Source organism: Capra hircus (assembly GCF_001704415.2).
Source record: "Capra hircus breed San Clemente chromosome X unlocalized genomic scaffold, ASM170441v1, whole genome shotgun sequence".
Taxonomy (NCBI): Eukaryota; Metazoa; Chordata; class Mammalia; order Artiodactyla; family Bovidae; genus Capra; species Capra hircus.
The window spans coordinates 24,855,010-24,927,098 of record NW_017189517.1 but is presented as its reverse complement, the minus strand read 5'-3'; the positions used below and the strand labels follow the sequence as shown (position 1 = coordinate 24,927,098).

Below are 72,089 nucleotides of genomic sequence, written 5' to 3'. Positions count from 1 at the left end.
TGAAATTTCAAAGTGACAGCTAAAAATAAGAGGGTGTTTCTCTCCCATCAAATCAGCAAAGATGTTTTAAAAATCACTACCCCAACATTATAAAGCACTTTCATGCACTGATGAGAACAACAAATTGGTCTGGCCTTTGAGGATGGCAATTTTCAGTGCTGCGGGGTTCTTTGGGTTTTTTTTAAATATAAAAGTTTTTTTATTAGAATATATCTCTTTTTTGTTCAAATTTTATAATGTTTACTTATAAAAGAATTCAACAAGCATGATGAAGCTACATTGACAAACAAAATTTTATTTTATTTAATGCTGTGGTTTTATAATATATTTTGATAGCATTATTCCTCTGACTTGCAGTTTTTCTTAGCTATTTATATTAGTTTTCTTTTCAGATAAGTATTACATTTTGTGAGGAAGACTGGTTCCTTCCCAGAGCACATGTAAATTTTATGAATTGGGGGCTGCCTAATTCACCTACTTGTATCATTAGACAGCATCCTCATAATGAACAAAGCAAAAGTCTAAATAAGCCAGGCTCCAATTCGGCCTTTAGCTTTCATACCTTCTTTACCTCGTAGAGGGAGAGATCTGAAGAGGGAAGAAGATTGTGGCACAATTGCCTGAAGAACTGAAACGAATAGTTTACCATGCCCACGACTTTCAAAGTCTATTTTTCCTGCTCTCCAAAATGAAATTACTCTCTTGAGGGATAAATTATTTTTTATTTAATTTACTTTAATTTTATTATCCACATCATGGAATTACATGTATAAAAGCTCTTGGATTTGTCTCTATCTGGGGAACATGAACCCGTTACTTAGCCCCTCTGAACCTCAGTTCCCTCATCTGTAAAATGGCAGTAAGGACCTCATTATGCAAAATGCCTGGCCCAGAATCTGACTCGGAGTAGGCAATCAGTGAATGAAAGCTACAGCATAGTTGTGAGGGTTAGGAGAGCAAATGGGTTAAGACTACAGGCTCCAGGGCCAGATTTCTTGGGTTCAAATCTTACCTTTTGAACACTAATTACTTTTCTGATCTTGAACAAGTTACTTAACCTGAACATGCTTTGGTTTCTTCTGCAAAGTATGGGTAATGAACATACCTGCTTAGTTGGCTGCAAAGACTGTTCCCACAGTGGCTGCCGGGGCCTCTGCTAGATGCAGTTTTTATGAATGAATTCAAAACTTCCACTTCTTGCTTGTATAAATCTCTGGGGATTCAAAGTCTTTGTTGAGAACCTGAGTCCCTTGTCAGTCAGTGCCTTAGCAGCCCTGGGTATGTGAAGAGGCACCACGTGCTTTCCTTGGTTTCCATGAGAGGAGGTAAGGCCTTGCCCTTCAGATTCACAATGAAAGATTACCTCAAAAAAGAATAGGGTTTGGATAACCACCTCAGGGAGGGATGCCAGATAAAATACAGGACACTCAGTTAAATTTTCAGCAAAAAAAAAAAAATGCAGTTTTAATATAAGTTTGCAAATATTGCATACTTAGAGCAAAAACTAGATAAGACAATCATGCTTAGTTTGGGTGAGGGGGAGACAAGTACTCTTATTTACTCCCAGTAGGCACATGCATTAATACACTCAAGTGTATCAGTCATGGGTCTCCAGAGAAACCAAATCAATGTGTATATAAGCAATTTATGATAGGAATTGGTTCATGTGATTATGGAGACTGAGAAGTCCCACAGTCTACCCTCCACAAGCTGGAGACCCTGGAGAGCCAGTAGTGTAATTTCAGTCTGAGTCCAAAGTCCTAAAAACCAATGTTTCAGCTCAGGTAGGCAGGAAGGGATGAGGATGGGCTGAATCCTTCCTTCCTCTGCATTTTATTCGATTCCTCAATGAACTGGGTAATGCTCACCCTGATTGGGGAAGGCAATTTGCTTTGGGGAGTCCACTGATTCAAATTCAATCTCATCCAGACACATATTTACACACACACACCCAAAAATAATGTTTAATCTGGGCACCCCTTGGCCCAGTCAAGCTGACACACAAAATCAACCATCACATCAAGTGCATTAAAAAAATATTCAGAACCTCTGACTCAATCATTCTATTCTTAGAACTCATCATAGCCTTTGACCCAGGAATTGAACATTAAGGAGTTTATCTTAAGGAAATGATCAGAAATAGGCAAAATAATTTATACACATAGTTATCACTAGTTATGATAGTTCAGTTCAGTTCAGTTCAGTCGCTCAGTCTTGCGACCCCATGAATCGCAGCACGCCTCCCTGTCTAGCTATCTAATCTTTGGCCTCTTTGTCCAACACCAACTCCTGGAGTTCACTCAGACTCACATCCATCGAGTCCATGATGCCATCCAGCCATTTCATCCTCTGTCGTCCCCTTTTCCTCCTGCCCCCCATCCCTCCCAGCATCAGAGTCTTTTCCAATAAGTCAGCTCTTCACATGAAGTGGCCAAAGTACTGGAGTTTCAGCTTTAGCATCATTCCTTCCAAAGAACACCCAGGGCTGTTATCGAAGACTTATGGTTCATAAAGAAAAATTGGAAATAAGCCTAAACATACAAACAGGGGAATGGTGAAATAAATTATGGTTGATACATAAGATGGTATCTTATGCAGTCATTAAAATTACGCTTATGAAGATTTTGTTTACATGGGAAACTGACAAAGGAATATTCAGAGATAAAAGCAGCACAGATAATTGCAGAGACAACTCACTAGCTATCTAATCTTTGGCAACTTACTTAATCCCTGTTTACTCCTCCGTGAAATGACGATAATATAATGATAGAACATAGAGTATCTTGCACACACAAAATATTAGCTTGTGTGTGTGCTTGCATGTGCATTTGAGGAGACAGAAAGAGTAATGATGGTCAAGAGACAGTTGCGATAATGGCAGCCTTCAAGTTCAGTGTTCCCATGTCTCAGCAAGGCTCTTGGATGTTAGGAAGCAGTCTATGGTGGTGGTGGCAATGGCTCAGCTTCCCTGGATTGCAGCTATGGAGTCGTATTCTTGAGGACAATAGTCCTGGTAGAGGCTTCCTGATGTCCCCTTCCCTGACTGGTGCGGAGGTCTCAGCGCCCCTGGTGGGCGTATGTAGTTATTGAGTCCTACAAGCCATTTCTGTAGCCCTGTTCCTCCACCTCTTCTTGTGATTTTGCAAGTGCTTAATGCCTTGTGTCAAGTTTCTTCTTCAAAATAACTGAACAGTTTCTGCTTTTTACCGCTGAACTCTGACTGATACAAGGATGAAAGAGAAAGGTTTGGGACATGGAAAGATTTTGATGCCTACTGACGTCAGGTATGCCTAAGTGTATAGAAGAGTCTGGAGGCTGGGATAAAAGCAAAGTAAATAGTTTAAATATGTGAGTCATAAGTCTATGAACCACATTTTAATTCGTAATACTGGATGATGGATGAAATCATCTAAGGAGAGAGTGAGAAAAGATGCTGGCCCCGGACATACCTGGGACATGCTTACATTTAAAAATTGGGTCAAAGACATTAACTGTGAAAGGAAACGCAACATTTCAAATAGAAGTTGATGTAAATAAAGATTTAAAGCTCTTTTTTCACTGAAAAAATCCGGTAAAAGAGGTAGAAATGGTAAAAGAAAAACACTGAATCCCTATATGATCAGCTTCATAATTACCATTTGATAGGTGAGAGGAATCACTCCTTTAGGCAGCATTTTTTCCCAGATTTGGATGTATGTCTCAAAATTTTGTACTTAAAAAAAAGTCACCCATTCACATGCTAACTTAATTGACAGTGTCCCCATAAATTTATATTTTATTGTTTCCCTTTTACCTGTGAATTAAACAGTTATGACAGAGCCCTAAACCAGTTTCATTAAATTGACATTTACTCTGATGGTGTAGAAAGGAGCAGTATATCCACTACCACTGCAAAGGCATCTTGGTACATCAGTATTTTGTGATAGCAATATTGGAAAAATAAAATGCCAAGTCATTTGGAGATAACCATATGCTAAAACACAGCAGTCTTAATTTATGACTGTATAGGCAACCAAAGTTTTTGATTACTAAGTCTGTTTGATCCATGATGCTGCTCTTTTCTCCTAAATAAAGAAATCTATACTACATTGGGGAAAAAAATGGCTGAGAAGGAATAGCCAGTGAGAAAGGAGAAAAACCATCAGTGTGTGTGTATCCCAGAAACCAAGTAAATCAAGAAAGCATCCTGAGGAGCAGGGATCAATTCTATCAAATGCTGTTGAGAGAGTAAGTCAAGATTACAAACATGTCCCTGGGATTGGGAGCGTAAACAAGAATGGTTTTGAAGGAGCAGTGGGGGCCAAAGCCCAACGGAGTGGGTGGAGGAGGGAACTGGAAGCAAGGGTGTAGTGTGCATACAGACAACCCTTTTAAGTTTGGAGATCCAGTGAGAGATAGATGGGCCAGTAGCTAGAAGGAACAACTAGGGTCAAGGGAAGGGGTTTTATTGGGTTGGCCAAAAGGTCGTTTGGATTTTTCTATAATATCTTACAAACTTTTTGGCCAACCCAATATAAGAGAAGAACCATCAGAACATGTTTATTTGCACACAGATATGATCCAGTTGAGATGATGGTATGAATATGCAGGATAGAGGGAATAGATAACTGCAGGAGTCAAGGTCTTGAGAACACATGTGAGGCAAGTAGAATTCAAGGGGAAGGTCCTTGATAGGAGGAAGGACACTCTTCGCTGCACCAAGAAGGAAAACAGAATGTACATAGAGATGTGGGAAGGGGGTTCTATTTTCTTAATGAAATATGATGCAAGATTATCAGTGGAGAATCAGAATACAGAGGGATATGGGAGGCTTAAGGAGTAGAGATAGTGTGAGAGAGAGAGCTTCCAGAGAATGAGAATGGGAGAAAGGACGGGCTGTGGCTGTGGAGCATAATTCTTCGACCGCGTTGTCCACTTGTGAATTACAGTCAGAAATTTTCAAGTGAGCCCCTGCCTATCCCCCAGCCCCAGGCAGCTGTTGATCTGCTTCCTGCTGTTAGAGATCAGATTGCAATTTCTGGAGACTTATATTGATGGAATCATATGTATGCCTTTTTGTTCCTAAATACTTCATGTTTTGATGCTATTGTAAATGATAACTTATTCATTTCAATTCTTGATTGTTTCTTGAAATAAAATTGAGATTTATATGCCAATCTTATATCCTTCAACCTTGTTAAACTCACTCGTTAGTTCTAGCAGCTTATTTGTAGCATCCATTGGATTTTCTATACAAGTGATTGTGTCATCTGCGAATAAAAGCAGTTTTACTTCTTATTTTCCAAAAAAATAAAATTTTCAAATGAGACCAGCCACTAGAGTATGTTGCTTTCTGCTACAATTTTCAGTTATTTATCTGTAGTTACAGAATAAGGGGGGCTTCTCTGATGGCTCAGTAGTAAAGAATCTGCCTGCCAATGTAGGAGACTCAGATTTGATCCTTGGGTCAGGAAGATCCCCTAGAGAAGGAAATTGCTACCCACTCCAGTATTCTTACCTGGGAAATCCCATGGACAGAAGAGTGTGGTGGGCTACAGTCCATAGGGTGGCGAAGAGTCAGACACAACCTAGCAACCAAACAACAACAAAGGGAGAAAGGGGATGATTGAGTTTAATCAGGGTTGTGCTTTCGAAAACGTCTAGTGTGTGACCAAGAGAGAGAGTGGCTGATGTGGGGTAGAGGAAAAGGCAGTTGGATCTGAAGAACGTCAAGGAAGGAGAAGGCGAGGTGCAGGATGGCTCATCCATGTGGATGCTGAAAGTTAAAGTCGCTCAGTCGTGTCCAACTCTTTGTGACCCCATGGACTATACAGTCCATGGAACTCACCAGGCCAGAATACTGGAGTGGGTAGCCATTCTCCTCTCCAGGGGATCTTCCCAACCCAGGAATCAAACCTGGGTCTCCCACATGGCAGGCGGATTCTTTACCAGCTGAGCCACCAGGGAAGCCCAAGCCACCAAGAAAGATAAAGCTTCATCACCTTGGGGGGGACGGCTGAACCTGCAGGAAAAGGCTTCTGAAGGGGAGAAGGGTCCAGGGCCTAGATCCTAGATACTCTAAGACTCTGCATCAGGGTCCTGTGTGTGGCCAGGCTCCGGGAACCTAGCGCTCTCCAGGGCTGGTCCACACTCACGCCCCCCTACACCCCCACCTCAGAGCCCTCAGACAATCCAGCTCCAAGCTCTCAATAACCTAGACTTTTGAAAGCAAATGCCTCTTCACTCTCCTCCTGGGGCAAGTAAAGCCCAGACCTCCATATCACAAGCCTTGGCCACCCTTTGTGAGGTAAGGGAGAGAAAAATAAATTTTACCCAGTGATGAAGCTCCAGCAGAGAAAACAGGTGACAGATTATGCTGCCGCACAGGAAAAAAAAAAAATCAAAGAAGGAATAATTTCCACATTTTAATTCTATACATTTCTGGTGGGTGGGATAGGGGGATCACACATGCAGAGGTATGGAGTGTGTGTGTGTGTGTGTGTGTCTGTGTGTGTGTGTGTGTAGGTGGACACACACAAGCACAAGAAAATAAAGGAAATTTGGCTTTGGCACCTTACTGTCTGCCACTTGATGATTCCTCCCAGCTTAGTGGAATCTCTGGTCCCAGTGGAATCTCTGTCCCTCTGCCTTCCCTTAGCTATAGAGGATGCCCACTGTGTTCTCTGTGAAGCAGAATTCTCTCTGTTTCTAGTCCTACTCACCGGTTCTCTTTTAGGTAATAATGGATGTGAATGGGTTAACGAGATTAAAAACAACCTGCTGTTGCTTTAGCAAACCACTGAGTTTCCTAGGCAACATAATGCCTCTACGTCTCCTGTTTCTTCCTGTTTCTAAAAGCCCCTATGGAGGGAACGGTGAAAATATTAACCTTGGCTCACATTCACATCCCTGCTCTTCACCTCCTCCCTCCCCACTTAACTCCCCATGCAGCTGACCTTGCCTTCTGCTTCATGGAAAACACCGAGACTGTCAGGTGTGAAGTCCCTCGGCCCTGAGGTCCCCTCATCTCTCTCTAAATGATGACGCACAATCCCTTCCTCCCATCCCTGCCCCTGTCCCCTTGGATTTCTTCCTTTTCTGTCTCACTTCCTGCCACAGCATTGATTAACATCTCCCCTCTCCTGTATTTTTCAACCTCTTAACACCTACCACCTCCATGACTACAGCCTGAGTCCGTCACAGCTCTCAGAAAAAAACAAATCAAACCAAGAAATCCAACTGCTCTCTGTCCTCCACCCGCCTCCCTTTAGTCAAGCTCCTCAAGCTTATGGTTGGAGAGGTGGATCTCCTCAATCCCCAAATCCCACTCACACCCTAGGTCACAGGAATGAGGCTCCAGCCCTTCCCACAACACCCACACTCACAGTACTCTGGCAGAGGTAACCTGGGACTTCCAAGTGACATAGCCCAGTTCACTCTTTAGTCTTCTGTCTCTCCATCCCTCTGCAGCACTGTGAACCTCTCCCCTCCTGGGGAATCCTCTCCCATCCCCTAGCTTCTGTCACACCACACTGTCCCACTCGTCTGTCCATCACTGGGAGTTTTTAATCTCAATCTTCTTGGTGGGTCCTTCTTCCCCTACCTCTCCCTACAATGGCAGTCTTCCCCCTAGATTCTATCTTGGCCTTCATTTTCTTTCTTTTGGCTGCACCGGGTCTTAGTTGCTGCACGTGGGATCTAGTTCCCTGACCAGGCTCCCAGCACTGGGAGCATGGAGTCTTAGCCACTGGACCACCAAGGAAGTCCCTTGGCCTTCATCTTCTTCCTACAAATGGCTAACAACCTATGGATGCCAGGCAAGTAATTTGAATGAGTCACACGAGGATGGTGGATATGTGAAAATGTAGTACGTGCTGGAATTCACAAAGAAACATGTTCTCACTCTCTTTTTTTTTAGAAACAGTGACCCTCTTCCCCTCTTCTTTATCTTTCATCTTCCACTTTCAACGGAGTCATGGGAACAAAAAAACATTTGACTATCCTCTTCTGTATAAAGAAAATCAGAGCAAATATGCTAAAAGACAGCTGATATCTGGTCTCAGCGATGGGAACACAGTCCGGAGGAGAGCGAGCCTCCTTTAGGAGTGCCCTCTGAGGGAGGTAGCTGCCAATCAACTGCCAATTGTTGTCACACATGGATCTAATGCCGGGTTGTCCAGCTTTTTAAGAGAATTCAGAAATCTGGATTTTATGTAAAAAATCTCTTGGTTAAGTGTTTACATCTAATATTTTTTAAGGCAACATAAATGTGAGGGTCAAATATGCATGCACTGGAGCCAGTTCTAGTCACCAGGGCTGATCAATTTCAGCCTTGGCTTAGCACATTGTGCACGGAGCCCTGGCAGCACCTCTGCCCTGTTCTCCCTGGTGATCTGATTCAATACCAGTGATTTATTGCAACTGCCACTCACAACCTGATTCCTGCTACATTTATCTCTCCAGTCAAGACCTCTAGCCTTAGCCCCATGCCCCATTACTCTGCTGGACACATTACTGGATCTCTCCACCTGAATGTTCGTTCCTTCTACCTGTGGTTTTCTTTTGTACTTGAATTTTTTAAAAAATTTAAATTGGAGCATAGTTGATTAACAATGTTGTGTTAGTTTCAGATGTACAGCACAGTGATTCAGTTATACATAACATAGGTATCTATTCTTTTTCAAAGGTATGGTTTTTCCAGTAGTCATGTATGGATGTGAGAGACCGTAAAGAAGGTTGAGTGCTGAAGAATTGATGCTTTTGAATTGTGGTGTTGGAGAAGACTCTTGAGAGCCCCTTGGACTTCAAGGAGATCAAACCAGTCAGTCCTAAAGGAAATCAATCCTGAACATTCATTGGAAGGACTGATGTTGGAGCTGAAGCTCCAGTACTCTGGCCACCTGATGTGGAGAGCTGATTCATTAGGAAAGACCCTGATGCTAGGAAAGATTGAAGGCAGGAGAAGGGGACAACAGAGGATGAGATGGTTGGACGGCATCCCCGACTCCATGGACATGAGTTTGAGCAAGCTCTGGGAGATGGTGAAAGACAGGGAAGCCTGGTGTGCTGTAGTCCATGGGATCGAAAAGAATCAGACACAACTGAGTGACTGAACAACAATTCTTTTTCCAAATCTTTTCCCATTTAGGTTATTATGGAATATTGAGCAGTGTTCCCTATGCTATACAATAAGCCCTTGTTGGTTATCTATTATAAATATATCTGCCTGTGCTTTTCAGACATTAATGTGCAGGTGACTCATGTGGAGCTCTTGTTAAAATGGAGATTCTGGTTCAGTGGGTCTGGTTTACTGCCCAAAATCATGTGTTTCTGACGAGCTTCCAGCTGATGCCAAGACTGCTGGTCCATGAACCACATATTAAGACACAGCCCCCATCTGAGGACAAGGCCCTTTCTTCAAATTTTCTCTCCCCTCTGCATACCTCCTCATGGTGGATGATAGAGTGTCTGTCCACGCACCCAAGCAAAGGCTTGGAATGTGATGTAGAGAGAATGGGAGAAGTCGAGGAAGAATCCTAAGCTTGGTGCCATGCGCCCCCTTTACATTGATCCTCTCCATCCTCGCATGTGTGTCCACACTATCACAAGCTTGACTTACACCCCCTCGTCCTTCAGCCACTAGTCTCCTTACTGGTGTCCCTGCTCCAGCATTTGCCCCTCCAATGCATCCTCAATCATCCGACCAGTAGGATACTTCTAAAAAGCGAAGTGATCTCATGAATTGAACAAGGGCACGTTTACAGTCAGGCAGAGAGGCAGGGTCCTCTGAGGCAGTTCCTTAAGTATGATCATGAATGACAAAAGCAACGAAAGCAAGTCAAAGAGACAGTTTCCAACATGGAGTCAGATCTGGCTTCCTCCCCGCAACAATACTACTCAGCCATTAAATAGAACGAAATAATGCTGTTTGCAGCAACATGGATGCAACTAGAGATTATCATACTAGGTGAAGAAAGTCAGACAAATACCATATGATAAAATATGCCACAAAGGGGCTTATCTGCAAAACAGAAACAGACTCATTGGACATATAGAACAGATTTGTGGTTGCCAAGGGGGAGGGGGAAGGGAGAGGGATGGACTGAAAATCTGGGGTTAGTTGATGCAAACTATTATATTTAGAATGGATAAACAACAAGGTTCTACTGGAAAGCACAAGGAACTATATCCAATCTCCTGGGATAAACCATAATGGGAAAGAATATTAAATAATAATGTATATATGTGTATAAGTGAGTCACTTTGCTGTACAGCAGCAGACATTAGCACAACACTGTAAATCAACTATACTTCAATTGAAAAACTAAAGAAACAAATCAAGCTCACAAATATGTATTGAGCTCCTACCATATTCCAGCCACTAGTCTAAGCACAGGGGGATACAGCAGTGAAGGAAATAAAGAAAATCTTTGTTCTCATGTAACTCAGAGTCACATTGGAGGAGATGAACAAAAAAGTGAGTCAATAATATTATGATGGAGAAAAATAAATCTGAGAAGAGGGAAAGTGAGTTGAGGGAGGCTGTTTTGAGATTTGAAAGCAGTAAGGAAATGATTTCTATGCGGGGGAAGAACACTCCAGCAAAAGGGGTCATAAGTATGGAGGAACTGGAATACGCCTGATTGTTCGAGGGCCAGCAAGGTGGTCACTGTGGTTGGAGTAGAGTGACCTGGGAAGGAAGTGGCATGAGGTCCTAAAGTCCTAGAATAAAGGCAGGGTGGGGTGCAACAAAACTTGGAAGGCCTTGTAGGTGGCTGTAAGGACTTTGGGCTTTTATTGTGAGTGAGGTGGAGAGCATTTGGGATACTTACATAGTTTCCAGGATCTTTTCTACCGTGTATCAGGCTTTGTGATTTTTCCATACAAATCTCTACTCATATCTCTGAGTACTTTCCTAGGAAAAATTTTTAGAAGTTAAAGTCTTTGGTCACAGGGTACAAATAACTTGAAGTGCATATTGTATATTGCCAGGACTGCTTTCTAGAAAGTCTTGTTGCTGCTGTTCTGTTGTTTGGTTGTGTCCAACTTTCTGTGACCCCATGGACTGCAGCATGCCTGTCCATCACCATCTGCCAGAGCTTGCTCAAATTCATGTCCATTGAGTTGGTGATGCCATCCAACCATCTCATCCTCTGTCGTCCCCTTCTCCCCCACCCTCAATCTTTCCCAGCATCAGGGTCTTTTTCAATGAGTCAGCTCTTTGCATCAGATGGCCAAAGTGTTGGAGCTTCGGCTTCAGCTTCAGTATCAGTCCTCCCAATCAATATTCAGTACTGATTTCCTTTACGATTGACTGGTTTGATTGCTGTCCAAGGGACTCTCAAGAGTCTTCTCCAGCACCACAGTTCAAAAGCATCAGTTCTTCAGCACTCAACCTCACATCCATGGGCCTTCTCTGGTGATTCAGACGGTAAAGAATCTGCCTGCAATGCAGGAGACCCGGATTTGATCCCTGGGTCGGGAAGATCCCCTGGAGAAGGCAAGGGCTACCCACCCCACTATTCTTGCCTAGAGAATTTCATAGACAGAGGAGCCTCGTAGGCTACAGTTCATGGGGTAGCAAAGAGTCAGACATGACTGAGAAACTTTCACCTTCACCTTCACCACATCCATACATGACCACTGGAAAAACCATAGCTTTGACTATACGGACCTTTGCAGGCAAAGTAATATCTCTGCTTTTTAATACGGTCTCTAGGTTTGTCATAGCTTTTCTTCCAAAGAGTAAGCATCTTTCAATTTCATGACTGCAGTCCCTGTAGACCACTAGAAAGTCTATGTCCACTTTTAATATACCTTAACTTACCGAATATTTATTGATCACCTACTATATGACAGATATGAAATACACTGGTGAATAAGATGAATCTTTCATCCTAGCCATTTCACTCTGGCCAGCATTGTGTCTGAGAGAATATCTTGCTACACGCTTGCCAACACCAAGTATTACCATTCTTAAAAAGCTTCAAAGAGCCAAAAGCAAAAAGAACACTCTGATAATCTGAGTGATGAAAAATGATATGTTGTCACTGCATTCCTGTGTATGTACTTGATTACTAGTGAGGTTGAATTCCTTGCCACACATTTTCTAGCTAATCAGCCAATTGTCCTATTCTTCTTTAAACATACTTTAACACCTTTGAAAATAATTTAAAGGAGACAAGAAGCTTGGAAACATTAAAAGACTTAACATATATCTTGGGAAATAAGTAGTCCTCAGGTCAAATACATAGGCTTTAGACATTGATTTGAAGCCAAACATTATATATACTGCAACTCTCATGGGCTAGAGAGGGCTGTTTAGTCAAGAGCACCTGGTTTCTTTCCAGAGAACTTTGAGAACTGCCACTCTGGATGAGACCTTTCCACTGAGAGTTGCAACATGAACTAGAATGGTAGGAGGCTTGCCTTCAATCTCAACATCCCAGTGTTTACCCAACAGCCCATTTTATTGAACATCAACTCTGCTTTGAAAGCATTTACATTTTCAATCTGGATCACTTCTTGAGGTTTTCAATGGCATTTTCAAAGCTCGGTATGAAGCAAGACTACCTTTAATCCATTGCCCCTCCAAGGGTATACCCTGCTATAGAGGTATAGCAGGAAGGGCACTGGACTGTGACAAGTGAAAATTATAACCCCCTGTGTGTGTGTGTGTGTGTGTGTGTGTGTGTGTGTGAGTCACTCAGTCATGTCTGACTCTTTGCAGCCCCATGGACTGTAGTACACCAGGCTCCTCTGTCCATGGGATTTCCCCAGCCAGAATACTGGAGTGGGTTGCCATTCTCTTCTCCAAGGGATCTTCCCAACCCAGAGATCAAATCCTGCATCTCCTGCATTGGCAAGCAGATTCTTTACCAGCTGAGCCAACAGGGAAGCCCATAAACCCCCCTAGCCCTCCATAAAAACATTTCCCCCACTTTTTATTGAGATATAATTGATATATAACATCATGTAAGTTCTGGTGTACAACATACTGACCTCATACATTCATATTGTTGCAGATTACCACTGTCATGTTAGCTAACACCTCTTGCACCTCACATAATTTTCATTTCTTCTAGTGGTGAGAAAAATTAAGATCCAGGCTCTTAGCAAGTTTAATGCTTATAATATGATTTTGTTGTCTTCAATCACTGTAAGTAAGTGAAGTAAGTCAAGTTGCTTAGTCGTGTCCGACTCTTTGCGACCCTGTGGACTGTAGCCCACCAGGCTCCTCCGTCCATGGGATTCTCCAGGCAAGAATACTGGAGTGGGGTACCATTTCCTTCTCCAGGGGATCTTCCTGACCCAGGGATCGAACCCAAGTCTCCCGCATTGGAGGCAGATGCTTTAACCTCTGAGCCACCAGGGAAGATGCTCCACAGTCACTGTACTGCATATTAGATGGTTACCAGGGGCTGGGAGTGGGGCAGTAGGAGAGACATTGAGGATACACATTTGCAAATAAGTCCTGGAGATCTAACAATCACTGTACTGCATATTAGATCTCCAGGACTTATTTGCAAATGTGTATCCTTGAATGTCTCTCCTACTGCCCCACTCCCAGCCCCTGGTAACCATCTTTCCATAATCTGTGTTTTAAGTTCAGTTTTGTTTTCTTTTATAGATTCCACATATCAGCAATATCACACAGTATTTGTCTTTCTCTGACATTTTCCACACTTTTAATAATGGTTACCTTTGAGGAGACAGAACCAGAGGTGAGGTGAGGGGACTGAATTTACCTTTTGTATCTTGCTATAGTTTGAATTTTGTAACCTTAAACAAATGTGCCCTTTAAAAATTTCAAACACAGTTTATCTGAGTGGGAGCTAGTGGCTTGTTGGTATATTTTTACTTTGTACCTCTCAGAAAAAAGCCTGAAGAATTATTTATTATTAAAATTTCCCTAGTTTTGTAAAACAAAATCTGTGTATGTGTATGCGTGTGTGTCTCATATCTCTGCAGGAATACAGACCAAACTGCTAATGTGTGGGCTGAATTTCAAGATTGTTTGGGGAGCTGGGAGAGGGAGAAATGAGTTTCATTTACTTATATGTTGTTAAAGTGTGTTGTAGTGAACATGTATTACATTCTACATTTTTTTCAGGCGAGAAATAATAAACCATTTTCCCCCCTGAGGCTAAAAGGGACATGTGTTCATTCTGGAAAATACAGAATAGTATAAAGAAGAAACAATCACAACAGTTAACATTTTAGCATGCTTCCTTTCAGGCTTCCTTTTATACATTTTTTTACATAGTTGAGTTCACGTTGTATATAGTTTCGTATCCTGTTTTTCTTTCTTAAGAATAAAACACAAGCATTTTCCTGTGTCATGATAATATCTGGATGGCTGCATCACACACAATTTTATGGTTTTGTCACAATCAGAGTGGATTAATCAGCTATTTCTTAAAGTTGAACATTAAGTAAGGTTGTTTTCAGTTTTTCCACATTACAAATGATTCTTTGATGAGCACCTTAGTAAGGAAATCTTCATTTGCATTTCTAAATGTTTCCTAGGGATAGATCCCTACCAGTGGATTTAATGAATCAAAGAGTAGATTTTCGGAAATAGGATATCAATGGATAGCAAATATTTTTACAGATAACCAATTTCTACTCTCCCCAGCAGTGTACAAGTGTCTCTGATCAATATTGTATATAACCCCCGGCCCCCACTTTTTTTTTCTTTTATCCTTTCTGTAGGAAAGTAGTAGGTGAGAGAGTTATCTTCATTTGTCATTGCTGTTGAGACTGAACATTTTTCATATGCTTAATAACCACTGGTATTCCTTCTTCTGTGAACTCTATTTTGATTTTTGCCCATTCACTAACTAGTCTCTTATGGTTTTCTTGTCAATCAAAAAGAACTCTTAAAAGATATGAATCTTTTGTCTGTCATATTAGTCGCAAATGTAAATATTTTTCACAACTTTTTTTTTTTTTACTGTCTTGGCCATACACAGATTTTTGTTTTGTTTTGTTTTGTTTTAAAAGTCAATCTGATTCTAACTACAGCCCAGTGCCCCCAGTTTGAGCCTGCTTTCCCTGATTAAATTGAAGAGGTTTGACAAAAGATCTGGAAAGGCCATTTCAGCTAATCCTAAATTTAGATCTGTGAATAAAAGTGTGTGGGCCTGACTTAAAGATTGTTCAATTCATATTCACTTTTGCATGATTTATGGAGAAGGAAATGGCAACCCACTCCAGGATTCTTGCCTGGAAAATTCCATGGACAGAAGAGCCTGGTGGGCTACAGACCATGGGGTCAGGAAGAGTCGGACAAGACTGAGTGGTTGAGCACACACACAAATGATTTAAGAAGATGGGGGGGGGCAGGTATGGAAGCAGTTTGTGCCAGAAATTTTTAGAATTCTGAGGTAAGAAGCCAAATCTCTCCAGTCTCCTGCGTGTTGGGAGGGGGAGTAAATTTTGTGCCAGCAAACAGAACTCTTGATGGAAAAGTACTGCTCTGGGTTGCAGATGTGTACATGGCTTGGCTTTAATTATTTTTTCCCCTTCTCTCTACCCTTTCTTCCGCTCCCCTCCCCCTGCCACCATAAAGAGGGCAGCCACATTAAGACTCTGAAGGGTACAGACAGTGCTTCCTCCATGAGGCTGCTCCTGTGCAGCCGGTTAGCACATCAAAGGCCGGATGAAATACCAAGGAAACAACGGCCCAAATCTAGGATCCTTCCAAACTCCCACCTTCATCTGGGCTCTAGCACAGGGTTATTGTGACTGCCAAGGATAGCTCGACCAACTTCAAATAGAAGAACACTGCCAAACAAAGAAACTTTGGTCATTATTCTGAGCCAAAAAACCAAAACAAGCAAACAATAACAACAACCAAAAAAAGCGCAACAGCGTATTGCCCGCTGATGCCCTGGGATTGAGCAAATCAGTGATTGCAAAAAGGATTTGGTGTTCCAAAAACGAACCCAAAGCAAATCAAACGATCTGATCTGTTTCACCAGACACTGAGGGAGTTATCAGATGAGGCCTAGGCACTGATTTGACCTATCCAGAGGGGTGTCTGCCCCACAGCATCTGGTAGGAGGATTGGAGAAAGGCCGCCAAGGGGAGCGAGGTGAAAATGGTTAGTCTGAGTCTCTAGGGTGGGAAAGGAGTTTAAGGAGTCAGTTTCCTGTTTCCTAAGAGAGCCTCGTGATCCCGAGGGTTGGCCGCGGAAAGGTGAGTCTTCTGAATGGAAGGCTGGGAGAAGCTTAAAGCAGGAGAAATGGAGTTAGTGTTTGGTTCGCATCAGGTGGCTGAGGGGACCTTACACAGAGCCTAGCAAAGCCAAGCGGGTAGGTGTGCGATGAACAACTAGGGGTAAGGAGGAGGGCTGCGTGATGCGTCGCAGTTGGCTAGAGGCTGGCGTGGGGATGGCGTGAGGCTGCAAGCAGGCCCTGCAGGTATTGCTGAGGGGTGTGTTCCGCAATCCCCGCGGCGGAGGAGGTAGGATCCGGCTGGGGGAGGGGAGCCACCACCAAACAGAGGCAAGGTGGGGGGCCTGAGCTGGGCGGGGCCTGACTGAGTCGCGCGGGAGCCTCGGCGGCCGCGGGGAGGCGGGGCTGAAAGGCCCCGCCCGTCCGCCTCCGTCTCCGCCCCGCCTGGCTCCACCTCCTCCGCTGGCTAGTCTTGGTCAGCCGGGCCCCGCGCTCCAGTAGCTCGCGGAGAGGGAGGAGAAAGCAAGTTCCGGATCCCTGCCTGTCCCGGCCCAACCTTTGCTCCAGCGATCATGGCTGCCGAGGATGTGGCGGCGACTGGCGGAGACACGAGCGAGCTCGAGAGCGGCGGGCTGCTGCATGAGATTTTCACGTCTCCGCTCAACCTGCTGCTCCTTGGCCTCTGCATCTTTCTGCTCTACAAGATCGTGCGCGGGGACCAGCCGGCGGCCAGCGACAGCGACGACGATGAGCCGCCCCCGCTGCCCCGCCTTAAGCGGCGCGACTTCACCCCTGCCGAGCTGCGGCGCTTCGACGGCGTACAGGACCCGCGTATACTCATGGCCATCAACGGCAAGGTGTTCGACGTAACGAAAGGCCGCAAGTTCTACGGGCCTGGTACGGCGGCTGGCCGGGGGGCCGCAAAGACAAAAGAAGGGGCCCCGGCACCGGGCTGGGTCCTGGAGACGCGAGGAGGGAGCGGGGCGCCCGGGGAGGGGCTGGAATGGTGTCCAGGCCTGGGAGGGCGGGGCAGGGAGGCTCCCCGGGCGGGCAGGGGGCCAGCGGCACCCTGGAAAGGCTGCGAGCCAGTGGGATCGCAGATTCCTGGTCCGCACCGCCGACCCCGGCGTGGGGTGGAGGAAGAAGACTGAAATGCTTAAGCTGGGGGTGGATGAGGGGGTGAGATCGTCAGTCTGGAAGGCGGAAGGTGGGGGGGTGGCACAGCAGAGCGCAGTGTTGGGGGAGTTTGGAAGGTATCGGGTTCGAGGGTTCCTGGAAGGAGGGGATGATGTCGGGCTGGGGAGAGGAAATGAGAATGTCTCGAGGGAAACATGATGGGAGGGAGGGCGAGAGAGGGTCGGGAGGTCCAGCCTTGGAGGGGCCGGGAAGGCCGATGACGCCAGGAGTAGCCATGAGGAATGGGGAGATGTGGGAAAAGGAAATGGGAAACGAGATTAGCAGCAGGTTGGAGCACTGTGCGTGGCAGTGAGTGATGTGTGTCCGCTCTGTGTGATGCGTATGTGGCATGTCAGGCTTGTGTGTGTGCGTGCGCACGCGTGCGCTAGCAATGTGGCATGTGTCAGGTATGTGAGTGGCATGTGTTTGGTATGTGTGTGGCAGACGGGGAAAGCTGGGAGGTGAACAGGGGAGGCTCCATAGGGGGAAGGGAGCTGAATGTAGAAGGCTGAATGTAGCGGTCGATAGGAATGTGGCAAGACCAGAAGGTAATACAGTATTACACTCCACAGCAGGAGAGAAGAAACTAGAAGCCAAAAAAAAAAAAAAAATGGAGGGAGGGAGAAGTGGGAGGATCCTGAGAAACAAAAGGGGTAGGGCTACGAAGGCTGCTGGGTGTGGGGATTTCGTGGAAAAGCCAACCAGAGGGGAAATGAGGGCTGGTTGACTGAGGAGCTGTTGGAGAGGGACAGGCTTGGTAGGGTCTTAGAAATGAGGCTTTTCCAGGCTTGATTGCAGATCAGAATCACCTGATGCACTTGAGGTACAATACAGATTCCCGGCCTAATCTCCCCCAAGAGTGGGGGAAAGGGGTGATCCAGAAATCTGCATTTTAACACGCCCACCCCCAGGCAAATTCGAGGAGTCTCCAGGTTGGGAAAGTTCTGCTTTACAGCATGTTTGGATCAGAGGAGGAAGGGGTTTTAGCTCCTCCAGTATGGATGCGTATAAAATCAGCGGGTTCAGGGAGAGGAGGGAGAGTGAAGAAGGCAGCAATCTGCCTTCATTCCCACTCCTGGTTGGTTTTACTCTCCCCCTCCAACTCATCAACATCAGATGTATTAAAGCACTCTCCCACGCCACAGTTTTTCCTTAATTTGAAAACCATACCTATATTATTTGTCACTTACAGTGGCGCACCTAAAGGCTTTATCAGTAAACATAATCGTGTAGATACCTGTTATGACCAAGCCACCCCATAAGGCAGTTGAAACGTGCCTGGAGCTTCATCATATGATTGTAGTTTGCAAAGTCATTGAGAGGAATGTAGGCCTGTGTACAGAGCTCGAAACTGGGAGTCAGGCAGCCTGGGTTCTCTGCCTTGTTGGATCACTCACCACCTGTGTGACCTGGGGCAAAGCCTTGTTCTCTCTAGGCCTTAGTTGTCCCTCTTTAAAGTGATAAAGATGGCCCATTGTGAGATCTCAGTCTCTACCTGCATGAGTCCATGAATCTGTAATATCCCGTGGAAATTACACTTTGTGTTATAAAGGATTCCTGAAAATGATTCATTATTTTTAGTGATGTTGTATGTATGGCACCTTTATGGATGCTAGGAATATAGTAGTGAACAAAACAGGCCTACATCTCTGCTCATGGAGCTTACATTCAAGTGACTATACATTCTGGTGGATAATGTATATATTCTCCAAAGATTTTTAATGCTCCCCTCAGAGTGTTTTCAGTATTCCGTAACCATAATTTCTAAAATGGTGCGGTCCAAACCCATTCACTTGACCTGTTTACCTTCTCTAGTGGAAATGGTAGTATGTAATGGTGATGAAAAACAACCATTTTTCTTCAGAATCTTATGTGCCTTTAAAAGTTGATCATACATTTCGTCTAATTTGTAAAAATAAAAGTGTCCTAGTGGATTGAGGTTTCAGGTGGCCAGGCCATATTGAAATGTGATCTGTTTTCATACTTGGTATGGTAGTTACCTGCAAACTTCTTCATATCTGACTTGCTGCTTGGTCTACCTTTGGGGAAACAACACATTGTTTAAAGTACACTGGATTCTTTTCATTTACTGGTGCAATATTTAAATAAGTCGAAAAATCCACTTGAAGTACATACAGAATGATTCACTGCTCTCTTAGACAAAAATTTAGTATCATTATGTATAATGGCAGTCAGATATTTTATAGAGTTTTCAGAGTCTTCAAACCTACCCAAACAGCTGACAGACCTGATTCCATGCCTTCTTTACTGACAGTGAAGATTATGTAACCTGTGGATAGATTTCTAAACCACAGATACTCATAAAATGATTTCTCCTACAGAGACCATACATTAATGTTCAACACAGTCTCGTCTCACAACCAAAGATCTCTATGAGACACTCTTGGCTCATTAAATTGTATCTGCATGAAGTGAAGTGAAATGAAGTCCCTCAGTCGTGTCCGACTCTTTGTGACCCCGTGAACTGAAGCCCACCGGGCTCCTCTGTCCTTGGGATTCTCCAGGCAAGAATACTGGAGTGGGTTGGCCATTTCCTTCTCCAGGGGAACTTCCCGACCCAGGGATCGAACCCAGGTCTCCTGCATTGCAGGCAGACGCTTTAACCTCTGAGCCACCAGGGAACATGTGTGAAATGTTTCTATTTACACTCTAGTGTTTCTTATCTTCCCAGGTGGCGTTAGTGGTAAAGAACCCACCTGCCAATGCAGGAGGCATAAGAAATGTGGGTTCAATCCCTGGGTCAGGAAGATTTCCTGAAGGAGGGCATGGCAACACACTCCAGTATACTTGCCTGGAAAATTCCATGGACAGAGGAGCCTGGCAAGCTGCAGTCCATAGGGTCACACAGAGTTGGACACGACTGAGTGGCTTAGCATGCATGCACGATTCTTATCTTCAGAAACCATAACTTTCACTGGTGCAACCCTAGTCCCTAGAACAGAGCCAGGTTCTAGGTTCAATGTCCAGAAGTTGAATTCTGACCCATGAACTATATCTTGGATCATTCCCTACTAACACCCTTCCCCTAGGAGGTAATCATTTATGGCTTTTTTATTAGCTATTTGCAATCACAAGAAATGAATGCTACAGTATAGCATTTTGATTTAGTTTTATTATATTAGTTTATTTATTATTTAGTTTTATTATATTTTGATTTAGTATTTAAAAGTTTAATGACAACAAGTCTTTGAGTATTCACTAGGTAATGAGCAAAGGATCCACGTCAATCACTTACGGTTTCCAAATGGAATTCAATATTCAAAAATGGGCTCTCCATGCTCATTGGTAAGGAAGCCGTTTCCTGTGTGTGAGCCACAGAGAAATTGACTGTCTAATAGACAATTGGTCTTTGGTTTGGTTTTGTTTTTAAAGAGGGGCCGTATGGAGTCTTTGCTGGAAGAGATGCATCCAGAGGCCTTGCCACCTTTTGCCTGGATAAGGAAGCACTGAAGGATGAGTACGATGACCTTTCTGACCTCACTCCTGCCCAGCAGGAGACCCTGAGTGACTGGGACTCTCAGTTCACTTGTAAGTGTTGTTTTTTTTTTTTTTTTTTTTTTTTGCCAGGGTCAGATTTCTACCAATAATGGGATTCACAGCAGTACGATAGTTATTACTAAGCAGCCTGCAGCTGTGGAGCATTTTGATAGGCTCCTGAATCTTGGACAGATCAAGTTCATGGCTTGAAGTAATTGTAGCAGTGCTGAGTCACTTGCCATGACTGCATCCCAATATCTAGCTAGTTCTCTGTGGAAACCTGGGTTTCTGTTTTTGAAATTTCTGAGGTTTGCATAGATTTTCCCACTAGGATTTGGTGTGCAGGGGAAATGAGAGCAGCCATCTTGGCTACAGAAGGATTTTCATAAGCCCTTACTTGTAGAACTTGCTGTTTAAAAGCAGCCCACATTGCTGTTAAAGAATGAGAGACTTGTATTGTACAAAACAACTTCTCTTTGAATCTAACTGAGCCTAACTATAGGCCTCATCTACAAATGATGCTTATAATCTGCCCAGCAACAATGGTGTCTACATTTTTTAAAAAGAAAGCAGAAAGGAGACGCTTGTTTCCTGGCTTATGCTATGGACCAAGGGCTTTGGGGGGAAGTAAGGATGGAGGTCAAGTTCAGATCGAAGAATTGGGAAATTGGCTTTTGTCCAACCCAACTGTTTAATGATCACTTTTGCAATATTTCACTGCTAAGAATTTGAAGAATAATCTTTCCAAGCTTTGAAACAGTATGTTAAGACAGTGACCATTTCCTTGAGGGTCATTTTTCATTGTAAATGTCATTTTCTATTTACTGTTCTCTATAATTTTTTTTTGCTAAATTGAACTGTTTTGAGAGTAATGCTGACCTCAGAGAGAGTTCTCTATTAATAATTAGCCAGGTATAACTCTACCTTTAGAGTTTGGATCCCAAGCTGACTAAGTGTAACTTTCAAGTCCAGAGGCAAGTCTTTGTACTCTGAAAACATAATTCAGCTATCTAACCGTCCCTCATTTTTTGCATCTTCAGGATGCCTTTGTAACAATAGATTGTTCTATATGAAACCAATGAGTTGTAATTCATAATTTACAAAGCTCTATTTTATAGGACTTAACTTCATCAGTGGGGTAAAAAACTGTGGTTCCCCCAACCCCTTAAACTAAGGCTGGTCCCAAATACTGTCGTGACACTTGAACTACACTCAAAACTGGCATGGTTCCTCCTTAAGGCAGGCTTCTCAGGTGCCACCCAGCTTTTATTTGTCTTGCACAGTCACAAGCACCCTAGGGACCTTTATAATATGTTCAAATAGGCAAGTTCTAATTGTCCCTGACTATTATTTCACAGCAAAGTAGCTCCAGTTACCTGATTAAACAGGTTGGTTACTCCTTTAATTCCTACCCATATTCAGAAGAGGAGTTCTCTTGACCTCTGACACTGTGATAATTAACCCTACCCTAACTTGGCCCAATAATACAGCCAATATGGTGGTCATCTGCTGACTCCGTCCCTCCTCGAGTCTCTCACATTCTGTTGCCCTTTTAAACCTGCATTCTCCCAAGTCTCCAGTGTTCTCCTGTTTCCTTTTCTACTGCCTTTAACCACATCTGGCTTTTTTTCCCCCCAGTTGAGGGAAAATTCTGTCTCCTGCTCTCCCCTTTATCCTGAGACTATTATCCTTCCTTCCTCTCACTTTCAGACAAGCATCTAGTAATCGTGGCCGCCCCTAACCACTGTTCCATCCCTCCTTGCTCTCTACAGTGTAGTTTCTGCCCTCACCATTCCACTGAACCTTCTGTCTCAAACGTTTACAGAGACCTGCATCTTGCCAACACTAATCGTCCTTCTCCAGTCCCTGTTGTCAGTCTCTGGTCACAAAGCCCCCATTTCGGTCCACGGAGTCTCCAGTGTTCACTTCCTTAACTCCTGTTTCCAGTTGCTATTAATGCGTCTCATATCCTTCCCTTTTCACCCCCATGGACACCGCCTTCCTCCTGGCTCTCGTTTCTCCCCATGGGGATCTGCCCGCTGGCCTCCTAGTCACCCTGTCCCTGGACTCTCCTGACTAATCTGCCCTGCCCTCTATACACAGTGAAACCGTTGTTACCACAGCACTATTTTACCTTGTCATTCCTTTGCTGTACACTTTTGGTGCCCTTTGCCATCTGTGGGATAAGTTCAGACTCCTCAGGCTGCCTTTCCACATCTTTCATAAGATTTCCCCACCCTGTTACGCTGGCGCTGCTCCCAGCCTCCTCCTGCCAACTCAGTCCCTTTATTGCTCCCCAGATATGTTTGGTCTCACCTGCATGCCTTTGTATGTGGCGTTGGCACTTTGTGGAAACCCCTCCTTCCCCAAGTCCTTCTACATATCTTCCAAAGCATATCTTTCTCCTACAAAGTGTCCTGCAACCCTTCCAACTAACTCATACCAAGCCCTTGCTCTGCTGAACATTCCGCCACACAAACAACCCACTTTGACATTACCTTGCACACACATTGTCAGGCATCACTCCCCATTCTATACTTCTGTCTGCTGAACAAAACTAACTCCCTGGGACTTGGCTGGGACTGTGGTATAAACTGCCTTCAAGAAGCCCAACATGTTTTTGTGTTGCTTGTAGGCCTCTCGTAAGTGCTTTCAAACGAAATATGGTAGTGGTTTTCTCCAAAGCGTGAGAATGACCAGTTGTATCATCTTCTTTTCTTCCAGTCAAGTACCATCATGTGGGCAAACTGCTGAAGGAAGGGGAGGAGCCCACCGTGTACTCAGACGAGGAGGAGCCAAAAGATGAGAGCACTCGGAAGAATGATTAAGGCCTTCAGCGGAAGCATATCTATTTTTGTATTTTGCAGAATCATTTGTAACATTCCAGTCTGTCTTTAAAACATGGTGATTTCAATATTTAGAAAAGTTTTGAACTTGCTGTACATTTTTTAAATTAACATCACTAGTGACACTGATAAAGCTAACTCTGTCTTAGAATGCATGATATGTTTGTCACAAATCCAGAAAGTGAACTGCAGTGCTGTAAGACAAACTTTATTACGGTTTTTCTTCTATTTGTAGTCAGTGCAGGCTGAATTGGAACTTGTGTTTCCTGAGAGACGGGTAAAACATGGGTATTCCCCCCAAACAGGTTTAAACGTTACATGTGTGAAGTCCTTCAAGCATCAAGAAACAAAGAATGGACTTTGAGTCATGATATTCTCTAAAGATAGAAAATCCTTTATTTCTCAGTTGACCTAACTGCATGATTTCTGTTTTCTCTACCTCTAAAGCAAATCTGCAGTGTTCCAAAGGCTTTGGTATTGATTAAAGAGAGCGGTCCAGTACAAAATGAAATGTCAAAGCTAGACTCAACCACAGGTAACCTACTTTCTCTGTTTGGGGACAGCATCATTGTCCTGTGCTCTTTGGAACACTCAGACGCCCTCACTTAACAGTAATCTCCAATGAGGCTGAAAATAGGATCTCAACATTCCAAAGTAAGCTTTGGCGAAAATCATCTGGCTTGCCTAAAAACCAAAAATACATGAATAAGATTGTAGGACTATTTTCCCCATCCCTATGTTCTTGGTTATTTCACATGATTGGACATGCAAGGAGGCCGTGTAGGACAGGAGCAGATTACTCTCTAAGAGCCTTCACACACACCCCTGAAGAATGAGGAAACCATACACATTCCTGGCCAAGTGGTTTTTAAAGTGTATACATAACCTAACAGTTATGCTTCTGTTGTTACAAAACTATAGCCACTGCAAGAGTTGTAGTCAAGTGTCTTGGTCTTTGATATTGGTCTTGGTTAACAATAAACTTAGCTTAAGTAGACTGTACAGTTGTATGAATTTGTAAAAGTATTATATGAATAAATAGTGAGGTTTCAAACTCTTGTAGTTGTAGTTGAATAGTCATTGTATTTTCTTGTGAACTGTGTTTAATTGTTTTACCTCAAATCGGAAAACAAAAAGAAGTGCTTTGGTCAGTTAATAAAATGGTTTTACCCAGTATAGTGTGGTGGATTGATTGCCTTATTTCTTTTAAACCTTAATCTGTGTTTTTTGTCTTCCAAAAGAGACAAGGAAAGGGGTACAACTTCATAGAGACTGCACACCAAAAACCAAGTACCAGCTTATCCTGTTAAAATGGTGAATCGAATTTACTTTTTTAAGTCAGAATTTAATAAACTCAGAGGCAGACTTCTGCCTTGAATTCTATAGCAAGTTTCCTAAGGAGTAACTCTAGTGAAGACTTACTGAGTGCCAAGGCAGGTTTTGTTTTTGCTTTAAGTATCATCGGATTAGGAACGTATTCAGGAACCTTATGGTCACAAGTTGATTCACTTCATGCCAACAGAAGGATATGAGACTTACATATGCAGTCGGTTGTATAAACAAACAACCTATTACTCTGAAGGTTAGTGTTTTGCCATTTTCATGTGAAAATTGACAGACTCTTCTTACAAGGGAGGTACTCCCTGAACCAGAGAGGGCTCAGAGCTTTCCAGCTTTTATGTTCTCAAACCATATTGCCTGTTTTTGTTGTTTTAAAATGTGTCCTTTTCCCGCATTAGTTTTCATCCAACAAATATTTGAGCTGCCTGTTTTGTGCCAAGCAACCTGTTAGGCCGTATGCTTTGGGGGAAGGGGAAGGAGAGAAAAACTGGGCCACCGTTGCAGCCTGAGATTAGGCTACTCCTTTTACTCAGTTAAACAGGTTTGTCTGATGCCAGGTGGAAAACATCCAGAGCCTGGTTAAAAGCTTCAGCCCCAGATAGTCGGAATCCCCCTCTTCAGAACTAGACATTGTTTTGATTACAGGTAAAGGGATATTACTATCAGGCAGGCCTTTCCTGTAGAAACTTAAATCCAGCTCACACAGTTGTAAGCTATATTATGTAAAAGGCACCATTTGAGAAGATGAGGGAGTGGTGGTTACAGCCATGGCACCAGCCATGCCAGCCAGGGAGGGGGCCAGGTGAACAGCTGTATCCTCCTCTGCTTTCTCCAGTCCCTGCCTAGACACCGTCTTCTCAGTCCCAACATCTGAGGGTCAGAAGCAGCATTTGCTATGTGCTTGCAGCATCTCTGTGGCTTCTCTACACAATGTCATGTTCACCTTACCTCAGAGGGCCACACTTCATGCAAACCCTCAATCCAGAATGAGCAAAAATAGCCTTTGCTGTCTCAGAAAGAGCTCGTTCAACAAAAAAGCTCTAAAGTGCCCAGTTGCCCTCTAAGGTACAGTCCGCCTTTGTTACAGATATTTAGAAGAAATTTGCTGTACATTTCGTGTGAAAATACAGTTAATTCTTTCAGGATCAAAGACTGATCACTGAAGCCCCCCACATCTGTAACTGGACTCCCCATCCCACACCCACACATGTTTTCAGAAATTGGGTAACTCCTACACTTTCACCAAGGCCTGAAGTGTGTGTGTGTGTGTGTGCTCAGTTGTATCCAACCCTGCAACCCCATGGACTGTAGCCTGCCAGGCTCCTCTGTCCATGGAATTTTCCTGGCAAGAATACTGCAGTGGGTTGCCATTTCTTCCTCCAGGGGATCTTCCAAACCCAGGGATCGAACCCACGTCTCCTGCATTGGGAAATGGATTCTTTACCACTGGACCACCTGCGAAGCCCTAAAGGCTGAGGTGAAATTCTGTGAAATCTGTTTTTCTAGCTATGAAGAACTGATAAAACCTTTGCTGGGAGAATAGTCTTAAGTCAAAATACCATGATTTTCATTTATCCAAAATGAAAATACAACTGTGTTTTCATGAGTTCTGACAGTCAATTGCCATTAACTGGCATCATAAAGGGAGAAGTTGCCTCAAAACAGTAGTGAAACCAGGCATATTTTCAAAGAAAATATTACTGCAGGTGTGTGATATTCTATCCAGCACATCTGGTCAATGAACAAAGATTCTACACTATGACAACTTTATTTTTAATATATCTGAAAATCAAACGTTTTATTTCTCTACCAATGCAAATGACAAAAAGGAGCAGCAATGTTAGTGCAAAGCAGCATACTACAGGTAGAAATCTCCCCCGACCACACACAAAGTGGAATCATCAACATTTAAAAGTGAACATTTTGAACAGTCTTGCAACAAATGAAAATATATTTATTTGGTTCTTAAGTTCAAAATTACCAGGTTACAATGGCTTTCTACCTGAGGAATTCAAACAAATGTAACGAAAACACATTAACAGACTTTTAGCTAATTCTTAAAGCACTATTAGTAACGCATACAAGGAAAAACGTGAAAACACCTATTTAAAAAGACAGATTAAAGTTCCAGCCCTTCACTGGACATAGGAAAAACATATGAGAAAACTTTTGCACCACTTAAATAACAGCACAACAAAGAATAACAGTGTTTAAACAGAAAGTGAGTATCACATTTTCAGTTCTAAATCATTCCATCCATTTGAAAAGTTCAGGAGTAATTGTTCACATCCTTGTTTAAGGCCTACACACACCAAAAAGAGAGATTTACTCAAATCTAGAATGCATTACCACAAAACATAAAAACCTAAAGTTGTATAGAAAGTAAACACAAAACCAGTATTTTTACTTTCTTCTAGGTCCCAGGATGGTATTTAGACCAAAATTTTACATAGAAGTGACTTAGCACCAATTCTATTATACAAAAAATTTTTTTAATTGCACATGCTGTATTCTGCAATGTATTTTTTATGTCTGGTTACTGAGCAGCAAATTGTTTTCATGCCTAAAATCTCTGCAAAGAAAAATTATCAAATGACAGAAGACATTGAGTTGTTTTTTTTTTTTCTCTTTTCCAAAACAAGCATAGCTGCTTTCCATTACAAACCCATAATGTTCTTTGTTTCAAGGGCATGAAACATAAAAAAAAATAGGGAGGTTGGGTCTCATTGGAAAAGAATAATACCTGGTTGCCACAGGTTGTCTGACAAAATACAAGCTGTTATAATTTAAAGGCTACTCCAGACAATAGTATTCTGAACATTAATAGTCATTGCTAGTCCTTAGAGGAGAAAAGGCAATCACCCTAGGAGTGATTTTTCAGATTGGACAAGCCAAGCCTAGTTGATGGCTTGTGTGACTCTGATGGCAGAGTCACTGGCTTGCAAGTAGAATTGAATACAAGAGAGCCAACAAATAAATGAATGATTTGAAGATTTTCTAGGCGTTTCAGATATCAGGTTGCTCAAGAGTCTGGTTACAAGCACACATCGTGCCTTATCATTCTGGGCAGCCACACTGACTGGTGTCCTACTTTGGCTTGACCAGCTGGTCCTTTTCTATGGACTATCAAGTAAGGACTGTTTGAAATGAATCATGTAATATGAAAATGTTGCCTTCCATTACTTTGTGGATTAAAATACCTTTTCCCGCTGCAGGCAGTCTAATGTCATTGAGGTCTTCAATTGCCATGTCAGCTATAGTTTTGTTGGAAGAAAAAAAGTCATCTACTGCCCCCCCTGAGTTCCTAAATCCAATATAAGGCAGAATGACTCAGCCGAGCTTTCAATAGAACATGCACTGCATTAAGATGTATGTCTTTACGAATCTATAAAATATATCAATTTAAAAACATATTCAAGGAGTCCAAAATCAGTATGTAAAAAGATAAATTGCTTATGTTAAGAGTTTACAAATTCTGCACACATACAATTTTCCCCCCACTAGAAAAGTATGGGCTTTACCCTTGACTCTTCCTAACTCCATGGCATTATTGAGGGTTGAGGAGGCACTTGTTACTGTTTTATAAAAGTCAGTTTGGGGATATTCAGCGGCTTTTTACAAACTGATGTCACCCAACCCTGAGTGAAAGGATTACATAAACTGAAATGAAATACTGTCACGTCCTCTCTTCCCAAGTGCCATTTTTGGTGCCCCAGGATTGTTCAATATTTCCTTTGACAAAGCCCAAGTTGTATCACTTCAATCCTGTTGCTTTTCTACGATGGAATGACATGGGGTTCTTCCAAACAAAACAACTCTGCTAATGGTCCACTTTCTGTGTCAGCCTAAAAAAACAATCTGAGCCCTTTAGATTCTTCTTCCAAGGCTTTGTTTCTAAAAGGGCAACTCTTCGAGTCCTATGAACATATTAACAAGATTAATTTCCTTCTGATAGATGTTCAAGGAACCCTCTAATGTCATGAAGTCCAGTGTATGTTCTAGGTGTCATCTCTCTTCTTTTATCTATAGGTATTTCTAGATAAAAGTCAGGAAAGTTTGTTGCTGCACATGGTGTTTGAACCAAATCAAAGAACAAGTAGAAAGATCCTTATGCATTCACTGCCATCCCTTTGAAGATAAATGATGTTAAATAATAATGTTATGACAGCTGAAGAGCCGTAGAGGGCTATCTTAACTCCTCTCAATGTTAATTTGCTCCTTTGATGGCACCAAATTAAAGCTGCAATCGAACTGTAGAAATGTCTGTCCTTGGATAAGAAAGTTTTGCAAGCACATTGTTTTAACAAGTTTTTTAATTGGGATGTTTGGTGTTTCCAGTTTGCTAACACATCTGCCACACACACACACACACACACACACACACACACACACACACACACACACACACACACACACACACTTTGATCTATGCTTTATACTTTGGCAAGAGAAGCAAGGTTTTGCATTTGACCTTGCTCAAGCTCCTAAGTGTTTGCTCTCTTGCTCTGTAGTTGCTAACTACATAGCTATATTTGGTTTTAAATTTTCTTCTTGCAGATTTTTACTGTGAATAAGGGTTTCCTGATCTAAGAAACCTTCAAAACATTTGAAAATAAAAAGAACTAGTGAAGTTGTTTCTTAAATAGTTTCTATAGTCAATGCGCTCCAGACTGTTATGTCTAATGTAGTAACTATCAGAATTCAGCATGAAATCTCCAGAATACTCACGTCTTTTCATCTTTCCTGCATCCCAGTTATATTCTGACCTCCATGGTATCTCTCTTCTTTTGGGAAAACCCCACAAATAGGAAGCATTAGCACTTTTTGATGATGTTACTGGCACTTCAAAGAGCCTATAGTTGACTCTGTGGTCAAATGCACTATCACTAAACTGCCTCCTCTTTCCTATGACAGTGTCTAACTGATCACTGGCACTGGATTTGTGGTGGTGGCTTTCATCAAATAAGTATTGGGGAGCCAGTATTTCCCTCTCTTTGCTGTTGCTGTTCTCATTTCTAATGGAATTGTTTTTACCCTCAAGCCACGAACATCTCAGTTCATAAGCAGACCTCCTGCTTGGTTTCCTAAGCTTGTATTCAGAGTATTTTTCCTCCCCATCATGTTTCCACTCTGCATACAAGGCCTGCTGACGTGACATAATTTCTGGATCACAAGTGATGATTTCATCAGCATCAAGACATCCCTTTCCTGGGCAGCTATCATACGTGGCCACAGACTTCTTTTTCTTCTCTTTGTTTACACTAAGATTATCACTGAGACATTCAGAATCACTGCTAATTTCCTCTAAGAAATCTCTCAGCTTCAAATCAAAGTCTGCTGACCTCTTAGATGAGGAAACTTGGCTTTGACTTGTGGATATGGGATCCTGGACTTGGTAAGCATGAGTCTTTTCCAACAGATGGCTCTTTTCATCAGTTGGGGACAGGCAATCACCGGCTTCACTGGCTGTGTCCCTAAAATGATGTTTAAACTTTTTTGTACATTCTTCAGCATAATCCACTTTTCTTTTCTTTTGTGATATATGCTCAGGATCCCAAGAAAGATCTGTCCAGAGATCATTTTCTTGCACCTGTTGTCTCCTATCTAGATGCTGCATTTGGCTCAAACTGGTTGAGTGATGCTTATGTTTTCTCAAATTGATTTGAAAGCTATTTCCTTTCACAAGAACGGTTCTCTTCCACTGACATGTGCTTGTTATGTGACTTGGTTCTAGGCAGATGCGGGCATATTTTGGAGTTTGATAATGGTTTAAAAGATAGTCAATAAATTCATCTGTTTCATAGATCATCTGTTTCCTGCTATGGTCTCTCTCAACGAATCTGGAAGAATAGGAGGTATTAGAACCATGCTGGTCTTCTTTCTCAAGAGATTGACCTTGAGTCATCATAATTTGCAAGGAATTCTGTTCACAGCTCAAACTTTTATTGTATTCATCAGTTAATGATTTTTCAGCTCTCTCTTTTCTTGCTGAATATCTTATTTTTTTCCCCCGAAGGTGGTGGGAAGATTTACGCAAGTGAGCTCTAGCTCTTTTCTTCATTTTTTGTTTACGTTTATAATCTGACTTGGAAACGTGGTATCTTAGCATTTCCTCCTGATTTTGAAGATACTGAGTGTTTGGTTCTTCTTTCTTCAGAATTCTTGACATGGCCCCCAGAGCATGATGAGCTTTGGAGCCTGCAATATCCACCTTCCGTGGGTAAAATTCTTCAGACTCCTTCAAAGAAAAAGGTTAAAAATCTCACATGAAAAGCTCAACAGGTTAAAAATCTCAAAGAAAACTGTTCTAAAGAGGCTTCTAATTACACCTAGGGTAGATCCAAATTAGGAATAATAGCACACTAAAGAAACAGGAGGTACAAAATTAAATGTCTCCATCTAATAGGAGCTGCTTTGACTAGGTCTGTGCCTGTCCTTCTGTTAGAAAGCACCCCGGTTTACATACCTTCAAAAGCACATAATCCTTTTTTCCTTTGTTCACAAATTGATGGGTCTACTTACTGTTCCAGGTATTGTGCTCAAGGGTGGGAACCTGAAGAGGAATAAGAAATGCTCTACAGCACTCCCTGGGGCTACAGTCCTAGAACAAGAAAAGACTGGTGGGTGAAATATGTGTCTTAAAGGGTCAGTTGGCTTTGTAAAAGCCAAACTGCCTTTTTGGGTTTTATTCCGGCCTCTTCCTAGGGATTACAAGTGAGCATGTCTCTGACCTGCCCACCTCGGTTGGAAACAAGATAGCAAGTAGAAAATATGGCTGTGACAATGGTGCTGTCTGCTGTCCATGACTGCAGGGCAGGTGAAAGGTGTGGACTACGGCCCCCACCCTGCTGGGAGAGCTTGTACTGAGCTCCCACTGACACTCGGCACAAATCAGGGCTTAGAGCTTACCCAGGACTTGGGATTGAAATTTGGTACCACACACATTGAAAGAGAGGAATTCTTCAAAAGAAGTCACTTTTGGCAGTCATTAAGGCAAACTAACGGAGAAGGCAATGGCACCCCACTCCAGTACTCTTGCCTGGAAAATCCCATGGACGGAGGAGCCTGGTAGGCTGCAGTCCATAGGGTCGTGAAGAGTCGAATATGACTAAGCAACTTTACTTCACTTTCACTTTTCACTTTCATGCATTGGAGAAGGAAATGGCAACCCACTCCAGTGTTCTTGCCTGTAGAATCCCAGGGACAGCAGAGCCTGGTGGGCTGCTGTCTATGGGGTCTCACAGAGTTGGACATGACTGAAGCGACTTAGCAGCAGCAGTAGCAGCAAGGCAAACTAAAAAAGATCCAGCTCGCCTTATTGTCAAGATAAATGTGAGGTTTTTCTTATCCTGATTTCATGCAGTTTGATGGGCCATACCAATGAGAAAAAAAAAAAAACAGGTGAGATGGCACATATACCTAAAATCAACTCTACTGAAAATGAATGCCATTCACTCTTGATGTTTCAGAACACTGAATGTGGCTTTTCAAATGAACGCTTTGGTCTTTACTCTGGGGCATCTGCTGAGTCTGGTTATCTTTAGGAGGTCAGTAAGTGGGAGAACAAAAACTTCCCCAGCTGAAACTCTCCAAACAAAACAGCTGGCCTGTGATGTGAGATATTCTTAGCAAACAGTTGAAGACTAGACTAACATGTCTGTTCAAGGCCCTCCTTTCCCGTCTAATCCGGCCACTGATGAATGGCCAGCGAAAGGTAATGTAGGACTACAAACTCCACATCCCTCCTCTTGGTGTTTTCTGTTACCTCCATTAGCAGCTTAAAAGAGTAGGTGTACAAGCTACACTGCTCTGAGTGACATCGTCCCAAAGTTGAGAAACACAGTGTGTGTGTGTGTGCGTGCACGCCAGATGGTGGGGCTGAGACCCAACCCCTTCAGAGAATCTGAGTATCCCTTTGGTTAATGCAAAATTGTGGTTGTTAGAGACCAGCCTATTGAAAACAAACCTCAACGAATACAGTAAGTCTTCAATGGCCACTGGTTAAACAATAGGCTGCTGTTTCAAAGTAAAGGTCATCATGACTCAGAGAGGTCACTAGCTACCCAAACCAAAGAACAATGGAGCGAGAGCCTTACTACAATTTTCCTCAGGAGTGCCCGCATCAGGTAGAGGGCCTCCAGGTGCCTCTGGGTCAGTGGGATCTTCCTCCTCTCCAGGTCTTCGGAAGAGTTGGACCCTGGTTGGGCCTCCACTTTGGCGCTGTCCTTCTGTCTCCTTTGCCGGTGCCTGTCCCTCTCCTTCTGGGTGCGTCTCTTGACTCTGGCCTTTCTCCTCTTTTCCTGGACCTTCCTCTCCTCTTTTCTTTTTCTGGATAATGATTCAGAAGGTGTTTATTGGGCAAAAGGGTTACTCTCTTCCCCACTACCTCCTACCTCACAGGAGTTCCCCAAAATCTCCAGCTACAACACCCCAGGGCTCGACATTAGACCACTGATGACAAAAGACACATCAGCCGAGGCGAGAGATGCATGACTAAGTTGGTCAGTTAGAAACACGCACAGGAGACCTCATGCAGAGAGAGTGTATTTAAAAAACAAACCAAGAAGACTACTGAATTCAAAGGAAGGGCCTCAACCTCCTCCCGCCCCCCGCACTTTCTCAAACCAGAAGCAGGGACTACGGGATCTAGCTTTTGCAGTGATGATTCCATTTCTCTTGAGATCAAAACCTTCCCTGAGCTGGTCACACAGACAGACGCAAATGAAAGTAAGTCAAGGCACTCAGAAAATCTTAAAGGTGAGAACTGGTCTTTAGTGCATACTCCTTAACACAGTGAAGTGTTAGTCACTCAGTCATGTCTGACACTCTGTGACCCCATGGACTGTAGTCTGCTAGGCTCCTCTGTCCATGGAATTCTCCAGGCAAGAACACTGGAGCTGGCAATTCCTTTCTCCAGGGGATCTTCCCAACCCAGGGATTGCACCCGGGTCTCCCACATTGCAGCAGATTCTTTACCATCTGAGCCACTCAGTACATTATCATAAAAACAGGCTGATTTAGAAGAATATGGGCTTATTTTTCTGTTTTCTGAATATTTAAGATGTTTTGGTTAAGTTCTCATAGAAGCATGGAAACCTGGGGGGTGGGGGAAGGGCAGGGGAGGACAACTGCCTGAGGGAGGACCAAGCCCCAAACTGGAGGATGAGCTCAACTGCATGATTGATCTGGAAATTTGGGGGGAATCATTACCTTTACTGGGATCAGTTTCTGGCCAAGTTTCACAGCCAAGACCTTAAGTAACTCTTAGCACTCCGCCAGCCAAAAAACGTGAGAGGCACAGAGAAGACTACTCTTAAACTCCTATAATTTGCATAAAAGGCTGGAAGAATAAACCTGCAAGGGGAGGAGCCAGGAAGGAGGTAAAACTGGTTTTTGGAGCCCTGTAGTTCTGGTCCAGTTGTCCCTTCTTGGCAAACCCTTGACAATCCAATGGTCCTTTCTAGTCTCAAGCTCCTAAACTGGGAAACAATGATCAGCTCAAAGAAGTAAATACATAGGCTGCTTAAGTTCACAGAAAGAACTTGAGCCAACAAGAAAAATGGTCTCAACAGATCCTTCTGGGTTAGTTTGATTATTGATCATCTTATGAAAGAAAATCTTTTCCAAAACAGAAAAGAATTTTTCCCCAAAATTTCAATGGATAGGCAAGGTAAAATTTGGTAAATTTAGGTAAACTGGTGAAACTTGTAAGTTGGCAGGCTAGAATGTTCATGCTAAAAGCACCTGGCCTTTTTTTTTTTTTTATGATTATTAACTCCTAGACAACCTAATCTGGTTGGTCCTACTACTATTCATCATTACTTGCTCCTCCTGACAAGCATACTTTTTAAGTATCTTGTTTTTCACTGCTTTCTCCTTTTGGTTTTGTAACAGTTTAATGGAAAGACAGCAATTTTCTAATGGGTACCAATTCCTGCTCCCCCCCACCATGCTATCTATTAAGTGAACCCTGTAAATCGAAAGTTTAAAAACAGACAAAAAACAACAAAAGCAACAACAACAATGCTCTTCGTTGAACTTGGTCTCCTCACCTTTCAGCCTCTTCCTCTTCTCTTTTCTTTGCTTTTTTCCTCTCTTCCTCCAATTCTTGTAATTTCAGCCTTTCTTGATTTCTCTTCTTTATAGCTCCTTCGCTGAAGTGTTTGGTTGTATCAAACATAACCTGCTCTCAAACAATTCAAAGTATCATTAGAAAAGTTTGCCCGCTGGCTGGGTATGTCCCAGACCAGAGAGCTAAAACTAATTTGTACCTGTCAATGCCAAACCAAGTGAATTAAAAATGCCTTCTCTGCGTCCCAGTACCCATACAGTTATACTGCCTCTCAGTCATCTCTCAAACTGTCCTTGTGGGGTTTCTAGAACTTTCTTTGGCAGAACTTTTGAGGAACTCACCTGACAGCCATATGTGACATCATAGTGCCCGTGTGGACACAAGTTCTAAGGGATGTGAGTATATTGCTTCTGGTTTGTTATACTGATTAACTGAGCTATTAATAATGTTTTTTTTAATCAGCAGAGATAAAAACAGTCCAGAAATGGGGTGGGGGGAGCAAAGATGTAGGAAAAAATTGACCAAAAGAGATACAAGATCTGACTATAGTAATTATTAAACAACTTTGCAAATCTGAAAATAAAGTAAAAGTCAGATTGAGGCACTACAAATAAATCTGCCTAAAAAATATAAGGATGCAGAAGTAGCTATTTAAATATGCATGAGTGACAAACACCAAATTCACCATCACAGTTACCTTTGAAGGGAGTGAGCAGCCTTGACTGAGGATGGTACACAAAGGGGAACATGTTCTCATTCCACTGGTAATGCTTTATTTTTTAAGCTGCAGTGGTACGTGGGTGGTCATTATAGCATTTGCTAGATCTTTTGTCAGACTGAATAGCTCCTAAGTTTCAAACATATATTTTAACCCAAGAAGCCTTACACATAACACACACGCACACACACCCCTGAAGCTACTGAAGCTGAAAGTTCAAATTCACACTAAAGACTGATTTAGAGAAAAAGGGTTTAGCTGCATGAAGGTTTTAAGAACAAGATAACCAGGCATTCAGACAGTCATGAAGCTGTCTTCATGCTGGACAGACAGACTGACTTTGAGAGGAAAGGAACCAGGTTTGTTGGGATTCTGTTTTAGAATTTACCTGACAGTCGTCATTAATGTATAGTTAACTGTGACCCCCACAGCAAAGAGGGAATAAACTGCCTTTTCTTGTTTTCAAGCTGCATGTTGCCCTTTCCCAGCAACTTGTCAAATGGAAGAAGCATATGAGATACTTCCATAAGGACCATGAAGAATCCTTTAATGTCCCCAAGGAGCTGGGCAGAGCCCTGGACTGTAACAACCATCACTTCAAACCACAGCTGGCAGCATGGCTGACAGTAGGAAAATGCCCTAATCATGATGATATTTTGTCCCCAAAAAACACCCATTTATTAATGACAACATAAATCTTTACATTAGCTCTTGATCAGAGCCTCCAGGGTGGTCTAAGGAAATCTGTTCCAAAGGCTTCCTTCTAGCTTTTACTCAAGACCACCTGAACCATGGGAAATTTTTTTTTTATAAAACCCTGGCTGCTCCTTACCTTGATGTTACATGCCAGAGCTTTCCCATCATCTCCTTTAAGCATCAGCTTCATCCCGCGGAGGGACTCCATGGCCTTTAAGAAGTCAGTTGACTCTTGGTACTGTATAAATGCCTCGAACGTCTGCAAGCCAAAGTTGAACCCGCCAAAGCTCCCACTGGTTATAACCTCTCGGTAGGGGTCGAGCATCGGGATATCTACATTCTTGATCTTCCCAAAGCTTTCAAAGACCACCCGAAGGATCTCTTCACACGGCTTCTCCCCACTGGAACCTTTGGGAGCAAACCACTTGCAGGGCAGCCCTTCGAAGTATATGGAATTTGGACTCTTATCATGGTCCTGCTCTTCAGACCCATCACCCATCGGGATGGCCCCATTTTCCTTGGGGAAGTGCTCCCACTCTCCCTGGGCATCTGTCACCATGACTTTTAAGTCTGTTTCCAAGCCGTTTAGCTTGATGATCTTCCCGTGCAACTTGGCCTTCAGGATTTGAACCAAGCTCCGCGTTTCCGCCTCCCCCTCAAATCGGATGAAGCCCCTGGTGCTCTTGGCGAGCCGCACAGTGGTGAACTGGTCAGGACAAATCAGGCTCTTCAGCTGGTCCAGAACTTCCCAGTTAGACACGGGTCTCGAGGGTTCTGGGCTCTCAGGGAGCAACACATTGATCATCAGCTTTGCTATGGGCTTGAGGTAGAGGTGCTGAGCTGCACACAGTTCTGTGGCCTCTGAGTTATCATACACCACCGTGACCGTCATGGTATCCAAAGGAAACCTGAGAGGGTGAAAAGGAACTGTTAGGATACCAAGGGAGGGAAACACAGATTCAGCTTTTGAATGGTGCTAGCATAGAATCCTAGGGACGGGGGAGCCTGGTGGGCCGCCGTCTATGGGGTCGCACAGAGTCGGACATGACTGAAGTGACTTAGCAGCAGCAGCAGCAACAGCATTTGTTGGATTTAGGTCAAACTGAAGGGAAATATACACTACCAGGAGAATTAAGGTTAGAGCTAACATTTTTTTAATGTGTTTTAGAGGTTTCAGAGTTTCTATAGACTGTGTCTCAGTTTCCTTAACTGTAAAATAGAAACAATAGGATTTTAGGATGGAGTAAATGGGCAGAGTCCTTAGAAGAGTACCCCGCACAGCAAGTTCTCAATCACTATAAGCTGTGACTATTATTTATGCTACTTTATCTCTTGTGGTTCCTGAAGCAACCTGTGAATAGGTATTTTCATGCCTGTTTTATAGATGGAGACATTCAGTGGATTCAGGAAAATTAAATAGCTTGCCCATGCAGGAGGTCTTACAAATAGCTGACAAAAGAAGAGAAGGAAAAGGCAAAGGAGAATGGGAAAGATACACAGAGTTCCAACTAAATCCAGAGTTCTAGAAAATAGTAAGCAGAGATAAGAAAGGCTTCTTAAGTGAATGCAAAGAAATATAGGAAAACAATAGAATGGGAAAGACTAGAGATCTCTTCAAGAAAATTAGAGATACCAAGGGAACATTTCATACAAGAGGGGCAAGATAAAGGACAGAAAGAACAAGGATGTAACAGAAGCAGAAGAGATTAAGAAGAAGTGGTAAGAATACACAGAAGAACTGTACAAAAAAGTTACTAATGACCCAGTTAACCACAATGGTGTGGTCACTCACCTAGAGCCAGACACCCTGGAGTGTGAAATCAAGAAGGTCTTAGGAAGCATTACTATGAACAAAGCTAGGGGAGGTGATGGAATTCCAACTGAGCTATTTAATATCCTAAAAGACAATACTATTAAAGTGCTGCACACAATATGCCATAAAATTTGGAAAACTCAGCAGTGACCACAGGACTGGAAAAGGTCAGTTTTCATTCCAATCACAAAGAAAGGCAATGCCAAAGAATGCTCAAACTATGTTACAATTGTGCTCATTTCACATGCTAGCAAGATTATGCCTAAAATCCTTCAAGCTAGGCTTTAACAGTATGTGAACCAAGAACTTCCAGATATACAAGAGAGATGTTATGGGGAGGGAGGTGGGAGGGGGGTTCATGTTTGGGAACGCATGTAAGAATTAAAGATTTTAAAATTTAAAAAATAAAAAAATAAATTAAAAAAGAAAGAAAGAAAGAAAGAGGAACCAGAGATCAAATTGCCAACATCTGTTGGATTACAGAAAAAGCAAGGTAATTAAAAAAAAATCTACTCCTGCTTCACTGACTACACTAAAGCCTTTGACTATGTGGATCACAACAAACTATGGAAAATTGTTAAAGAGATGGGAATACCAGATCACCATACCTGTCTCCTGAGAAAACTGTATGCAGGACAGAAGCAACATTTACAACTGGACATGGATCAATGGAGTGGTTCAAAATTGGAAAAGGAGTGCATCAAGGCTATATATTGTCACCCTGTTTATTTAACTTATATGCAGAGTACATCATGGGAAATGCCATGCTGGCTGACTCACAAGCTGGAATCAAGATTGCTAGGAGAAATATCAACAATCTCAGATATGTAGATGATACCATTCTAATGGCAGAAAGCAAAGAATAACTAAAAAGTCTCTTGATGAGGGTGAAAGAGGAGTGAAAAAGTGGCTTAAAACTCAACATTCAAAAAACTAAGATCATGGCATCTGGTTCTATCACTCCATGGCAAATAGATGGGGAAAAAGTGGAAAACAGTGGCAGATTTCATTTTCTTAGGCTCCAAAATCACTGCAGTCAGTGATTGCAACCATGAAATTAAAAGACGCTTACTCTTTGGAAGAAAAGCTATGACCAACCTAGACAGAATATTAAAAAGCAGAGACATCACTTTGCCAACAAAGGTCCATCTTGTCAAAGCTAAGATTTTTCCAGTAGTCATGTATGGATGTGAGAGTTTGACCATAAAGAAGGCTGAGTGCCAAAGAATTGATGCTTTCGAACTGTGGTGCTGGAGAAAATTCTTTGAGAGTCCCTCGGACTGCAAGCAGATCAGACCAGTCAATTCTACTGAAATCCTAAGAAATCAACCCTGAATATTCAGTGGAAGGACTGATGTTGAAGCTTCAATACTTTGGCCACCTGATGCAAAGAGACAACTCACTGGAAAAGACCCTGATGCTGGGAAAGATTGAGGGCAGGAGGAGAAGGAGGCAACAGAGGATGAGATGGTTGGGTGGCATCACTGACTCAATGGAAATGAGTTTGAACAAATTCTGGGAGATAGTGAAGGACAGGAAAGCCTGGCATGCTGCAGTTCATGGGGTCACAGAGAGTTGGATGTGACTTAGCGACTGAACAACAATACATTAACACTCCAAGATTTCAAATCTCTAGTCTATTGTATAATTGAGCTGGAATATAAAGTTGCAGGAAAACTTGCTTGGGATGGCACAGAAACAGGGCCAGGAGAAAATACATGTAGCACATTTATGGACATACACCCAGCTGACAGTTCTAACCCAGGCAACTGATCTAACATGCTTTGTCCAGGTTGGTTTCCAAGTCTTACGCAGACATAATCTATTCTCATTTCTCCAGGCTGTTGACTTTCACTAAATTGAACTTTTAGATCAAGGGAAGAGAAAACAGCCTCTTCTAGTGAATGACAAAGAGAATCTGCCCTCTACTTTGGGAATGGAAAAATGTCCAAACATGAGTGCTTGCTGGCATTTCATGTGAACAAGCTCTCTTAGGCTGTCCTCATAAGATCACTGATACTGTCAATTAGGGATTTCTGCTCCTCTTTGCTGACTCCAAATAGCACTTCTCAATAAAGGAGTTTTATTTTCTAAAAGTGAAGTGAAGTGAAGTGAAGTGGCTCAGTCGTGTCTGACTCTTTGCGACCCCATAGACTGGGGCCTACCAGGCTCCTCTGTCCATGGGATTTTCTAGGCAATAGTACTGGAGTGGATTGCCATTTTCTAAAGGTAGATGTATTCAAAATCTGTATCACCTGAGTTTCTCATTAATGTTAACTTCAAGGAGACTTAACCCCAAACATGTATGGCCAGATGATGGAAACTCTCAGGCAAGATTTACTGCTAAATCTTGGTTAACTTTACAGGCATAGAATTCTTTTATCACTGTTCCTGAAAGACCACTCGTCAACTCCCTTTAGGGGACAAAGTTTGTATACACTGGTTTTTTAAAAGCCACTAAATGCAGTGTCTGAACTTCACAGGTGGCACTAGTGGTAAAGAACCCACCTGCCAATGCAGGAGACATAAGAGACGCAGGTTCGATCCTTGGGTCAGGAAGATCCCCTGGAGGAGGGCATGGCAACCCACTCCAGTATTCTTGCTTGGAGAATCCCATGGACAGAGGAGCCTGGTGGGCTACAGTCCATGGGGTCACAAAGAGTCGGACACAACTGAGCAAATAACACTTTACACTTTACTAAAAACAATATTTAAAACATTAGGTTCTACAAATCCTATGACAGGAATACTGAACTGGGATGATATGGGAATAAAAATGTACTACTTCTCCAAAAACATTATCTAAAGAGCGAAATGAAGACAAAACCCTGTCAGTTTGCTGCAATTTGCAACCCAAATAAGTCAACACTAAACTCCTTTAGAAGGAAAAGTAATTTGATATTCAATTAAGATACACTAAACCCCCAAATTTATCTGTAGTCAATAGGTATTTATTTAAAGCAAGGTTTTAACAAATGTTCCAGAAAAAATATACACAAAATAGTTAATCACTTCAAGGTAACCAGTTTGTCAGGGTCTCCAGTATTCCAAGGATACCGCCATTTTAAACCTTTTAGAATGCTTTGCTTGGATTGATTTCAAAGTCTGGGGTACATTCTTTTAAATAGTCTTGATGGAGGTCAATTTTGAAATTGTTTTATTGTGGATTTGGTATTTCAAAATCATCAAAAATTAACTCAAGAATGCTGTACAGAATGGATGGCTAGAAAGAACAAAGTGATTTTCTTAATTGGCTTATATTCTGAGAAAGGCTCTCTATATTTTTTTAATTACTGGGTACATTGCTGGAACAGGTATAGAGTTTTGAAAGATGGGAGCTTTGAAGGACAATATTGACCACTGCAGTCTAACAGCTGCAAAAATGATGCTGATTTTTTACCCCTCCCTGTATCCACACACTTTATAACATGACATAGAGATGGAGGTTCATGACATTGTACAGGAGGCAATGATCAAGACCATTTCCAAGAAAAAGAATGCAAACAGGAAAAATGGTTGTCTGAGGAGGTCTTACAAACAGCTATGAAAAGAAGAGAAGTGAAAGGCAAAGGAGAAAAGGAAAGATATACACATTTGAATGCAGAGTTCCAAAGAATAGCAAGGAGAGATAAGAAAGACTTACTCAGTGATCAATGCAAAGAAATAGAGGAAAACAATAGAATGGAAAAGACTGGAGATCTCCTCAAGAAAATGAGAGATACCAAGGGAACTTAATATGCAAAGATGGGCACAATAAAGAACAGAAATGGTATGGACCTAACAGAAGCAGAAGATATTAAGAAGAGGTGGCTACAATACACAGAAGAACTATACCAAAAAGATCTTAATGACCCAGATAACCACGATGGTGTGATCACTCACCTAGAGCCAGACATCCTGGAGTGTGAAGTCAAGTGGGCCTTAGGAAGCAGCACTACAAACAAAACTAGTGAAGGTGATGGAATTCCAGTTTAACTATTTCAAATCCTAAAAGATGATGCTCAGCAAATTTGGAAAACTCAGCAGTGGCCACAGGACTGGAAAAGGTCAGTTTTCATTCCAATCCCAAAGAAAGGCAATGCCAAAGAATGCTCAAACTACCGCACAATTGCACTCATCTCCCATACTAGCTAAGTAATGCTCAGAATTTTCCAAGCCAGGCTTCAACAGTACATGAACTTAAATCAAATTGCCAACATCCGCTAGATCACAGAAAAATAAGAGAGTTCCAGAAAAACATCTACTTCTGCTTTTTTGACTATGCCAAAGCGTTTGACTGTGTGGATCACAATAAACTGTGGAAAATTCTTAAACAGATGGGAATACCAGACCACCTGACCTGCCTCCTGAGAAATCTGTATGCAGGTAAAGAAGCAACAGTTAAAACTGTACATGGAACAACAGACTGGTTCCAAATTGGGAAAGGAGTAAGTCAAGGCTGTATATTATCACCCTGCTTATTTAACTTATATGCAAAGTACATCATGAGAAATGCTGGACTGGATAAAGCACAAGCTGGAATCAAGATTGCTGGAAGAAATATCAATAACCTCAGATATGCAAATGATACCACCCTTATGGCAGAAAGAACTAAAGAGCCTCTTGATGAAAGTGAAAGAGGAGAGTGAAAAAGTTGGCTTAAAACTCAACATTCACAAAACTAAGGTCATGGCATCTGGTCCTATCACTTCATGGCAAATAGATGGAGAAAGAATGGTAACAGTGAGAAACTTTACTTTTTTGGGCTCCAAAATCACTGCAGATGGTGACTGTAGCCATGAAATTAAAAGATGCTTGTTCCTTGGAAGAAAAGTTATGACCCACCTAGACAGCATATTAAAAAGCAGAGACATTACTTTGCAACAAAGGTCTGTGTAGTCAAAGGTATGGTTTTTCCAGTAGTCACATATGGATGTGAGATTGGTACTATAAAGAAAGCTGAGCACCAAAGAATTGATGCTTTTGTACTGTGGCGTTGGAGAAGACTCTTGAGAGTCCCTTGGACAGCAAGGAGATCCAACCAGTCCATCCTAAAGGAAATCAGTCCTGAGTGTTCATTGGAAGGACTGATGCTGAAGCTGAAGCTCCAATACTTTGGCCTCCTGATGTGAAGAGCTGACTCATTTGAAAAGACCCTGATGCTGGGAAAGACTGAATGTGGGAGGAGAAGGTGACGACAGAGGATAAGATGGTTGGATGGCATGACTGACTCGATGGACATGAGTTTGAGTGAACTCCAGGAGTTGGTGATGGACAGGGAGGCCTGGCGTACTACAGTCCATAGGGTCTCAAAGAGTTGGACACGACTGAGCAACTGAACTGAACTGAGAGTTGTTGCTATCAGAGTTTACTTTCCCCCAGCTCTTGAACGTGAGTTCGCCTTTTTTCCCCCTAATAGAATGTGGCAAAAGTGTTCAAGTACCAGCTCTCAGACGAGGCATCAAGTGGCCCTCACTCTCCTGGAACCCTTCCATAGCATGTGGAGAATCGTGGGCTAGCCTGCTTGAAAAAGGCTGCATGGGGAAGAGCTCATCAGCCATCCTAGTCCAGCCAGCTCCCAGCCAGCCCACCAACTGACAGCTCACATAAGAGCAATCCCCATTAAGATCAACTGCCGCCATCACAGATGAGCAGAACAGTCGTGAGAAACTACAGACTCATGAGAAATAAGAAATGGTTTTTGTTTAAACCACTAAGTTTTCGGATGGCTTATTATACAAAAATAGCTAACGATACCAAGATCTAAATTTTAATTTCAAGATACACAATCACACTGAGTACTTTTAACACAAATAACTAAAAAATTACAAAAGCCCACTCATGGGAGAGTTTGGGGAAGAAGGAAAAACTAGGCACCTTCATATCTTGCTGCTGTGCTGTGCTTAGTCATTTAGTCGTGTCCAACTCTCTGCGACCCCATGGACTGTAGCCCACCAGGCTCCTGTGTCCATGGAGATTCTCCAGGCAAGAATATTGGAGTGGGTTGCCATGCCCTCCTCCAGGGGATCTTCCTGACCCAGGGATCGAACCCAGGTCTCCCACATTGCAGGTTGATTCTTTACCATCTGAGTCACCAGGGAAGCCCAAGAATACTGGAATGGGTAGCCTATTCCTTTTCCAGGGGATCTTCTGGACCCAGGAATCAAACCGGGGTCTCCTGCATTGAAGGCGGATTCTTTACCAGCTGAGCTATCAGAATGAAAAATTAATTACATCTTTTTTTTTAGAATAACTTGGCAAAACAAACCAAGAACCATAAAAATGCTCATCCCCTTTGAACCAGGAACCTGCTCTAGGAACTCAACCTAAGGAAAGAATTAAAAATAAGAAGAGAACAAGTTCAAAGATGCTTATTGTGGTGTCATTTTAGATACGATTTTGTCAAAACTATGTATACACAGGAATGAAGTTCAGAAACTGAGTGATGAGTTTTTTGCAAAGTGGTTTTAATAAAATGTTTTGGTGATTTACACTGTTAACAGAGGCATTTTTTAGTCACTCATTTAAAATCATGATTGATATAAATGGATTGTATGTAAATTTTCTATTTTTCCTTCTACTTAAGATTAAACTCACAAAGACTACTAAAAATTAACTTCTTGACATTAAACATATGCCTCATATCCTTCACAAGGGCAATTTCCACTCAGTTTCTATATTTTAGCCAGATCTTTCTGCTTTCCTGAAGTATAATAAATGCTCTTCTAAAATTTGAAGGGAAATGGATCAGATGGTATTTTATAGTGCTTGATACCCGTATTTTTTGACATTAAAAAAAAAGTGGCCATTGCTTCATTCTCACGCCGACTCTAAAATAAGCAATAAATTCTACAGCAGAGGTCACAAGTCAGATGACCACAGTGGAGAGCAAGATGGCCTCAGCAAGTAAAGAATGCTGAGCAGAGACTGAGGCTGGTGCCCCATCTGAAGGCCACGGTGAGGAAAGGAGGGCCTGGGGTGGCTGCATCCTCTTAGTCATTCAGAGAGGCCAGAAACTTCTAAACAGGACACTTTCTCAACTCTAAGCTTAAACATGCCAATCCTTGAATCTAGTTAAAACTGTACAAGGCCCTACCTTATGCCTGAAAATAGGTTTTAAAAGGTTTGTGCCTTTTTCCCCCATACAATCTCTGTTTTAACATGTTCAAAAGTAATCTGCCATGGAGTCCATGTATACCTATGGCCGATTCATGTTGATATATGGCAAAAACCATCACAATATTGTAAAGCAACTATCCTCCAATTAAAATAAACTAATTTTTAAAAATAATAAAGCAATCTGCTGCTCAACATCGCTAATTATCAGAGAAATGCAGATCAACACTACAACGAGGTATCATCTTACACCAGTCAGGAATGTAAACTGCTGCAGCCACTATGGAAAGCAGTATTGAGGTTTCCTTAAAAACTAAAAATAGAGTTACTATATGATCCTGCAATCCCACTCATGGGCATATTTCCAGAAAAAACAAAAACTTTAATTCAAAAAGATACATGCACCCCAATGTTCACAGCAGAATTATTTACAATAGCAAAGACATGGAAGCAACCGAAGTGTCCATTAACAACTGAATAGATAAAGAAGGTTACATATATATATACACACACACACACACACACACATATATATGAATGATAATCTCTAGTTCCATCCATGTTGCTGCAAATGGCATTTCATATATGTTTTTTATGGCTTAGGAACACATATATATGAAATAATGCCTTTTTGCAGCAACATGGATGGAACTAGAGTTTATCATACAAAATGAAGTAAATCAAAGACAAATATCATATGATATCATTTATACGTGGAATCTAAAAAAGATGATACAAGTAAACTTATTTACAAAACAGAAACAGACTCAGACAAACTTATGGTTACGAAAGGGGAAGGGTGGGGGATTGATAAATTAGGATTTGGGGATTAACAGATAGATAGTGTTCTATATAAATGAGATGAACAACCAGGACCTACTGTACAGTATGGGGAACTATATTCAATATCTTATAACAACCTATAATGGAAAAGAATCAGTTATATACATATATAACTGAGTCATTTTGCTGCATACCTGAAACTAATACAATATTATAAATCAAATATCCTTAAATTTAAAAAGGAAAACTACTTTAAATTACATATATTATTTAGTAGATACAGTTACACATTTTATGCATATTTATATTTATTAATAAAAATGCATGCGTGCTTATTTGCTCAGTTGTGTCTGACTTTTTTGTGACCCCATGGACTATAGCCCACCAGGCTCCTCTGTCCATGGGATTTTCCAAGCAAGAATACTAGCGTGTGTTGCCATTTCCTCCTCCAGGGGATCTTTCTGACTCAGAGATTGAACCTGCGCAGGTGGATTCTTTACCACTGAGCCACCTGGGAAGTCCATTAATAAAAATGTATCTACTCAAATAGGCAAAATCACTGAGATCAAGTTACCAGGATATGATTTAAAATTGATTCTTTAAAACAACATAATTTGCCCTCCAAAATCACTGCAGATGGTGACTGTAGCCATGAAATTAAAAGACGCTTACTCCTTGGAAGGAAAGTTATGACCAACCTAGACAGCATATTAAAAAGCAGAGACATTATTTTGTGAACAAAGGTCTGTCTAGTCAAAGCTATGGTTTTTCCAGTAGTCACATATGGATGTGAGAATTGGACTATAAAGAAAGCTGAGCACCAAAGAATTGATGCTTTTGAACTCTGGTGTTGGAGAAGGCTCTTGAGAGTCTCTTGGACTGCAGGGAGATCCAACCAGTCCATCCTAAAGGAGATCAGTCCTGAGTGTTCATTGGAAGGACTGATGTTGAAGCTGAAACTCCAATACTTTGGCCACCTGATGTGAAGAGCTGACTCATCTGAAAAGACCCTAATGCTGGGAAAGATTGGGGGCAGGAGGAGAAGGGGACAACAGAGGATGAGATGGGTGGATGGCATCACCTACTCAATGGACATGAATTTGGGTAAACTCCAGGAGTTGGTGATGGACAGGGAAGCCTGGTGTGCTGCAGTCCATAGGGTCACAGAGTCAGACATGACTGAATGACTGAACTGAACTGAATATGCCCTCTAAATACTTTTTTAAAAATTGAGGTAAAGGGATTTATAACATTATATAAACTGTATGCACTTAAATTATATGTCCACTACTGAGTACTCTACAGTGTGCTTACCACCAGAAATTTATTTTCCATTCAACACCATACAGTTGACCCCCTTTATAATTTCACCCTCTCCCCAGCACCTTTCCCTCTGGTAACCACTACTTTGTTCTCTATATCTATGTATTTGCTTTGCTTGGTTTGCTAATTAATTTTAGGTGTTTGCTTGTGTTTTATATTCCACATGTGAGTGAGATCTTTTGGTATCTTTCTCTGACTTATTTGACATAGCATAATACTCTATACAAGAGATGAAATCATGTCATCTGTGACAGCATGGAAAGACCTTGAGAGTATTATGCTAAATTCCCTTTTAATATGTCTGTGCTTCAATTGATAGTAATGGTAGAATTCATTAACAATTTCCCCATCATTTTTACTAATCCCTGTCATATGCCTAATATAAGCTAAGCCCTGATGGCAAGGAATGTCGTAAGTATGGCCTTCATCAATGATTCAAAAATTGAATTTCAATCAAGACTCTTAACTATTCCCATGCTCTAGTATGTTCTACCATGGCCTCCTAGCCCCCTCACACACACACATATCTCTCTTCTAGCCTTGTTATGAAAGGCAGCACCACTGAGATCACTCATTCTTCAACGCCTTTGCAGAGGCAAATGAGAACTCCTTTAACCTTCAAAAATTAGAGTTATTCAATAATGTTTACACAGTGCACATTCCAGCAGTATCTTGTGTACACAGCTCTACCAAAGCATTTCACTCAACCAGTTCTCAACGCCAGAACATTTCTAGCAGCTTCTCAGAGAACCGTGGCTGCTTTCTCTAGTCATGGGTCCGCCCCATCTTCCTGCCTCTATAGCTAGTAGCAAAGCTGACTAAATAGCAGTAGAATAAGAGACTAGAGAAAAGTAATCAGTTTCGAGATAGTCCCTAAAACAGTTGTTTGAACCTGTAGTGAAAAATCAATACATTCTATAGGGTCTGCAAGCAAAGTTCTTCCAATACCTTCTCTCATTTCAGAAGATACTAGAGGGAGGCCTCTGCTACACCTCAGGTGTTTTAGATCAGAACCATGACATTAAAAGAACCTGAGTCATAAGCAAAGTATGCCTCATTCATTTTCTCTCCCTTTTTCTCACTCTCATAAATACTTGCTGTCAGGGTGCTAGGAAGGCTATTTGAATGAGGCACATTTTTTTTGAACAGTGAAAAAAAAAATAAGGCCATCTGCACAACTCAATATCCTCTTTCAAAGTAGTCTTTTGCTCCCTTTTTTCTTTAGGCTTCTGAAACTTACAGTTAAGTCATTTTGAAAGCATTTAAGATGTATAAAGTTATATTGACATATTCATTGTCAACAAGGCAGCCAAAATGTATTTGGGTCAAATCAACCTAGTCAATTTCCAATTTCTCAACTAGTACAGAATTCCAGTAAGTCTTGACCAAATAGAGGAGTTCCCTGGTTTTTCAGTCAAGAGGTCATGGATGAGCGTTCAGGTGTTTTGATACATCATTAACCCGAACTATAATTTTTTTAAATCTTTGTCTATTCGGCTGTGCCAGGTCTTAGCTGCGACATGCAACCTCACTTGTGGCAGGTAGGATCTAGTTCCCTGACCAGGGATCAAGCCCAGGCCCTCTACATTGGGAATGCAGTCTGTCACTGGACCACCAGGGAAGTCCCCTGAACAACAATTTAAAAACTGGGCTGACCATATGCTCTGATCTTAAAAATCTTTAAATCACATCATTAAAATGAGCAGCACACAATGTTGCAATAAGGGGAAGACAACCAATCTAGGATCCACCAAATGACTAAATTCTCAAATTAAGATGGTCCTAAAGGGCTTATTGTGGTTCTGGGGGCTTTCAGGGCATAAAATAAGTGACTTTTTGGAGACCCACAGCAATGACCAATTTGCGACCATGATATACTGCAGTCTTACTGAGAGAGAATCTCTTCTACCAGCACAAAGAAAATCTGCTCTAAAGTACGGTTTAGTACAGGAAATTTTGATCTTGAAATGAAGAAAACTGGGTTCGTGTTAACTCACCTCTTTGGGCAACTTAATTTCCTGTTTTTGTTTCCCTCTTTTAAAAGATCATATGAATGTTCCCTTTATGTGATAATGTTGGGGAAATCAAAGTGTTTCTGAGAGTAATAAAAATAAATTAACCCAATTACTCAGCCATAAAAAGAATGAAATATTGACATTTGCAGCAATGTAGACAGACCTAGAGAATACTATGTTTAGTGAAAGAAGTCAGACAAATACTAATACTGTATAATATCACTTAAATGTGGAATCTAAATAATAATACAAATAAATATATATACAAAACAGAAACAGACTCAGACATAGAAAATAAATTTATGGTTACCAAAGTGGGGAGGGAGGAGGGGAGGGACAAATTTGAGGCATGGTCAACAAACTACATAAAATAGATATGCAACAAGGATTTACTGAATAGCACAGGGAATTATACCTGATATCTTGGAATAACCTATAATGGAAGAGAATCTGCAAAAATACTGAATCACTATGTTATACCTGAAACTAACACAATAGAGCAAATCAACAATACTTCCATTAAAAAAAAGTGTGTGTGTGCTCAGTCACTAAATTAACCTAAAGAAAGGTTTGTGTTAGGCCTTTCAGTGCAAATACATTTATGCCACTTTGTTAGTATGAGTCAGTCCATGGTTGCAAGGGAGGGAGCACAGGCAGTTGGAAGACCTGTCTGACCAACCTTGTGGTCTTTTGCCCCCTTTTCCAATAGCAAGAACATTTTTGTTACAAAATATCTCTCTCTAGACACTTCCAGCTAGGAATACCGCCTTAAACCTTGTATTAGTTTACTATGACGCTACTGAAGTAGACGCATTGCTTTCTCTTTTTCATATTAGGGAAAAAAAGCTATCAGGGATTTAACGGAATGTGGTTGGAGTATCTTCTGTACTTCTGCCTCACTCATTGAAGAGTCAGAGAATTATTTGTGAGAAGTAATATTTGCATATCGTCAAGTCACCAGTGTTTTGCTTCTCAGGTTTTATCTTCACAACCTGAAAATTACCAGCAAGATTCCTGCCCACGAGTCGCCACCTACAGGGAAAAAGCAACCTTTACATGGGACCATGCAGTCTGTGAGAGCCACAGTATTTTATTGTAAAGTAAAATAAAGTAAAAATTTTTTTAAAATAGAGAAAAAAATAAAATCCCAAGGGAAACTTATTTAAATACATATCCTGCAGGAGAAGATACTTTCCAATACCTTCTGGCAAAAGTGTGATAAAGGGAGGAAAGACTGGAGAAGCCACAATTCATGTGAATTCTTCATGGTGGACCTCTGTGTCATAGCACCCTGATCACCAAACACTGCCAAGTGTTTGGAGAAAGGGGGACAAAGTCAAAAGCAGATGCAGTGGTTTGAAAAAACAGGACAACTGTATATTTATTATTTTCAGCATGAATAGCATGTGAGGTTTACACAGTTGTACTTACGGGCCTTCACAATCTGGGTTTGCACCTGTTGAATCACAATTCCAGAATTGACATAGTCAACACATTTCACTTTTTGTGCCTATAGCAAATTCTATATAGAGAGAAATTGTATATAAAGAGAAAGTCTACAGAAACTCTTTAGAGTTACTAGATATTTGGTTACATGGTCCCCCTCCCTTGGGATCTGTGCTTTCTTTTTTCTCTTCCACAAGAGCGCCACTACCGCTCTGTACTACTAGTATGAGAACAAGCACCACTAATGGAAATCTTTGTACAAATCTTTTAAAAAACTGTTTCCTTGAAATATGTTCCCATGTCAAAGGCTAGGAAAACATTTGCATGGCTTATTACATATTGTCAAGTTGTTCTCCTGAAAGATAAAGTCAATTTATCATGCCAACGGCAGTGTTAACATGCCTGATCTTCTTGCAGCCCTGCTCACACTGGATCCTTATTGGGTTTCTTTTTTACTTTTTATTTTATATTGGAGTTTAGTTGATTAACAATGCTGTGCTAGCTTCAGGAGCACAGCAAAGGGACCCAATCACAAATATATATGTATTGGGTTGGCCAAAAAGTTTGTTCAGGTTTTAGAAAAATCCAAATAAACTTTTTTGGCCAACCCAATATTTATTCTTTCTCAAATTCTTTTCCCACTGTAACACTGTTATGTAACATTGAGTAGACTTCCCCATGCTATACAGTAGGTCCTTGTTGGTTACCCACTCTAAATACAGCACTATGTACATGTCAATCTCAAACCCCCCAACTATTCATTAGCAGCAACATGGATGGACTAGAGATTGTCATACTGAGTGAAGTAAGTCAGACAGAGAAATATCATATAATATCACTTATATGTTGAAGCTAGAAGGGATGGTACAAATGAACTTATTTACAAAGTGGAAACAGACTCAGACTGAGAATAAACTTGAGGTTGCCAGGGGCGAAAGGTGGAGGGGAGGGATGGTTGAATCCTCACAGTCCTGATTTCTACTACCTTTGTTAGTTGCTGCTGCTGCTGCTAAGTCACTTCAGTTGTGTCCGACTCTGTGCGACCCCAGAGACGGCAGCCCACCAGGCTCCCCTGTCCCTGGGATTCTACAGGCAAGAACACTGGAGTGGGTTGCCATTTCCTTCTCCAATGCATGAAAGTGAAAAGTGAAAGTGAAGCCGTTCAGTCGTGTCCAACTCTTCGCGACCCCATGGACTGCAGCCTACCAGCCTCCTCCGTCCATGGGATTTTCCAGGCAAGAGTACTGGAGTGGGGTGCCATCGCCTTCTCCTTTGTTAGTTAGTTTCCATTATATAATAGCAACTTAAAGTGGCTCTAACTTGCATTTAATTTTTCTATAGGCTGGAGCTCCAGCCAACCCTAACACTGATATTCAACTACCCATTCAATGTTTCCAAGCTAAATGTCCCATTTGCACCTCAACCTTAATTTTCCTCTCCCCAAACCTGCTCCCTACCTCAGACTACCCCCTACCCCCAAAACCCAGTAACTCTTATCTCCCTAAATAGAGCCCTTCACTCAGGTGCTCAGGCTACCAGGCATTCTTCCTCCTCTCCTTTCAGATTCAATACTGCAGCAAGATCATTTCCACTCCATTCCTTGATCAAACATTCCAAATCCATCTCCATCTTCACAGCTACTCCACAAGTTCACACCATCATGGTCTCTAACCTGGATGACTGCAACAGCCCCCTGCTGGTCTCTCTCCTTCCATCCTTGCCCCCATAGAGTTCAAGCTACACAACAGTCAAGATGATTTTTTTAAAAAAATCCTAACTCAGACAGTGTTGCTCCTCTGTTCAAAACCCTCCAGTGGCTCCCCAACATGCTTTGTACCAAATCTAAACTGCTTCCCTTTAAATCCAACCCCTACCCACCTCTTTCACCCCATTACCCTTCTCCCCTACTGTCCTGTCCTGTTTCAGCCACACTGGCCTTGCTGACTGTTCCTTGAACATGTCAGGTTCACTCCTCACAAAGCCTTTGCCCCCATGCTGGGTTCTGGCTGCAGCACTCTCCTCCAAGCTCTTCTCATGGCTGGCTCTTTCCCATTTTTCAGATTCAACTCAGAGAACACTGTCTTAAACAGGGCTGCTCCCACCCCCATCAGGTTGTAGTGTAGCAACCCATCTTATTTTCACTGTAACACTGAAGTGATCACGTGGACTAGTTAATCTGCTTTTTATCTGCCCCACCCCCAGTTTGGAAGTTCCATGAGAGTAGGAAGGGACTGCATGTGTCTTGTTCATCATTTTCTCTTCAGAGCCTAGAACAGAGCCTGGCACGTGGTAGGGATTTAACAATACTAAGTCTTTCCTGAAGCAAAGAATTTGCTCATCAACTACATTCAAAACAGACTCACGGATGTTGTAAACAAACTTACAATTAATGAAGGGGAAAGCCAGGCGGAGGGACAAATTAGGAGCTTGGGATTAACAGATACACACCACTATCTAAATAAACAACAAGGATTTACTGTACAACACAGGGAACTACATTCAATACCTTCTAATGACCTATAATGGAAAAGAATCTGAAAAATATTACATATCACATATATATTTGTATAACTGAATCAATTTGCTGTATACCAGAAACTAACGCAACATTATAGATCAACTAAACTTCAAATTTTTAAAGAAAAAATGTTACTCCCATATTGAAAATACAAATAATAGCATCTGGAGATGAATAGTGAAATGCTAAAACAAACTTTGCTTGTTTTTTCAAGGCCCCCAGAGCTACTAATATTAATCAGTGAATGTGGAGATCAGTTAAGTGCACCTATAAGCAGCTACTCCATTTAAGTGTTTAAGACACTTTGGAAGCTACAGTGATGAGTTACCCTCAAAGAACTGTGTCTAGAAAGAGAAAGAAATTAAGACCACTGCAATCTGAAGAAGCAAATGGTGAGCACCGTGGGAAGCACAGGATATACTCTGGGCCACAGAGAAGTGATAATGGGTTTAACACTCTTTCTCATGAAATGGGTTAGAATTCCTGGGAATATACCTCAGTGGTTTTCAAATGTGTTAGCACTGTGCCCTTCAAAAGTGGTGGGACTGGCATAGTTACCATTGATTGTAGTTGTCACAACAACTGGCACAGGGACAGGTACTGCTGTCACTGGGTGAACAGAGGGCCAGAATTGCTAAGCATCTCGCAGGGCCTGTACAGTCCTGCACCAAGAAGACCACTCACCCCAAACACCAGCACAGAGATGGCTCATAGCTGTCCCCCTAGAACATACATAGTGTCTTCAGTGACTTCCAGATTCACCAGATTTGAACACGTTACTTTTTAGGTCATCATCTCCGAGTTGGTTCTTCTTCCCTCTGAACTCTTTTCATCATTTTGACCTAGATTCTCAGGAACAAAACCTGAGTCCAAGCAAGGCCTGCCAGACTGTCTCTTTGGGACCCCATCAGAGCAGGCTTCAAAATCCCAGCCCAAAGGAAAGGTGCCACGTCAGGATGCCGCTCAGCTCCTGGTCAGTAACCCTTCCCCAGCCAGGGCCACAGCACTCCTGCATGTTAAGAATATTCACATTTCAGAGTCAGTCCTTCTGCAGGTCTGACAATTCCCTAATTACACAGTAAGACAAGAAGCTAATCCTAAATAGCATCTTCCTGCATGAGGGATTGCTGCCCTCGAGTACGGGTCTGGGGCCCACCAGGTCAGGTGTGTCCCAGGACATGGGGGATGTGACCCCAGCCAATCAGCACTGCATGGTTCTGTCTTCTGTGGGCGAAACCCCAGCCAAGTCTTCTGGCATTTCAAGAGAAGCACTCTGTTCATCTGAAACTATCACAACATTTTTAATTGGCCATATCCGAATACAAAATGTTTTGGTGTTAAAAAAAATTAAATTAAAAAAACTTTAAAAGAAGAGAGAAGCTGGAAATCCTGATTTTTATTGGGCTCCTTGGTTTTTCAACGTTGGCCCCTAATTCAATTGCTTTAAAAAAAATATTGTACAGGCTGAAGCACACCCATCTAGGGCTGAACTTGACCCCAGACTCCCAGCTTGCTCCTTCTGCTTGGTTGCATGTACCCAGTGCTCTCCAAAGTTTCAGGAAATTTTAAAACAAGAGTTAAATATACTGACAGCTGGGCGAGGTTCTCAAGGAAGAATGAGGCAAGGACAGGCCTGGGGACCCAGGTAGGACACACCAAGGAATGAGGACTGGCTTTGACCTGCTTGTCTTTGCTCAAAACTTCTCAACCTTGCCCTCATTCTTACTGCATTAAGTCCCAAGTTCCTTTCAAGGCTCTTAGAGCACAACCCCACCCCCACCAACTCTGTATTTAATCATGCCCTGTGTCCATCCCACCTTCTAGCCAGGCCAGTCTCCCTCAAGTTCCTTCAAATCCCTCTCTCTAAATGTCCTCTCTCCCTACATAAACCCCACCCTTCAAAGCCTTGCTCACATCCCACCTGGTTTCTGAAACCTCCTCTGTGACATGAAATGGTAAAATATTTTCAAGCTCAAGTGCTAGTGTCAACCAGACCCGGGTTCAAACCCCACCTCTGCCACTGACCAGCTGGATTATTTACCTAATCTCTCTGAGCTTCAGAAGATAATAATGCCTACCTTACACAATTGTCAAGTTTACAAAAAATAATGCAAGTATTTAATGCTCATAAACGCTCAATTAAGGTGAATGCATATTATTATTATGGCTGGCCTTCTTCTGCTGTTAAGTGGTCCAGCCTTATGGTGTCTCTTCTGAGCAAAGCACCACTGGATTCCATGCAGTCCACATCTGCTTAGACTGTGCCTTAGGCATTGGTCTACCTCAGCCTCCGACTTGCTATTAATACATAGCATCTTACAGCTTCAGGAGCATGCTGGCTATAACACAGAACTGATAGAGGCCCAACATGGCCACTAAGAGAATTATACAAGTAACACTACCTTGGCTCTGAAAGAGCTCAGCCAAAACCCCTCTCTCTAGCAAAAGTAGGAATGCAGGTTAGGAAGACAAACCCATAGCCAGGCTCGGTGGCAGAGAGCTGCTTTAGCATTTGAAACAAGTTTCTCTCCCTCACACATGTGTGCACACACAGACACACACCACCACCACCACTACAACTGCCACCACTATGAGCTAGCTTCATATTGCCAAATCTCTGCACCTCACTTTTCCTTCTGATGCTGAAGATGACACATGAAGCCCGTCAAAGGCCATGCTCTTCGCATGAGTGTATGGCAGGGAACCCAGACAAAAGGGCCACACTGCAAGTGTGCTCTTTGGCTAGGACTACATGGAAAGCCCTGGAGGAGGGCATGGCGACCCACTCCAGTATTCTCGCCTGGAGAATCCCATGGACAGAGGAGCCTAGTGGGCTACAGTCCATGGGGTCGCAAAGAGTCAGACCCAACTGAAGCGACTTAGTGCAGGTGGCCACACATGGAAAGCCCAGGCACCATCACAGAAGCCAAGATGGTTTTCACTGGTTCCACACCTTGGCTCTGTTACTCCACCTGCAGTCGTGTTCTGATCTACACCATAGCTAGGATCCCCTGACACTCGTGCCAGCAGGCCTATTCCACTTGCTACTTTTCTCTGTGCTTAGCAAAAGCCAAGGTAAAAATAACTTCACGCATGTTATTCCACACTTCAAGCTACTCAATGCTTTGAGTGACTCCTCCCACCCAAACAGAAAAACAGGGCATAGAAAAATGTGACTATTGGAATGTCACATTCTTTAAAAAGCAAACTAAAAAAAAAACAAAAACAAACCGGAACTGGAGAGACCCCAACTATACTATCCCAAAGAGTAGTTTTCTCAGCATGAAGACGGAGCCCTGTCTGTGCCTAAGTTGCTCTCTCAACAGAATGACGTTCCAAAGTTAGATCAAGGCAGGTAGGAGAGAACATAGCAAAATGGGCCTGATCTTTGAGACCTTAGTCCCAGTCTAGACAAGATGCAGAGAAAATGGAAAAGTCAAAAGGGTGACCAGTTCTCATGCTGGAATCCAGTGTTCCAATAAAACTCACTCCTCGGAGTTAGCAACACTCAAAAGTTCTCCAGTGGGGACGACAGAGGATGAGATGGCTGGATGGCATCACTGACTGGATGGACGTGAGTCTGAGTGAACTCCAGAAGTTGGTGATCGACAGGGAGGCCTGGTGTGCTGCGATTCATGAGGTCGCAAAGAGTCGGACACGACTGGGCGACTGAACTGAACTGAACTGAACAGTTGGCTTTAAATAAAATAGCCAAGTGCAGGAGACCACGTGTAAAGAAGAGGTGAGTCCCACGCACCAAGACTACCTGACTTCTCCGTGTTCGGGAACAGCAGTTTCTCCTACCGCCTGGGCCTCTCCAAACTGCTCTTCCCTGGCCCAGCTGCCCCCAACCCAAATTCAGAACCCCGTGCCATGGGTGGGCCCTGTCATACCAGTCAGGTTGGGGACAGTTTTATTCCACCCGCACTGGAAAGCTCAAGCGAGACTCTTGACAAATCCCTGAAGCCCAGGACCGGGTCACAGCGGGGCGGGGGCGGCGGCGCCCCGCTGCTGGTTAATTGGAGGAGTGCACCAGAGCCGGGGGTGAAGCTGAACATCCGGCCTTTGGCCTGTGGATGGTACCGGAGAGGGCACCTTTAGTTCCCACTAGCGAGACGCCACTGTCAGCGTATCCCAGGGGAATGCCTCGAGTGACCTCGGCGGCCGAAGCGAGCTCTGGCGTGGGTGCCACAGCCGACCCTAGTGCGGCGCCAGGGCCGGGGGAGGTGCAGCAAGGTCTAGGGTGAACGGAGAGGACCAGGGGAAGAGCCCCGGCGCATCTCTGAAAACCCTGACTCTGCAGGGGCAGGCAGAGCGACCCAGGCCTCCTGAGCATCCCCTCCCCAATCCCCGCCATGGGTCCCGCGTGGCCCTGTCTACAGGCACCCAGCTCCCGTAGGCCAGGCCAGCCGGCCCGCTGATACGCAGCGGGACGTGGCTGCCGCTCTGCAAGCAGAGCGGAGGGCATTTACCGGGATCCTGGGGTGCTGCTGCGTCTCCACCTGGGTCTCTGCTGGCGTACCCCGGTTGCCGCTACTGCCGCCGCGTCTTTCCAGTCGCCGCAGTCTCGACCGGCAAAGCTCCCAGTCGCTCCCTACGATTGTAGCCCGCGAGGCCAGCTGTTGAATGGCTCGCGTCGAGCGCACGGGGAGCAGAAGCGTCCCCGCTGCATCCAAGTCGGCGACGCAAGCGCGCGTCCCAGTGCCAACGCCCCGTGCGCCCCTCGCCCCGCCGAGCTCGCGCAGCCGCCTCCGGGCTACTGGTTGCGGACTCCCGGCTTCAGGCTAGCCCGCCTGCCGGCCAGCTCCTCTTGGTGGGCTTTAGCCTAGCCAATTGCCTTCCCTCGTGGACTCCGCCCCCCTCGCTGCCATCCCTCAACTTGCCCTCAGGACCAATGGCAACAATAGACTAGTCCCGCCCCTTGGATTCCCCGGGGGCCAATCGCCTTCTCCTGAGAATCAATTCAAGTAACCCCGCCCCTCTCGTGCGGCAGAGCCCGAGCCGAAGTTTATCCCACGGTGCGGTTGCTCCTGAGGATTGCAAGGCTTTGCCCGGGCTCCCCCAACCCCCCACCCCTGAACGAAGTTACAGCGATTTAGAGCCTGCAACTCACCTGGTCTGCAGACCGCCACGCGAGCCAGTTGCTTTGAATAAAGTAGTATAAGAAAGCGATTGGGAGAGGTACCGTGCACCTCATTCATCCCTGATGTAAGACTGCTGAGAAATGTGCACCCGCTTGGCCAGAACTTACACATCACAGGGTCAGCAGGAACCTCGAAGGTCATCGACTGACTCTACCCTAGCACTGATTGGTTTCGCTTTGGGTTTTTGGTTTTCTTTTCCCACATACAGGGTCCCTGCCCTCTAGTCTGAACAACTTCCAGTGACAAGAACGCACTAGCCCCACAGACCGCTGCTTGTGTCTCTGCCTCATAGCTTGAGGTCAAGTGAAACCAGCCCCCTGGTAACTTCACACAAAACCAAATTTTCCCCTCTTCCCAATGCTGGTCCAACAATTTGAAGGCAGATCTGGTCCCACAATTCTACCAGACTAGAGTCTACTCCAGAGACCCAGGTTCAAGGCTCTGCTTTCAGTTTAAGCCAATTCCTTTATATCTTTCAAAAGTAGAAGGCTGGAACTGGGTCTAACCTCCCTCCCAACACCCCACCCCCCACCCCCGCAACCCCAGGGCACAGACCCTTCGGCACCGTCTAGTCCCTTGTCCAGATACTAGATTCTTCTCCTCTAGCTTCTTAAGGATGGCATTTACTTTCTTGACTGCCATATCACATGGCCAATGCATATTAGATTTATTGTCAACTCACCCCGGGGGCTATATCTCACTTCTGGTGCTATCACAAGACTGTTTTCTACTTCATTAACTGGTAAATGTCATCGAGTTTTGATTCGGGGAGGGGGTACTAATTTCACTCTCTTCTATGGAAACCTCTTTGCCTGCTCATTCTGTCCTAAATATCTCTACATTCCTGCTTGCCACCTAACTGCCTTGCTCTGGTTCCCATCCTGTTTGCACAACTGCCAAAGAGCTTCCTAACCTGGCCCCTTGCCTCTAGCCTTGCACCCTCCTGGCTGGCCCCTCAAAGCTCCTCTCCTCATCCATTTTATACCAGAAGTCAGAGTTGTCCTTAAACACAAATATAATCACACCACCACACTCTAACTTCAAAGCCCATCCCAGCTTCAAATCCTTTTTTACTTCCTTTCTGCTCTCCTTTGCTTTCAGGATAAGATCCAAAACCCATGGCAAAGCATATATAAAATCCTTGGGGATCTGGCCTCAGCCTCATTTCCAGTGGTTCCACCTTCACCACAGAGCATTGTACACTTCAGGTCAAAAACTCCCTGTTGTTTTTCAAGTGATCCATGGTCTCCAACATTTTTGCCTTTGGTATAAAGTCTAGAATAACCTGCTTCCCACCCTCCTAATCCTGACCTGCAACACTCTGATGTCTTTTTTTTAAATTGAAGTTGATTTACAATATTGTGTTACTTTCTTTTCCATTATACGTTATTACAATACATTGAATATAGTTCCCTGTGCTATACAGTAAGTCCTTGTTTATTTTATATACAGGAGTATATATCTATTCATCTCGAACTCCTAATTTATCCCTCCCTCCTTTACCCTTTGGTAACTATAAGTTTGTTTTCTATATCTATCTTTTTCTGTCTTATAAATAATTTCATTTGTATTATTTCTTTAGATTTCACAAATAAGTTATATCATATAATATTTGTCTTTGTCTGACTTACTTCACTTAATATAATAATCTCTAGGTCCATCCATGTTACTGCAGTTGGCGTTATTTCATTCTTTTTTATGGCCAAGTAATAATATTCCATATGTGTGTGTGTGTGTGTATATGTGTATATATGTGTGTATATATATACACCACATCTTTTTAATCCATTCATCTTTTGATGGACGTTTAGGTTGCTTCCATGTTTTGGCTATTGTAAACAGCACTGCAATGAGCATTGGGATTCATGTTATTTTTTTAAATTATGGTCTCTGAAGAAAAGCTATATGTTATAAAAATGAATCACTTGGAATCACACAATTATAGAACTTCAGTATTAAAGGGGCCTTTTAAGCTAATGTAATCAAACCCGACCCTAGATGCTAGAATGACTGTGTGGGCAGTTTTTCAGGTTCTTAGCTCCCTGGCCTCTGAAAACAGGTTTTGTTCTTACTCCTAAAATATATGGCTTTGCCTGACTAAGTGCTTTGAGGGGCACCCAGAATGCTTCTCTGTCCATTTTTTCCCTCTAGGCTTAGATGTGTCCTTGGGATCCTCTCTTTCAAAATGCAGATCCCTTTTGGAAGATCCAAATGCTAACATTTATTAGTTATTAACCCTTAGCATAAGGTAAGCAGCATAGCTTAATTTAAAAAATTAAGCAAACTCCAGCAGATAGTGAAGGACAGGGAAGCCTGGCATGCTGCAGTCCACGAGGTCACAGAGTCAGACAGGACTTAGCAACTGAACAAGAACAACCAACATGAACAGGAGTTTTCAAAGCATTTTCATTTATTTTGTCATATTTGATCCTCATAGTAACCTCAGTAAATATCCTGATTTCCATTTCACAGGGGAGGAAGCTAAGGTTCATTTTGGTTAAATCACTCCTCAATGTATTCGAACTGCAGCTCTGCTATTAACTTTCAGCAAGTAACCATGCCACTCTAGCCTCAGTTTCCCAATCAATAAATTCAAATAATTTGCTTTCCAAGGTTTCTTTCAGCTCTGTCTCTAATCCCTCATCTCCTGCTGGCTGAGATCAAGGAACTGGGGGCCTGGGCATTTTCACAGTGGCAGGAAATAATTTTGGCACTAGAGGTACATTTTGGAAAGGGAAAGCTCTTAGAATGCCAAAGCAGGCAGCATAAGAGCAGTGAATACTAGAAGCAAGACAATCTGAGAAAGGAAAAACAAGGGGCCCTGAACTCCAAACTCACCTACTTGCTAAGCTATAATAAAACCACTGGGATTCCAATTGTGAACTCAACATTCCAACTTGTTTCCTTTCATGATTAAAGAATCCTCTCTGCAAACTTTAATTAAAGTCGGCTTTGGCAAACAATTTTATCATATTCAGACAATAATTACTGCAATAAATTACATAAAGAAATCTATTGTGTCCACTGCTTATTCCACACAGCAAAAGGGCCGATAAGAAACTGCAGCCGAAGGAAGTCATTTGGAAGGAAAACCAACAGGCAAATAGATGCATTCTAATAATTTATGCAAGTCCACTGGTGACACCCTCCCCCTCCCCCACTCCAACATTCTCTGAGGACTTGAAGGGCACTGAGAAGCAGCCAATCTAAGGGCTATGCATTGCTTAATCTTACCACCAAAATACAGGCTTTACGCCTAATATAAAAGGAATTTAAGATGCCAGGTGAAAGTGGTGATCTTTAAACTGGTTGTGCAAGAAACTGAAAGCTAATTCTTAAGATGATACGCCTACTTAATAGTTTGTTCTTTTTGGAGTGATTAAAAACCTGTTTAATTACAGTAGAATCAGTTTGGGCTTCCAGACACCTAATCACTTTTCCAGTACATAGCTCTAAAGTCAGAATAAATAACACTAACCTACTTCCCTGATTTCTTACAAGGATTAATTAATTGATTTTAAAGGGTTTCAGAAGTTTCATAAAACAGTGGCCTAGGAATTAGGAGACCTAAATTTAGTGCAGACTCTGCCGTTAATAGCTGTGTGGCCTAGGTGGTTGACTTTACTTCTCTGGGGCTTGGCTTCTCCACCTGTAAAAGGGAATTGGGCTAGACAGTCTCCGTACTTTGGGTCTAATATTGTAATAATACTCTAGGACTCACCATCATTATAGCCTTTTCTCTTAGTAGCTTAAGACCACAATAATCTACTTTTGGTTTTCCAGTTTCCCTAAAATTGGATTCCTGGAAAAATTTCCAAAATGTCTGTTTCCCAGACACAGTCACTTAGGCATACTGACCCCAACCAAACTTTCCAAGTATGAATAGAGAAAAATATAATAAAGATCCAGAAAGAAGAAAAAAATAGAATCTAGACTTTCACACACATGAACAAGTAAACGGAAGCCATTTCTTAGTATCTGCAGACCCACACTTTTTTCTTCCCAACTATTTTCCATGCTTTTCTTTTCCACAGATTTTATTACTCTTTCTTTTCCCTAACGTAAATCTGGGGCCCTCATTACCAGCTTTAAAAACACTCACTATGACTATTTATAAGAGGACTTGAAATGTTTAAAGGGAAAATAACATTATATGGAGCAAAAGAAAAGCAGAATAAAAAATTTTATGTACAATATAATCTCAACTGGGCTAGAAAATGGTCCATATGCTGAAGACTTGATGGCCATACACCAAAAGTTTAATAAGCTGGTCTTTAGCTGGCAGAATCCAGGGTTAGATTTTCCCCTTCACATTAGCTTTTTTTTTTTTAACCCTTAATGAGCGTGTATTGCGTTTGTTAAAGATAATATATATGTATGTGTATATATAGTGTGTCTTTAACAAAAGGAGGAAGAGTGACTCCTTTTTATAGACAGCATAGAGGCATAGAGTAGTGGTTAAATGGTGGGATTCAACCCCTCTGAGACTCCATTTCCCCCTCTATAAAATGGCAATAAGACTAATAAAGGACCTACTTCATAGAGTTATTTTCCAGATTAAATAAGCTACTCCATGTAAGTGCTTAGACCAATGCCTGGCACCATTATTTGCCATTTAAAATGTTAAACCTGGAGAAGGAAATGGCAACCCACTCCAGTACTATTGCCTGGAAAATCCCATGGACAGAGGAGCCTGGTAGGCTACAGTCTATGGGGTCACAAAGAGTCGGACACGACTGAGCAACTTCACTTTCACTTTCAAAATGTTAAATGTGACTATGCTCCAGTAAAAAATGCTAAACATTTACTGTAAATATAATGTGTGCAAGTGGTGAAAAAAAAAAACAGTACAGAAGACTTTAAAAAGTAAAGTGAAAAAGGAGAAATAGTTTTCCCTCTTTAACCCTCAGCCTCACTGTCAACACCTTCTTATGTAGCCTTCCAGAATTCTTAAGGGCAAATGCAAACATACATCCTCTTTTTCAGTCACACACACACACGGGCAAGCACACACAGAATCATAGCATTCATGTTATTTTCACCTTGTTTTTTAACTTAATTATCTTTTTTGAAGATCTTTCCATAACAGAACATCTAGATTTACTCCTTTTTTATTGTGGTTAAAAGACACATAGGGCTTCCCCAGTGGCTCAGAGGTAAAGAATCTACCTGCAATGCAGAGATGCAGGAGATCCAGGTTCAATCCCTGGGTTGGCAATATCCCCTGAAGGAGCGTATTGCAACCCACTCCAGTATTCTTGCCTGAAAAATCCCAATGGACAGGGGAGCCTTGTGGGCTACAATCCATAGGGTCACAAAGAGTCAGACACAACTGAAGCAACTGAGCACACAGCACACACAAAAGACACAACATAAAATGTATCATCTCAACCATTTTTAACTGTATAGTTCAATAGTCTTAAGTAGATCAACATTGTGAAACAGATCTCAAGAGCTTTTTCATCTTGCAAATCTAAACTTTCATATCCATTCAACAACTCTTCTTTCTCCTTCCTCCAGCCCCTGGTAACAGCCATTCTACTTTCTGTTTGTATGAATTTAGATAGCTCATAGAAGTGGGATCATACAGTACTTTTTGTGACTGGCTAATTTCCCTTAGCAAAATGCCCTCAAGCTGCATCCATTGTGTAGTATGTGACAAGATTTCCTTCTTTTTTAAGGCTGAATAATATTCCACTGTATGTATATGCCACATTTTGCTTATCCATTTACGTGTCAGTGGGCATTTGGGTTGCTTCCACCTCCTGGTTATTGTGAATAGTGCTGCTATTAACATGGATGTACAAACATCTCTTTGAGAACTCACTTTCACTTCTTTTGGATACATATCTGGCAGTGGGGTTAGTGGATCACATGATAATTCTATTTTTAATTTTCTTGAGGAACCTCCATATTATTTTCCCCAGCAGCTGAGCCACTGTACATTCTCAACAACACTGTACTAGGGTTCCAGTTTCTCTACATGTTCACCAATAGTTGTTATTTCCTGTTTTTCTAATACTAGTTCTAATGTATGTAAGGTGATTTCCTCCTGATTTCTAACAGTTACATAGTGCTTTGCAATGTGGAAAAACCTCTATCAATGGACAGTTTGACCCTGGTCTTCAAGTATTTCAAATAATTCTGCAGTGAACACCCACATATCTTTATATACATGTGGAATACTTTTAGCAAAGGAATTGCCAGAATAAAGTGTATGTGCTATTTTAGGGGTGGGGGAGCTGCAGATTTCAGAAGTTTCAACTGGTATCTTACAGTGAATATATTAATGCTTTTGATTTAAAATAGTAAAAAAAAGTGTATGTGCTTTTTGGGTAACTTTTTATTATAAAATAATTTCAGACTTACCAAAAAAGTTGCAGGAACATCCATGTTCCTTTCATCCAGCTTCCTCTATTGTTAATAGTCGATTAATTTATAATTTTCTTTCAATATATACGCATATTTCTCTTTTTTCTAAACCACTTGGGAGTAAATTTTAGCCATGATATTCCTTTAACCCTAAATATTTGAACATGTATCTCTCCAACAAAACAAATATTTCTCTTACATAAGTACAGTGCAACTATTAAAATCAGAAAATTAATATTGATAAAATAGTATTATCTAGCCTACAGAAAATATTCATAGTTCTCCTTTTGTACAAATAGTATTTCTGTATCAAAAAGAACTGGCAGGAGTTGGGGGGGACAATTCCAGGATATAACTCAGGATCAGACATTGCATTTGTCATTTCCACCTGGCCTCCAAAAGTTCCTAAGACTGTTTTCCCCTTTCATGACCATGACAGTCTTTTCATTATTTATTATTATTATTTGGAAGCAATCACAAACTTACAGAAAAGTTAGAAATATAGTATAGAATGTCCTGGATTTTTCCTCCTGAACCATTTGAGAGTAAGTCACCAGCCTATGCCCCATCATCCCTGAATAATATCGTGTATATATTTTTTAACCAACAAGCATATTTTCCTATCTAGCTATGATACCACCACCATCATCAGGAAATTCACATGAATAGATTACTAACATCGAATCCTCAGGTCCCATTCAAGTTTCATCAGTTGTCCCCAATGGGTCTATTATGGCAAAAGGATCCAGTACAGACCCATATGGTGCTTTTAGTTGTCATGTCTCCTCCATCTCCTTCATTGTGAAAGAGTTCCTTGGTCTTTCATTGACTTTTAAGACCTCAGCACTTTTTTAAATTTTATTTTTAATTGGAGGATAACTGCTTTACAATATTGTGTTGGTTTCTGCCATAAGTATACATATACTCCCTCCCTCTTGATCCTCGCTTCCACTCCCCCGATCCCACCCTTCTAGGTCGTCGCAGAGCACCAGGTTGAGCTGTGTTATACAGCAACTTCCCACTAGCTATCTGTTTTACATATAAGACTTGGGAATTTTTTAAAACTCCGAGCCGGTTGTTTTGAAGAATGTCCCCCAATTTGGGTTTGCCTGAGGTTTGCTCATGATTAGATTCAGGTTACACGTCTTTGTCAGGCCTATGACAGAAGTGACACTGTATACTTCATTCTGTCAGGTGGAGCGTGATTTCAGTGTGTCCTGTTACTGGTGACGTTCGTTCTGATCACTTGACTAAAGTGATATGTGCCAGGCTTCTTCACTGTGAAATTATTCTCTGTAATTAATTTTTTGTGGAGAAGTCCTTTGAGACTGTGCAAATCTTACATTTCTCATCAAACTTTCAATTTATTCATCTGTTAATTTATATCAGTATAGAGTTATGTCTTCCTATTTTATTCAGTGGGTTATAATCCATTACGATCATTGCTTACTTTGATGCCCACATTATTCTTGATCTGACCACTGGGGACCCCTTCAGAATGGCTTTTGTGTCCCTTCGATGTGTCCTCATCATTCTTTGTGCACTTCCTTATTTTCTGGTACAAGATAGTCCAGGTTCATCTCATACTTTCATTTATCCAGTCCTGAAACCAGCCATTGTTCTGAGATGCCTTGGTTCTCTTTTGTGGAAAATAGTATTTGGAAACCAAATCTGGGCACTAGGTAGGTATAGATAATGCTATTGTTGTATCGCTACTCCCTGACTCTCTAGAAGCTTCTTTTACACACTTTTATTCACATGCTTACACAGACACAATACTCACAGATTTTATATCTCTATCTCTATCTATCTGGCCATGAGTTCACTCTGCTATATTCCAACTAACACCATAAAATTCATTCTAGCTTTCTCCCTTCCCATATTTGTAACAATTTATGATAATGAGGAAACTTTCTATTATTCTGAACACATTTTCTCATTTTATCAATCACCCTTATGCAATTGAACTGGGAGGTTTCTTTTTCATTTTTAATAATAACTACCATTTATTGGCTGCTTATCATGTGCCAAGCACTGTCATATTGCTTGACAACCAAAATTTCATTTACTTCTCGGTATACCTTGTGAGACAAGCATGATTATCCCCGTTTTAGAGAGGAAACTGAGGCATAGAAAGGGTAATTAGCTCAAGGTACAATAGCTAATTAAAATTAAGCCTGCCTGATTCAAACAAAGATCTAGATGACCTCCTAAGCACCATGCTATGCTAAGTCACTTCGGTGGTGTCTGACTTTTTGCAACCCTACAGATTGTAGCCCACCAGACCTCTGCCCACGGGGATTCTCCGGGAAATAATATTGGAGTGGGTTACCTGCCCTCCTCCAGGGGATCTTCCCGACCCAGGGATGGAACCTGAGTCTCTCATATTTCCTGAATTGTCAGACAGGTTCTTTACCACTAGCGCCACCTGGGCAGCCCCCTAAACACTGTACTATTCTTTTTTTTTCACCTTTTTTTTTTCTTTTTTACTGTGGTAACAACCCTTAACATGAGCTCTGTCCTCTCAGCATATTTTTAAGGTTACAATACAGTAGACTATTGGTCTAATGGTCATACCATTCAGGTATGACCTAAATCAAATCCCTTACAATTATTCAGTGGAAGTAACAAATGGATTCATGGTAATAGATCTGATAGACAGAGTGGCTGAAGAACTATGGACAGAGGTTCATGACATTGTACAGGAGGCAGTGATCAAGACCATCCACAAGAAGAAGAAATGCAAAAAGGCAAAATAGTTGTCTAAGGAGGCCTTACAAATAGCTGAGAAAAGAAGAGAAGTGAAAGGCAAAGGAGAAAAGGAAAGATATACCCATCTGAATGCAGAGTTCCAAAGAATAGCAAGGAGAGATAAGAAAACCTTTCTCAGTGATCAATGCAAAGAAATAGAGGAAAACAATAGAATGGGAATGACTAGGGATCTCTTCAAGAAAATTAGAGATACCAAAGGAATATTTCATACAAAGATGGGCACAATTAAGGATAGAAACGGTATGGACCTAACAGAAGCAGAAAACATTAAGAAGAAGTGGCAAGAATACACAGGAGAACTGTACAAAAAAGATCTTAATCTCAGATAGCCATGATGGTATGATCATTCATCTAGAGCCAGATATCCTGGAATGTGAAGTCAAGTGGGCCTTAGGAAGCATCACTACAAACAGCTAGTGGAGGTGATGGAATTGCAGTTGAGCTATTTCAAATCCTAACAGATGATGCTGTGAAAGTGCTGCACTCAATAAACCAGCAAATTTGGAAAACTCAGCAGTGGCCACAGGACTGGAAAAGGTCAGTTTCCATTCCAATCCCAAAGAAAGGCAATGCCAAAGAATGTTCACACCACCACACAATTGCATTCATTTCACATGCTCACAAAGTAATGCTCAAAATTCTCCAAGCGAGGCTTCAAAAGAACGTGAACTGAGAATTTCCAGATGTTCAAGATGGATTTAGAAAAGGCAGAGGAACCAGAGATCATATTGCCAACATCCATTGGATCATAAAGCAAGAGAGTTTCAGAAAAACATCTAGTTTTCCTTCATTGACTATTGCAAAGCCTTTGAACGTGTGGATCAAAACAAACAGTGGCAAATTCTTAAAGAGATGAGATAACCAGACTACCTTACCTGCCTCCTGAGAAATCCGTATGCAGGTCAAGAAGCAACAGTTAGAACCGGACATGAAACAACGGACTGGTTCCAAATTGGGAGAGGAGTATGTCAAGACTGTATGTTGTCACCCTGCTTATTTAACTTATATGCAGAGTACATCATGTGACATGCCGGACTGGATGAAGTACAAGCTGGAATCAAGATTGCCGGGAGAAATGACAATAACCTCAGATATGCAGATGACACCACCCTTATGGCAGAAAGCGAAGAGCAACTAAAGAGCCTCTTGAGGAAAGTAAAAGAGGAGAGTGAAAAACCTTGCTTAAAACTCAACATTCAAAGAACTAAGATCATGGCATCCAACCTCATCACTTCACGGCAAACAGATGGAAAAAGAATGGAAACGGTGAGAAACTTTATTTTGAGGGGCTCCAAAATCACTGCAGATGGTGACTGCAGCCATGAAATTAAAAGATGCTTGCTCCTTGGAAGAAAGGTTATAACAAACCTAGACAGCATATTAAAGAAGCAGAGACATTACTTTGCCAACAAACGTCCATCTTGTCAAAGCCATGGTTTTTCCAGTAGTCATGTATGAATGTGAGAGTTAAGCTATAAAGAAAGCTGAATGCTGAATAATTGCTGCTTTTGAACTGTGGTGTTGGAAAAGACTCTTGAGAGTCCCCTGGACTGCAAGGAGGTCAAACGAGTCAATCCTAAAGGAAATCAGTCCTGAATATTGATTGGGAGGACTGATACTGAAGCTGCAGCTCCAATACTTTGGCCACCTGATGGGAAGAGCTGACTCATTGGAAAAGACCCTGATGCTGGGAAAGATTGAAGGCAGGAGGAGAAGGAGATGACAGAGGATGACGTGGTTGGATGGCATCACCGACTTGATGGTCATGAGTTTGAGCAAGCTCTGGGAGTTGGTGATGGACAAGGAAGCCTGATGTGCTGCAGTCCATGGGGTCTTGAAGAGTCAGACACAACTGAGTTGCTGAACTGAACTGGCAGTAGATATCTCACATTAGTGTATGTGCCATGTGTGCTCAGTCACTTCAGTTGCATCTGACTCTTTGTAAGCCCATGGAATGTAGCCCCAGGCTTCTCTGTCCATAGATTTTCCAGGCAAGAATATTGGAGTAGGTTGCCATGCCCCCCTCCAGGGAATCTTCCCAACCCAGGCATCGAACCTGTGTCTCCCACATCTCCTGCATTGCAGGATTCTTTACCCACTGAGGCTTCTGGGAAGCCCACTTATCTTACATAATGAAAACCATATATTCTTTAAAAGCCCCTCCACATTCCCCACTCCCCCAAACTCCTGACTACCACCATTTTACCCTCTTTTTCCACGAAGCTGACTACTTTAGATACTCATCTAAGTAGAAATATGCAGTATTTGTCCTTCTGTGACTGGCTTATTTCACTTACCATAATGTTCTCAGGATTTATCCATGCTGTTGCATATGGCAGATTTCATTATATTTTAAGGCTGAATAATATTCCACTGTATATGTGTGTATATGCATATGTGTGCAACATTTTCTTTATCCCTTCCTCTATCAATCAATACTTATGCCGTTTCTACACCTTGGAAGTGAAAGAGTTAATCATTCAGTCATGTCCGACTCCTTGTGACCCCATGGACTCTAGCGGGCCAGGTTCCTCTGTCCATGGGATTTCCTAGGCAAGAATACTGGAGTGGGTTGCCAGTTCCTTCTTCAAGGGATCTTCCCAACCCAGGGATTGAACCCAGGCCTCCTGCATTGCAGGCAGTGTCTTTACCATTTGTTCTATATCTTGGCTATTATAAATAATACTGCAGTGAACATGGGAAAATAGACACCTCTTTGAGATCTCAATTTCAATTCTTTTGGATACAAAGCCAGAAAGGGCACTGCAGGATCATATGGCCCTTCTATTACTTTTTGGTTTTTTTTTTTGAGGGAACTCCATATTGTTTTCCATAATGACTACACATTCCCATCAAAAGAGCACAAGGATTCCAATTTCTCTACATTCTGGCCAACTCTTCTTATCTGTTGTCTTTTTGATAATAGCCATCCTAACAGACGTGAGGTAATTTTGATTTGCAGTTCCATCATGATTAGTTGGGCTTCCCAGGTAGCTCAGCAGGAGAGTTACAGCAATGCAGGAGACCTCAGTTTGATTCCTGGGTGGAAAAGATCCCCAGAGGAGGGCATGGCAACCCACTCCAATATTCTTGCCTGGAGAATCCCAATGGACAGAGGAGCCTGGCGGGCTATAGTTTATGGGGTCGCAAAGAGTTGGACACGACTGAGCGATCAAGCACAGCACAGCACAACACATGATTAGTTATGTTGACAGTTTTTCATATATTTTTATATATTCCTTAAAAAAATGAAAAGGCAGAAAACAGACTTTATTCCAAAACAGACTTTTAAAAGATGCTGTTAGAATTCTGGAAATAAAAGCAAAAATAAACAAATGGGATCTAATTAAAATTAAAAGCTTCTGCACAACAAAGGAAAATATAAACAAGGTGAAAAGACAGCCTTCTGAATGGGAGAAAATAATAGCAAATGAAACAACTGACAAACAACTAATCTCAAAAATATACAAGCAACTTATGCAACTCAATTCCAGAAAAATAAACGACCCAATCAAAACATGGGCCAAAGAACTAAATAGATATTTCTCTAAAGAAGACATACGGATGGCTAACAAACACATGAGAAGATGCTCAACATCACTTATTATTAGAGAAATGCAAATCAAAACCACAATGAGGTACCACTTCACACCAGTCAGAATGTCTGCAATCCAAAAATCTGCAAGCAATAAATGCTGGAGAGGGTGTGGAGAAAAGGGAACCCTCTTACACTGTTGGTGGGAAGGCAAACTAGTACAACCACTTTGGAGAACAGTGTGGAGATTCCTTAAAAAATTGCAAATAGAACTACCTTATGACCCAGCAATCCCACTTCTGGGCATACACACCGAGGAAACCAGAATTGAAAGAGACACATGTACCCCAATGTTCATCGCAGCACTGTTTATAATAGCCAGGACATGGAAACAACCTAGATGTCCATCAGCAGATGAATGGATAAGAAAGCAGTGGTACATATACACAATGGAGTATTACTCAGCCGTTAAAAAGAATACATTTGAATCAGTTCTGATGAGATGGATGAAACTGGAGCCGATTATACAGAGTGAAGTAAGCCAGAAAGAAAAACACCAGTACAGTATACTAACACATATATATGGAATTTAGAAAGATGGCAATGACGACCCTGTATGCAAGACAGCAAAAAAGACACAGATGTGTATAACGGACTTTTGGACTCAGAGGGAGAGGGAGAGGGTGGGATGATTTGGGAGAATGGCATTGTAACATGTATACTATCATGTAAGAATCGAATCAACAGTCTATGTCCGACGCAGGAT

General features: G+C 42.2%; 2 protein-coding genes across 2 annotated transcripts; one reads left to right on the top strand and one right to left on the bottom strand.

Annotated features, from left to right (window-relative positions):
- The first annotated feature begins 16,429 nt into the window (after nucleotides 1–16,429).
- Nucleotides 16,430–24,856, top strand: PGRMC1 (progesterone receptor membrane component 1). The gene is made up of 3 exons (XM_018044217.1): nucleotides 16,430–17,057; nucleotides 20,730–20,885; nucleotides 23,559–24,856. Exons 1-3 carry the CDS (start codon nucleotides 16,733–16,735, stop codon nucleotides 23,660–23,662), a joined length of 585 nt encoding a protein of 194 aa, XP_017899706.1. The 5' UTR covers nucleotides 16,430–16,732; the 3' UTR covers nucleotides 23,663–24,856.
- A 4,762-nt stretch (nucleotides 24,857–29,618) lies between these two features.
- On the bottom strand, nucleotides 29,619–58,177 carry LOC102172244 (A-kinase anchor protein 17B). The gene is made up of 5 exons (XM_018044074.1): nucleotides 57,973–58,177; nucleotides 36,644–37,415; nucleotides 35,074–35,204; nucleotides 33,118–33,349; nucleotides 29,619–31,259 (listed from the first exon to the last, which is right to left on the bottom strand). The coding sequence occupies exons 2-5, from the start codon at nucleotides 37,397–37,399 to the stop codon at nucleotides 29,619–29,621; spliced, it is 2,760 nt and encodes a 919-aa protein (XP_017899563.1). The 5' UTR covers nucleotides 37,400–37,415; nucleotides 57,973–58,177.
- Between the last annotated feature and the right edge of the window lie 13,912 nt (nucleotides 58,178–72,089).

What these genes read in the sequence shown, in the direction of transcription:
- LOC102172244 (XM_018044074.1), bottom strand. Translation starts at nt 37,399, where the DNA reads ATGACGGTCACGGTGGTGTATGATAACTCAGAGGCCACAGAACTGTGT. An exon ending in CTCTGGCATGTAACATCAAG is followed by an intron (nt 35,205 to 36,643) that starts GTAAGGAGCAGC and finishes GTTTGAGAGCAG; the next exon opens with GTTATGTTTGATACAACCAA. An exon ending in GAAGAGGAAGAGGCTGAAAG is followed by an intron (nt 33,350 to 35,073) that starts GTGAGGAGACCA and finishes ATCATTATCCAG; the next exon opens with AAAAAGAAAAGAGGAGAGGA.
- PGRMC1 (XM_018044217.1), top strand. Translation starts at nt 16,733, where the DNA reads ATGGCTGCCGAGGATGTGGCGGCGACTGGCGGAGACACGAGCGAGCTC. An exon ending in CCGCAAGTTCTACGGGCCTG is followed by an intron (nt 17,058 to 20,729) that starts GTACGGCGGCTG and finishes TTGTTTTTAAAG; the next exon opens with AGGGGCCGTATGGAGTCTTT. An exon ending in CTGGGACTCTCAGTTCACTT is followed by an intron (nt 20,886 to 23,558) that starts GTAAGTGTTGTT and finishes CTTTTCTTCCAG; the next exon opens with TCAAGTACCATCATGTGGGC.